Genomic DNA, 72,089 nt, shown 5'->3' on the forward strand with positions numbered 1-72,089 from the left:
GACGTGTGCTTTTACGAAAGAATCTGGAAGCATAGCAAAAGAATCGATAGAGTTAGACGGTAAATTATGATACCATATCATTGCTCCCTTTGTCAGGGTTTCACCAAATTTTTTCAATAATACAAATTCGATCTCATCGTCCTCTAGATTGTTCCCTTTGATGGCATATGTGTAAGAGGTGACATGTTCGTTGGGATCGGTCATTCCATTATATTTAGGAATCTCGGGCATGCGAAACTTCTTTGGGATCGGTTTAGGAGCCGCACTCGGGGGAAAAGGCTTTTGCATGAATTTTTTAGAATCCAACCCTTTCAACAAAGGTGGTGCCCCAGGGATCTGATCGACCCTAGAGTTATATGTTTCCACTTTTTTATCGTTTGCCTCGATCCTCCTTTCTCCTGACTCTATTCGTTTGGTCAGTTCTTTGAACATCTTAGTAATTTCAGGATTAGTCCTCGATTCTTGCTCATTTGACCTTACTATAGCTGGCTCAGTTCTGTGGGTGACTTCTCAGGGTGAACTGGGCTCCGGCCTACTCGGTATTTGGGTTTGACTCTACAACTGAGCTCTCGCTACTTGTTGAGCTTGCAACATTTCGAAAATCATACGCAAGCTGATTCTGTTTTCCTCAACGTTATGGGTGTCTCGAGCTGCGGATCGAGTACCGCCATGAATGCTATTTTCAGGTTCAGAACGTTGGTTTGTCTCAATGGCCATATGCGAATTAACGTCTAATGGTACTTCGACTCGAGCTCCAACTGTGTCGACAAGTAGCCTTTCGGCCCTGGGCGTCAAGTTGTTGTTCTCACCTTGAAGGCCAGCTTCGTTGTCGATAGGTAAGGCCATTTAATTGAGAGCTCGTCGTTGCTAATCCGAAATCAAAGATATTTCCGAAAATAAGCATAAAATGGTGTGTTTTTGCAGATTCGTATCAAATAATCACTATTATCCTTAGCCCCACGGTAGGCGCCAAACTGTTTACCCGAAAAATGGATAGAGTTGAATTTGTACGTAGTTCTAAGGGTATGTGGCATAACTTGACACAAATCATAAGAGTAAATAGAAATATCGAATATTGACTGTAAAGGATGAAAAATAAGCAAAGTTGTAAAGAGGATGATTTATGGATTAAGCAAGATGAATCAATGTATGAAACTAAAAAAAGATAATTCTTCAATATGGGAGTGTATGATACCTGAGTTATAATATATCTAAAACTTGATCCTCTTTACAGAAATATAGCCATCCCTCTTATAGTGGAGGGATCCTACATTAGATATAATTAAAAATACATAGTGGGGAACCCATGATAAATCAGTTTTTTCTTAATTCCCGCCGAGATTCTTTCCCTTAGTACGGTTGTAACGGCTCTTGTCTATGAGCTCGATCTTGATTGGACTTGATATTAATCGATCTCCAAATTTAGAGATCGATATTGACTCAAGCTAGATATTGATTCGGGGCCCAATATTGATTCGGGCTTGGTATTGATCGGTTTCTGGCTCTTAAGCTCGATAACACTGCTTCGTATCAGAGTTCGATTTGGACTCGAACCTGGTAATGACTTCGAGCTCGGTATTGATCGGTCCCTGAAACTCGAAGCTTGGTAATCTGGCTTCAGACCTCATCTCGATATTATGACGACGCTCTTCGGTCCATTAAGTTCCCATCTCGACCAATCATACGAAGGTCGAAAACGGTTTTGACCATATATAGTATTATTGTAGTATCTTTCGATTCACTGCTTTTGGGCGGCCAACAAAGAAAATTGAAAGTTTAATGCGATTATTCAAAAGGGAATATAAATTACATTCAAAATGTAAAGAAATTAAAGCAAACTGCAAGATAGCACATTGATCTCTAGCAAAAATTATTGCCCGCATTAGAAGCAGGAGGAATCTCAAAATGCCAAATCCTTCCTACACCTTTGACCAAATATTTCCTACACAAGAAAAGCTCAGCATAAATCTTCTCAACCTTACGATCCACATCATGTAAGTAGACATGTGTGACACCATTTCCTTTCCTGTTTCTCGCCATAACAGCTGCCGAATAAATAGCTGCCATTCTTCCTGGCGCTTCTGCAAAATACCCTCTTGGAGCATCTATCATAATCACATCCCATTCCTTATTATAAACTTCATCTGATAACATGTCTAACGCTAATTTACAGCGATGATTGCCACGTAAGAATGATTTTCTCGCTGAACAATCTGGTTCTTTATGGTAATGTTCTACTAGCTCCTCTGCCTCCGATAACATTGTCCGATATTTCACGGTGTCAGCGTGAAGGAACGGGGCATCTTTTAGTATGGTTTCGACCCATTTTGGATCTTCCTCTAGGAACAATGTGTTGCCACGGGAATTAAACGATGCCCACATTAGAGAATCATGCCCTAGACCAAATACAAGGAAATGACATGGAGTTTTATTTTTGAGAACGTCGAAAGATACCCTGATTTCGTCGATTGTTTGTTGAGGTATCACTCGCGATGTGGCGTAGTGTAAAATGGCATCGAGCTGGAGTTGCTGCGGATTCGAGCTCTTGCCTTTATCGAGAAATTTCCCCATATTTGGAGCTTGATTATTGCAGAGGAAGGAATTTTCTGACGTTTTGAAAAACATGGAAATGAAAAGTGCACCTCCTATTAAACCTACTAATGCTATAACGAGGCACCATGATTTCTCTGGCTTGAAATGACTATGACACTGTTTTTGCATGTTTTTTGAAGGATGGATTTGGATGAAATTGCTATTCCGACGAAGAAGGTGTGATGTGAAGTATGAAACTTGTTTGTCTAGGGAAGATAAAATTAAAGGCTTTTATAAGAATTTTTCATGAGAGTACTGCCATGCACGTTGTCGACGTGATTAGTCATGGATATATAGATATTCGTATTGCAGCAAATATTAGCATCCATTATTTTTGTTTCCAACAATATTTATATAGGGCCTAATTATATATTCTTTTCGTCTCAGTTTACGTGGCACTGTTTGAATTTCGCCAGTCAAATTTTTGATTTTAACCGTGAATTTCATATATAATCTTTAAAATTTTAAAAATAAAATTTACATATTTAAAAACTATATAAAAAGTATTATAAGTCACAATAATTAATGTTCAAAATATTAAAAATATATTAAAAATTACGTTCAAAGAAACTAATTTGACTCTCAAAAGCCTAACAATGCCACATAAATTGGGATGGAGGAAATATTAAGCTTATGTTTTAATGGTCAATTAATGAAGCTCAGATCTGTTAATCTGACATAGGCGAATACTTAATGATATTGGAAAATGATGAAATATCGGGGGAAAATGAGTAGGAATAACTTTAAAATGGACTATTTTTTAATTAAGGCAACAGAGTAGGAGGGGGATGGCTCTGCAACAACACAGCTTACATGTTACATAAACATTTTCTAGTGGCACGATCAAATTAAAGAATTAAATTATTATTCCATAGGTCGAACCTAATTATTCATCAAATAGCTCCTTATCTTCGACGAAAACGAAAATTAACTATATCGAGAGAATCACACGATTTTGTCAAGGAGTTATTAAATTAATAATTATTAACTAATAATTTTCCGGGTTAAAAAGGATTCATATTTTTTAAATCTCTTACTAAACATAGAATATAAGTTATATTTACTACTGCTGCGGACCTAGAATTTGAGTATCACAGGAGCACCACTTTAAAAATAAAATAAATAAATTATGCATTGTAGGAGCCTCGATTTGAATTTGGGTTATCAAGAGAGTGATGGTACTTAATCACTTCTACAAACCAGCTCCTCTATCCAAACTACATGAATTTAGGGGGCCGTATAAAATATTTAAGAGGTCCTCACTGTATATTTATAAATATATATGAAATATATATATAGTCTTTTTGTAGAAGCTAACGGATTTCGGTGACCCCGCACCCTAACATAGGTCCGCCACTTTTTACTAGCACCCCAAAAAAATAGAATTAATAAAAATAAAAAACATTAGCGATCACTGTTGAAACCGATGACAAAAATGTACAACAACATGCTACAATATTGACTTAACCAGAAAATGCTAACTTTATTTATGGATTGGCTTATCTTTTTCATTTCTACTGAGATATGAAGATTCTTTCGTATAATTAATTTGGAGTACATGTTATCTTTGTAGTCGTGAGCAGGTAAAAGACTAAAAAAGCATCTTGGGAGTTTATCTACATATTTGTTTTCATTTACATGTACGTATTAAAATAAGTTTGTCTTGGGAGTTAACCTATATTTATTTTTCCATTACATGTACTCATTAAAATAAAACATGTTCTGAAAGTACTTTAAATTTCTTGAGCTCAAAAATCTAAACCACCGACACCCATTAAACCGCCGACTACTATATCGAGGTACAGTGGTTTTCTTGGATGAAATTAATGATGACTCTGTTTTTGCATGTTCAAGAGCGAAGCTTATTTTGACTGGTAAAAAAAGGTGTGATACAAAGAATGAAGAAGGTGTGATATGACCAATTAAGCTTATTTGCCCGGGAAAAAGAAAGGAATATATCAGTGTCTTTAGTCAAACGTTATATAAATACCCATATAACTCATTAGAACGGATAACAAGTTACAAGTAATAAGTGCATGTTTTAATATATGTATTTTTAAAAAAAATTAATTTTATTAAATCCTTTATATGCTGTCACGATCCGAAATCCCAACCTCGGGACTGTGATGGCGCTTAACATCCACTTGTTAGGCTAGCCAACATTAGTTAACCAATTTAATATCTAAAGAGTTCAAGACAGACTAATAGCAATTATTAACGATAATTAAAGTTGTAGTACATAAAATAAATCAACATAACACAGTCTAATCCAATCCCATAAATCTGGTGTCACCAGTACATGAGCAACTAGTGGTATTGAGAAATAAACTATTATAATGAAAGGGTGTTATAGACATTACACACTAAGTTAGTTAACGATAGGTAAGATGGTTAATTAGTTAGTGAATTTCAGAATTAGTTAGTATACTACTACCCATTTGTACTTATTATTCTTTAACAGATTAATAACACTACTGAAGATTATCATTTCTCTATATCTCTCTCTTCTTCTCTCGTTAGTCTTCTCCTTTCATCTTCCTCTTTATTCTGTTCTTGAATCTTTAAGCTAGCACATTACAGATTACTTCATGGTATCAGAGCTTTTGCTCGAAAAATTCGAAGTTGGAAAACCAAATTATTGATTAAATCTTTTCTCTGAAAGTTTTGATTTGGGAATTCAAGAAATGAGTTCAATTGAAGAACAAGTAGGAGCCACAACTGGTCTTGGTTCAGGGGAGCATGTGACTCAAATTAATGGAAACACGATGAATGGAGTGAATTCAGTCGCCGGAGTAGATTACAATCATCCACTGTTCTTGTCGTCGGCAGATGTAAGTGAAATTCAGATTATATTTTTTCAGTTAACTGGCATTGAAAATTACTTGATATGGCATAGATCTATGCGTGTTGCTCTGTTAGGTCGAAACAAATTAGGCCTAGTAGATGGAACATGTAAGAAAAAAACTTTCCTTCGACAATGTGGAATCATTGGGAACGTGTAAATGCCATTGTATTGTCTTGGATTATGAATTCTATTTCTAAAGGTTTACTAGGAGGAATCATGTATGCATCTAGTGCACAAGTAGTTTGGGATGATCTGTCGGAAAGATTTAACAAAATTAATGGCACAAGATCCTTTAATCTTCATAGAGAAATTGTTAGTTTGAACCAAGGAACTTCGTATGTATCTGTATATTACTCAAGACTCAAAGATATGTGGGAAGAATTTGAGGCACTAGTGCCATCTCCAGGCTGTGACTGCCCAAAATCCAGAGATTATATGGTGTACTTACAGAAACTGAAGTTGTATCAATTCTTGATGGGTCTATATGAGTCGTATGCCCAGGCTAGAAGTCAAATTCTTATGAGAAGTCCTCTTCCAACTGTGAACCAAGCATATGCCATAATTGTTAGTAATGAAAGTCAAAAATCAATGGCAACAAATGCTAGAATTCTAGGTTCAAATCCAGGCACAAATGCAGGGACATATGACACTGCGTTATATACAAGAACCACTGGAAAACATAAAAAGAACTATAATCTGTATTGTGACTATTGTAAGCTTAAAGGTCACGCCAAAGAGAATTGTTATAAACTAGTGGGATATCCTCCAGATTTTAAGCCAAAGATGAAAGAGGAACTGGTAACAATGCAGCCTAAAATGTGGTTACTGATCATGGTGCTACACAAACGGATCAGCTAGGGTACAATGAGTTTACTTATAACACTGTAAAATTCAACAACTCACAAAAACCTATAACTTATAGTCAATCTGGAGATCAACATGCCTAAGTGCATCCTCAAAGTGCCAACTTAAATCAGCTGGGAAATCTTGAAACTTGTACTCTCAACAAAGAATAATATGATCAGATACTGCAGCTGCTCAACAAAATGCCCTCTGTCAATTCAGGTGCTAATTCTTCAGTAAATATGGCAGGTATATGCAATGCCTTATTAGCTTCTAGCTCTTGAAGATGGATAATAGACACAGGAGCTACCAATCATATGGTATCACATATAGATCTGATAGACAGTTCCACAATTAGACAACCTCAACATCCTAAGAAAGTATATATGACAAATGGGGACCTGACATCTGTCACTCACACTGGAACTAGCAGATTATCAGATAGTATTTCAGTTTCAAATGTGTTTCATATTCCACAGTTTAAATATAACCTGATGTCAGTTGCTAAGTTAACCAAGGAATTACAGTGCTCAGCTACCTTCTTTCTTGATTTCTGTATTTTTCAGGAGCTCTTTATCTTTGAATGTTCATAAACTACAGACATCATGAAGGGGATTGGTAGAGTAGACTATGGGCTCTATATCTTTGAATGTTCATAAACTAAGAGGAAAGAAGACATCATGTTAGCTGCTAGAAGTGAAGACTCACAAACAAATCTAAACATGACTGATGTAGAGCTGTCGCACAAGAGATTTGGTCATGTGCCTACTAAAGTGCTTAAGAAACTCATTCATGTAAATGCAGATATTATAGCTAGCAAGTTAGATAAGTATACTGTCTGTCCATGTGCAAAGCAGACAAGACTCACATTCCCTACAAGAAGCATAAAGTCTTCTGATTGTTTTGATTTGATTCATATGGATTTGTGGGGTCCTTACAGAATTGCAACTTATGATGGAAATAAGTACTTCTTAACAATAGTAGATGATTACTCCAGAATGACTTAGGTTTTTCTACTAAAGCTGAAATCAGATGTGTGTAGTATTTTACAGCATTTTATTACCTTTATCAAAACTCAGCATGACAAGACTATAAAAGTAGTGAGAACTGACAATGGAACCGAGTTTCTAAACTCAGTCTGCAGTAATTTATTTCAAAATCTAGGAATTGTTCATCAAAAAATATGTGCTTATACTCCCCAACAGAATGGGGTAGCAGAAAGAAAGCACATGCATATCCTAGAAGTTACACGAGCTATCAGATTTCAAGCTGGTATACCAATTAAATTTTGGGAAAAATGTATGTTGGCTGTTGTATATCTTATAAATAGACTTCCAAGTCCAGTGATTAACAACCAAAATTGCTACACATCGACTGAGCTTGGACCGAAGTTTCGCCCGATAAAACAAAAGAGAAGACCCCAGTCCAAGGTAAAACATACATTCATCAAGGACGAGGTAACCAAACTTCTCAAAATAGGGTCCATTTGTGAGGTAAATATCCCAAATGGTTAGCAAACGTAGTCGTAGTCCCTAAAAAGGGAAACAAACTTAGGATGTGTGTAGACTATAAATATTTAAACAAAGCATGTCCTAAAGACTCTTTTCCTCTGCCGAATATCGATCGCATGATCGTTGCCACGGCCAGACACGAGATCCTTAGTTTCCTTGATGCCTACTCCGGGTACAATCAAATACAAATGAACCTGGAGGATCAGGAAAAGACTTCGTTCATCCCTAAGTACGGCACCTATTGTTATAATGTAATGCCTTTTGGGCTAAAAAATGCTGGTGCCACCTATCAACGCTTAGTAAATCGAATGTTCGAATCGAACTTATGATTAGAACGAGGTAAACCCGTGATAAAGTCCATGTTTATCGCCTCCCATTTCCATGTCGGGATCTCTATAGTCTGCATTAGCCCTCCAGGCTTCTGGTGCTCTATCTTCACTTGCTGGCAACTAGTACATTGGGCGACAAACTCAGCAATGTTCTTCTTCATATCATTCCACCAGTACACATCCTTAATGTCATGATACATCTTCGTCGACCCAGGATGGATGGAATACCATGAATAATGTGCCTCTGACATAATCCTGTCTCGTAGCCCTGCTACATCTGGAACACACAAGTGACCCCTATATCTGAGAACCTCATCTCCCTTTAGCTCTAACAGTGGCTTCTTCTGCTGCGGAACTCGCTCTCTCAGCTCGACCAACTCTGGGTCCTCGTACTGCCTTTCCTTGACTTCCGCTATGAGGGATGATTTTGTAGTGTTTTGGAGTACAACTCCACCATCCTCAGAATCTACTAACCGAACCCCCAACGAAGACAATTGATGAATCTCTCTAGCTAATTGTCTTTTCTTGGGCTCTACATGTGCTAAGCTACCCATAGATCGGCGACTTAAGGCATCTGCTACAACATTAGCTTTCCCTTGGATGGTAGAGAATGTTAACATCGTAATCTTTTAATAACTCAAGCCATCGCCTCTGTCGCAAATTCAACTCTTTCTGCTTGAAGATATATTGTAGGCTTTTATGATCAGTAAATACATCAACATGAACACCATATAAATAATGCCGCCATATCTTAAGTGCATGGACAATCGCAGCTAACTCGAGGTCGTGGGTCGGATAATTCCTCTCGTGCTTCCTCAACTGCCTTGAAGCATACGCAATTACCTTCCCATGTTGCATCAGGACACATCCTAACCCGACACCTGATGCATCACAATACACGGCATAACCCTCTAGACCCTCTGGAAGTGTTAGAACTGGAGCTGAGGTCAACCTGTTCTTAAGCTCTTGGAAACTCCGCTCACAAGCCTCTGTCCATTGAAACTTAGTTTCTTTCTGTTTCAACTTCGTCAATGGTGCCGAAAGGGAAGAAAAACCCTCTACGAACCTCCAATAGTATCCTGCTAAGCCTAGAAAGCTACGAACCTCTGTCGGAGTGGTAGGTCTAGGCCAAGATTTCACAGCCTCAATCTTCTGAGTGTCCACCTTTATCCCTTCATCTGATACAATATGCCCCAAGAATGCTACAGACTTCAACCAGAACTCATATTTAGAAAACTTAGCATACAACTTACAATCACGGAGGGTTTGGAGTACCGCTCGCAGGTGGTCCGCATGCTCATCCTCTGAACGGGAATAAACCAGAATATCATCAATAAATACTATCACAAACAGATCTAAAAATGGTCGGAATAGGCTATTCATCAAGTCCATAAATACAGCGGGTGCATTAGTCAACCCGAAGGACATGACAAGGAACTCGAAGTGGCCATATCGGGTCCTGAAGGCTGTCTTCGAAATATCTTTTTCCCGAACTCTGACTTGGTGGTACCCCGACCTCAAATCTATCTTTGAAAAGCATCTAGCCCCCTGCAACTGATCAAACAAGTCATCGATCCTTGGAAGTGGATACTTATTCTTAATAGTTACCTTGTTCAATTGCCTATAATCGATACACATCCTCAGCGAGCCGTCTTTCTTCCGCACAAATAGTACTGGTGCACCCCAAGGTGAGGTACTGGGCCTGATGTAACCTTTCTCCAACAAATCTTTTAACTGCTCCTTCAACTCCTTCAATTCGCCAGGTGCCATTCTATACGGAGGGACGGATATTGGTTGAGTTCCTGGAAGCAAATCGATGCTAAAATCAATCTCTCGCTCTGGAGGAATACCTGGAAGCTCATCTGGAAACACATCTGCATACTCTTTGACTACGGGAATAGACTGAAGTGTAGGTATCTCAGCATCTGCATCTCTAACTCCCACAATATGATAAATGCACCCTTTTGCAATCATTTTCCTCGCCTTCAGATAGGAAATAAATCTACCTCTGGGTGTTGGTGTATTACCTACCCATTCAAGGACTGGCTCACCCAGAAAATGAAATCTGGCTGCCTTTGCTCGGTAATCAACTGTGGCATAGCAGGCTGCCAACCAGTCCATGCCCATGATAGCATCAAAATCCATCATCTCTAGCTCAACTAGGTCAGCTGAGGTCTGACGACTACAAATTGTCACCGTACAACCTCGGTAAACCCGTCTAGCAATAATTGATTCTCCGACCGGTGTAGATACCGCAAAAGGATCACTTAGTATTTCAGGCACTATACCAAACTTCCTCGCGACAAATGGGGTAATATACGATAAAGTAGATCCTGGGTCTATCAAAGAATAAGCATCGTGAGAGCAAATGGTTAATATACCTGTCACAACGTCTGGTGAAGGCTCCTGGTCCTGTCGACCCGCTAAAGCATAGATACGGTTCTGATACTGATCGACTCGAGCCTGTCGGATCTCCCGTGGTAAGTACTGGTCAAGGAAGGCATCTGAAAAATTCTCCCAAATAGCTGGAGGTGCATCACGTCCCCTGGACCTCTCCCATCCCTCGTACCAAAGGATGGCTATATCTCGGAGTCGAAAAGCTGCTAGCTCAACTGCCTCTTTCTCCGTGGCATGCATAACACGAAAGATCATGTGAAGCTGATCTATGAAATCTTGCGGGTCCTCCCTCTGATCTGTCCCCGTGAACTCTGGGGGACTCAAAGCAATAAACTCTCGGACCCTTTAACTCCCAGACCCCTCAGAAGTTCCTGCACTAGCTGATGCCCTAGCCTGTTGCTGGGTAGCTACCAACTGTGTCAACAAATGCACCGCACTCCTCAAGTCCTGATCTGATGGAAGTGAAGGGGGAACTGGATGTGCGGTTTCCCTAGGAATCTCCGTAGTTGGTGGAGGAGCCGGTAATGGCTGAGTAGGGGTCTCGCCTTGAGCCTCAGACTGGGCCCCATCTACTGGGGGTACCCTGCTGGTCCCCTCACCTGCTGTTGTATCTCTCCTCTGGCTAGCCGTAGTCTTCCTAGTCACCGTCATCTGTGCATGCAAACACCAACACATAAGTTTAATTCAAATTTCCTATAACTCAGTTCTATAGCACGATTTAGATTTCAAAGAAGGGTAACTAACTCCTAAATGCCCTGTAATGCCCTGCTTATATAATGTGGTGCACAACACATCTATAAACAAGACTCTACTAGACACAGCTTGTAGACTCCCTAAGATAGAACTGCTCTGATACCAAGTTTGTCATGCCCCGAACCTAGGAGCGAGACAAGCACCCGGTGCCTCACCTAACCTGGCGTACCAAATTGCGACTAAGGGACTCTGAACATATAATGTCATACTTTGGCCATGGGGCCACCTTGCAAGACAATTTTCAAAGCAAAATATAAAACTGAATGGAAACTAGCGCTAACTAAACATCAATATAAAGCTAGGACGACAAGGCCGTCATAGCTACTACAGCTGACAAACCATCAAATATACATACCAGGCCTACAAACCCAACATACTGTACTAACCAACAGGATATGTCTACAAGCCTCTACGGATAGATGTACTATGATCGGAACAGGGCCCCGACCTACCCATAACATATATACAGATATACATAAGATGTACACAACACTCTAGACCTGGTAACTCCGAAAGACATGGAGCTTACCGATCAGGCTGAACTCGGGAAACACCTACTGAGGAGATCTACTCGTCCGTCTATCTGAACCTACATGCATGAAATGCAGCGTCCCCGAAAAAGGGACGTCAGTACGAAATAATGTACCGAGTATCTAAGGCAATAACATAACTGAAAATCGAAACTGAACTGATAATATAATAACTGGAAGTAAATGGGAGTCAAAGATGATCTGGAGATATACTTACCTGCTGATACTGACTCAACTCCTTCAATATAGTAAGTAAAATAATTGTACGGCCTTATAAGGCTCGGTATATATATAACTGCTCTGCCATAGTAGGCTCGCTCATAGGCGCTCGGCCATACTAGGCTATGTATCTCGGCCATGCTGGGCTTGCTCATAGGCGCTCGGCCACAGTAGGCTCGGTATATAACTTTCCATCTGATCAGAGGTTGCCCAATAGGGGCCTGCCCATCGATTATAGCTCGATGGTAATGAAAATACTGTAATACTGTATATATAGGCTTGCTGCTCTCTTGACTGGAAGAAGACAATACTAAAATTGAATATAGAGTCTCGATAAGGAATAATATTGTAACTTATGAGACTAGAATAGTGTGAATAAATTCATGAATATGAACTTCTCTTTTTGTCTCATTACTAACACATATAGCTACGAGATCATGCCAAAATGAAGGAAGGCTTAGCCTTAACATACCTTATCACAATCTTTCCAATCACCAAGTTGAACTCACCTCTTCACACCTTAATCTACAAGAATGATAATAATACTATCGTTAAGTTACGAAAGGTACAACTATCGCACAACGAACGACAAACCTATTTTGTATTAAAACGGGCAGCATCTCCCCTATAATCCTTACTTCCTCCAAATTCAAGATAACACCAACAATACAAGAATAGAACAATAACAACATATATAAATCATTTTCCAGCCCTATATACACCATCAAATACTACAAAACAGCCCAACACACCCCAATCTCTTTGTACACAAAACGACCACCGTAGTAGTGTCAAACGACCCGAAAATGTTATGACGAACGACCAGCCAACCACCCTACATTTATATGGTGTTTATAAACCCCCTTCCTCGTCCAAAACTCCACAAAATAGTAGTAAAACACGCAACCCAACAGCAACACAAAACAGTCCACAAAACAGTCCGCTACAAGTGAATAACTCGAACTCACGGCTTCCGATCACCGTCCCGTGAGTTCTTACAAGTATAGAACGACTTACCATGAATTTACAGAAGAAAAACTGGATGAAAGAGAGCAGTAAACTCACCTTATTTGTTGGATAACTCAGCTCCTATCTTGGTTCTTCAAACTCTAGGTTTTACCTCCAATTAGAACTTGAAAGGGAGAGAAAATCAATTAGGGTTTGTGGGAAATTTTTGGGAGGATTCTTTGCAGAGCTTATGTCTGGTTATTATGCTCTATTTTAAGTCTAATATATGAATAAAATAGGCCCTTAAAAGGCCTCTTTGGACGACCCGAAATGGCCCATTTTTGGGCTTTCATTTAAGCAAGTAGGTGACACACCTACTTGTCACCTAGCAGCTTGCGCAGTATCGCAAAAATGCCCATATCTCATTACTCCGATGTCATATTGACAAACGGTTTAATGCATTGGAAAATAGACTCATAGATATTTAATTTTATGGGTGGAACACCCCATAATTCTAAGTATATTGGGAGAAAATCGCAGTTACATTTGACCCAAAGTTTCAGTAAAACTTATGAATGTAACTTGTGATGACTTTCATCGACTTTTGTTCCACAACTCTCTTGACTTCAAAACATAACACACGGATGTCATACGACTAATATAAATCATAACATAATCTCCTTATCATGTTAAGCACCCTAGTCTCACCCCAAAGGTATATGTTATAACATTCCCATCTTGTCGACTTTTGACGAAATATTATTTTCTTCAATTGCTTTAGCTTCTGAACTGTCCAACCCTCTTTGTACTTGTTGTTCATGATCTTCAATATTTGTAACCTCAGAGGTAACATGATTAACTTACTTTATATACTTTTAAATATTATCTCATTTTTGGTCCTATATTAGTTTGCTTACGACGCATTTTTACGTACGAAAATATAGGGTGTAACATTTATCTAGCCATGGAGACCCGCAAACTGAAGAATAGAATGGAGCGAGAGAGTAGCCACAAGGCCCAATCAACGGGCAACTTCAGTGGTGCTTCTGGCGATGGTGGTGGAATGGCAGCGTTTAGGGGAGGGTCGTCAAGGCCATCCCACTCTTTCACTCCAGCACCCGTAGGGCGTGTTGTAGCTAGGGGTGGCACACAGAGTTTGGGAGGACCCACCCGTTTCTATGCCATGAAGGGTCGCTAGAGTTTAGAGGCTTATCCAGATGTTGTCACAGGTACATTGACTGTCCAATATCATGATGTGTATGCTCTTATTCATCCCAGTTCCACCTTGTTCTATGTCGCTCCCTATGTTTCTATGGAATTTGGAATAGAACCGGAAAAGCTTCATGAACCGTTCTCTGTATCTACTCGAGTTAGCGAGTCTATTATGGCCGGGCGGGTTTATAGGGAATGTGTTGTTACGGTACATAGTCGAGACACCATAGCCAATCTCATTAAATTAGGGATGGTTGATTTTAATGTAATAATGGGGATGGATTGTCTTTATTCATGGTTTGCCATGCTTGACTGCCGAACCAAAACTGTTAGGTTTTAATTTCCAAATGAGTCGGTGATTGAATGGAAGGGTATGATGTGGTGCTGAAGGGTAGGTTTATTTCTTACCTTGATGCCACAAAGATAATTAACAAGGGGTGTATTTACCATTTGGTCCGGGTTACGGACACCGATGTTGAGGCACCTACACTTGAGTCTGTGCCGGTTGTGAATGAATTTTCGGAGGTCTTTCCAGATGAGCTCCCTTGGATTCAACCAGATAGGGAAATTGATTTTGGGATTGATGTGATGCCAGGCACGTAGCCTATATCTATTCCACCCTACAGAATTGCACCGACAGAATTGAAGGAGCTAAAGGAATAATTGAAGGATTTGTTAGAGAAAGGTTTCATTCGGCTGAGTGTGTCACCTTGGGGCACACCGATTCTATTTGTAAGAAAGAAGGATGGGTCGCTAAGAATGTGTATTGACTATCGGTAGCTCAACAAGGTTACAATCAAAAATAAGTACCCACTACCAAGGATAGATGACTTGCTTGACCAATTGAAAGCTGTTTCAGGACCCGGTGTGGGCACTTTAAATTTCTGGTAATTTCTTTTGGGCTAACAAAAGCCCTGGCAGCTTTCATGGATCTTATGAATCAAGTTTTCAAGCTGTTCCTCAACTCTTTTGTGATAGAGTTTATTGAAAATATTCGTGTATATTCGTGAAGTCAATAGGACCATGCCGATTATCTCAGGGTAATTCTACAGACTCTACATCAGCATCAATTGTAGGTAAAGTTTTCAAAATGTGAATTTTGGCTTGAATCTGTCACATTCTTGGGTCGTGTCATCTCTATAGAAGGAATTAAGGTCGACCCTCCGAAGATTTCAGCGGTGAAGAATTGGCCTAAACCTACTACCCCAACTGAGATTCGTAGTTTCTTGGGCTTAGATGGATATTACAGGAAGTTTGTGGAGGGGTTCTCTACCCTTGCCTCTCTGTTGACTAAATTGATGCAGAAGACAGTTAAGTTCCAATGGTCAGATGTTTGTGAAAGGAGCTTCCAGGAGTTGAAATCGAGATTGACTACGGCTCTAGTGTTGACTGTAACAGATGGGTTTGTGGTATATTGTGATGCTTCACGAATCAGAATTGGGTGTGTATTAATGCAACATGGCAAGGTGATAGCTTATGCGTCTAGGAAACTCAAGAATCGTGAAAACAACTATCCAACACATGACTTAGAGCTTGCGGCAGTGGTATTTGCATTGAAGATTTGGCGTCATTGTCTGTATGGGGTCCATGTAGATATATTCACAGACCATAAGAGCCTACAATACATTTTCAAAAAGAAAGAAATTAATCTGAGGCAGAGAAGATGACTTGAGTTACTCAAGGATTACGACCTCGATATTCTGTATCATCCAGGGAAGGCTAATGTTGTACAGATACTCTTAGCTAGAAATCTATGGATAGTTTGGCTCACTTGGAGGCATATCAAAGGCTTTTGGCCAAGGTGGTTCATCGGGTGGCTAGTTTGGTAGTTCCTCATGCGGATTCTAGTGAAGGAGGAGTGATTGTGCAAAATAGGGCTGAATCATCGCTTATTGTAGAAGTCTAGGAGAAGCAATACAACGACCCATTGTTGGTACAATTGAAGGAGGGGATTGATAAACATAAGACCATGGCCTTTTCTCTTGGCATAGATGATGGCACAATAAGGTACCAAGGGTGATTATGTGTTAAAAATGTTGATGGTCTCCAGGAAAGATCATGATCGAGGCTCACACTTCTAGGTATTCCGTGCACCGGGCTCTACAAAGATGTACCATGATCTTTAAGGAAGTCTACTGTTATAATGATATGAAGAGGAATGTAGCGGACTTTGTGGCAAGATGTCCAAATTTTCTGCAAGTGAAGGTCGAACACTAAAGTCCTCGTGGGTTGGCACAGAACATAGAAATTCTGATGTGGAAATCGGAGATGATCAATATGGACTTTGAGGTAGGACTACCTTGCACTCCTCGCAAGTTTGACTCAATCTGGGTGATTGTGGATCGACTCACAAAATCAGCACACTTTTTACCTGTTAAAGCTACCGACACAGCGGAACAGTATGCTCAGTTATATATCAAGGAAATCGTCAGGCTACATGGCACTCTTATTTCAATCATTTCTAATCAGGGGGCACAGTTCACAACTAACTTTTGGAAGAAATTTCAGCAAAGGTTGGGTACTCAGGTAAATATTAGTACATCTTTCCATCCACAGACTGACAAGCAAGCAGAGCGGACTATTCAAACACTCGAGGATATGTTGCGCGCTTGTGTTCTCGACTTAAAAGTAGCTGAGATGATCATTTACCGCTCATATAATTTGCCTATAATAATAGTTATCATGCTAGCATTCAGATGGCACCGTTTGAGGCTTTATATGGTAAGATATGGAGTTCTCCCATTGGATGGTTCGAGATTGGGGAAGCGGAGTTGATAGGACCAGACCTCGTGCATCAGGCTATGGAGAAGATTAAGATCATTACAGAATGGTTGAAAACTGGTCAGAGTCGTCAAAAGTCCTATTCGGATGAGCGTCGTAGGGATTTGGAGTTTAAAGAGAATGATTGGGTATTCTTGAAAGTTTTCCCCATAAAGTGTATAATGTAGTTTGGTAAGAAAGGGAAGTTGAGTCCGAGGTATGTCGGACCATACATAATCATTTAGGGGATAGGTCGAGTGGCTTACAAGCTTGAACTACCTCCAGAGATGTCTTTAGTGCACCTGGTGTTCCACGTATCCATGTTGAAGAAGGTGGTTGGAGATCCATCGCATATTGTTCCAGCTGAGACTATTGAGGTTAACGAGGAATTGACTTATGGAGAAATTCCAGTTGCCATTCTTTATAGACAAGTCCGTAAGATGAGAAATAAAGAAATTGCCTCTGTGAAAGTACTATGGCAGAACCAGCAGGTTGAAGAGGCCACCTGGGAGGCCGAGGAAGAAATAAAGATGAAATACCCTCATTTGTTTGAATAACCATGTATTTATAAAGTTGTGTTCTATGAAAATGCTAAGAGTTTACCTTCTATGAATTATGTATCATTTGTACAGTTGATGTTAAAGGTGTTCCTTTTTGGTGATATACTGCTCGTGAGGCCATGGTTGCCGTTATTCTTATGTTATGTTGCATCGTTGGTTCATGTACATGTTGTTAAGGTTGGTTTTTGGGACTCTCTGACAGGTGGATAGGCCTAGTAACAGGGGAAACTCTGGCAAAATTTTTGGAAATCTGGGGAGTTAGTCAAAAGTTTGGAACTGTTGGTATGTGTTATAGCAGCTGAGTCACATTGGTTTCTAAAGGCGGATTTTGGCCCTCATTCGAGGACGAATGATCTTAAGAGAGAGAGGATGTAAGGCCCAATAAAACTTTACCTAAAACCCAGGGTTTCTTGGTGCCGAAGTAGACTTATGTGTTGACGATTGTAGAACAGTGCGTTGGGGAGTTGAAGAAAATATTTAGAAGTGCAGGGCATTTCTGCGGTCCATTCTGTGATCGCAAAACTGATCTGCGGAACGCAGATCTGCCGCAGATTGAAGTAGAAACTTTGAAAAAAATTTAGACCATTATGCGGTCCATTTTTAGACCATTATGCGGTCCATTATGCGCATATGCGACCGCAGATCTGCATCGGGGCTTCATTTTTTTTAATTTTTAAACCAGACCCCATTCTTATAAAACAGTCTTAGGGATCATTTAAGAAGGTACAAACTTATATTTTAGAGAGAGGAAGGTGGTCTAGAGTGAGAGAAGGAATTTCTAAGTCACTTGTTCATCAATGTTTACTCAATCCTTGAAGAATTCTCTAGGGTAACTCACAAGGTCTTCAACTAAAAGGTAAGGTTCTAGCCCTAGCCTTCAATTTCAAGATTTGACTAAAAATATGTAATGAGCCAAGCAATTCTTGAGTGTGGGAGTTATTCATTATGCATACATGTACTATCTAGGGTAGTGGGGAGATTGTTAAGCTCAATTGGGTAGATTTTGGGTAGTGAAATAGAGGAATCCACCATAGGAGGAACTTGTGATCATAATGGCCACCTAGTGTTTGATAAAATGCTCAAATGAGCTAGAATCATGAACTCCTTCCTAATTCGTGTTCAATGTTGCTGTGTCCTAAATAGATTAAAGTTGCTAGGATTCTGGAACTGTGTAGTTAATTAAGGAAAGCTCAAAGCGAGGTATATTTGCTAAACTCCTCTTTTAGAATTTAACCCCACAATGGCCTTGTAAGTCCCGTGATGCTCATTATAAACTGATTATTCCAAATAAGCCTTATGTAAAAATAAATATGCGTTCCATATGTATTCCAAAGATTCTTGTTATGTTGATTTACTGTTTGAGAATGTGGTTTAAGTATGGGCTATGTGTTATTATGTTATGATTTAAAAACGTGATTCTAATGAAAGCTATCATGTCAAATTGTGTAAGAAATCACATGTGCCTAAGACCCTAAATGGCTCAAATATGTATTTAAAGTCTTAATTTGAAAGTCCTTTTTGTTGATTATCCATGATGATATTTGAAAGTGAAAGAAGAGAATATGAAATATGATGTGCGGCCAACGTGCCAAGGATGATATTATGTCATGGACATTGGTGCCAATGAAATGAATGATATGCAAAAGATTATGAAAGAAGTGGTAAATCCTTTTTATAGTAAATTCTTTGGGAGTATCGATTAGCCACCAAGAAGGGTAGGTCGAAATAACCTAACCCCAAAACTACACGTGCCGACATAGGAGTGATTGAGGGGTAAGTCCCCATATTAATGTGGTGAGATTGTTTCCCTTTATATGGGATGAGATTGATATGTTGAGCTGTTTTCACTTATATGGGATAAGATTATTGCTAGCAAGATGTGATGTGATGTCGACCCACACGACATTGTGGCAAGACGGCTTAGCCGATCGGGCTTAGATCGGACGCCATGCCACGCACATGGTGGTATTGTGAGCGGATGTCTCGGGGTGAGACGGCTTAGCCAGTCGGGATGAGATCAGACTCCGTACTAATACACGGTGGTGTATCAGTGCTAAAGATATCCCAACTTAAAAAGATTGGAACTTACTTGAAATTTTCCTTTCCCCTAACTTGACACCTTGATACTATTTGATTCTCTTATTTGATTTCATGTTTCGTTATACGTTTGTTGTTACTCGTTCTATTGAGAGGGTGTTTAGTTTTTCATACTAGTACTATTCCATATGTACTAACGTCGCTTTTGCCGGGGGCGCTGCATCTTTAATGGATGCAGGTGGTTCTATAGCAGGTGGTATTGATTAGTGATAGCAGCACACCCTCTCCTCAGCTGACTTGGTGAGCCCCACTTCATTTCGGGGTCCTGTATCTCTTGTCCTTTGTACATAGTGTTTGAGGTATAGCCGGGGCCTTGTCGCCGGCACTGTCGTAGTACTCTTTTATTTCTGTTAGAGATTCCGTAGACATAGTGTGGGTTATATCTTGTTTTGGGAAGGTTGAACTAAACTTGTTGTAATTGTATAATCTGTCCCACTTTAACTAAGAATGTATAATGTACTGTTTTGGGAAGTTGTTAATGACGTAACTAATGGAAATGAACTGGTGTTATTCACATGACCACTTAATGTTTAATTGATGATATAAATGTACCTGCTCTTTATTCATGGGCGATTTGGGTAGAAGGTATTGTACATGTTTGCTCGGCTGGAGTATCTCGGTTGAGCGCCGGTACCGCTGCCCATAGTCGGGGCGTGACACTTTTGACTTAAAAACCTCGTCACTACTTCTCTGAGATTAGTCAAGATACTTACTGAGTACATGGGGTACTCATACTACACTTCTGAACCTTATGTGTAGATTTTAGAGCTGAGTAGCTGTAGAAGATGGAGCTTTGTATTGAACATGAACCAGTGTTCCCGATTGGAACTACCATTTGTTCATGGTTAATTAGGACCTCATTTCTATTTATGAAACTTTCAAACATATATTGTATTTATTTCTTTTACCGGCAATTTAAATCTAAATTATTGTAGCTCATGACTTGTACTACCAATCCTTGGGTAGTTGTATAAAAATTATTTTGCAGTCTTATTTATAATATTGATGATTTCTCATTGTAGTAGTAACTTATACAGTTTGGCTTACCTAGCGGGTTGGTTAGGTGCCATCATAGTATTGGTGGTATTTTGGGTCGTGACAAGTTGGTATCAGAGCCCTAGGTTCATAGGTTCTACGAGTCATGAATAAGTGTATAGTTGAGTCTTATGGATCAGTATGATGACATCCATACCTATCTTCGAGAGGCTACATGGTATCTAGGAAACTTCCCTTCTTTCTTTCCTCATCGTGCGGCTTTGTTTCAGCTTGGAGCTTATATATTTGATTTCCCTCCATTCACTCATATGTGATATTGCGTACTCGGACTCAAATATTCACCAATGGCTTGTGATGTTGCGGATGGACTGCGAAGGGATATGGATACTTGATCATCACCTCGATATGTTGTACAGTCTTGAGATGTGGATGTGTAGGTAGATCTTTTCGTTGTTTATTTGAGGATATGGAGTTGATTCCTATATCTTGTTAACGAGTGTAAACTCAGAAAGATTAATCAGTTGCCTAGTTGTTGTGACCATGGTAGGTTAATGGGATAATGTCAATCTGAGGCTAGCAGGTGGGCAATCTCCTATGAGAAGGTTTAAGGTTGTGTGATTCTCATGAGGGATTCTATGAAGAGTTTTCCTTTCACCCAGTGGGATATATTTACTACGATCAGAGTTCGAATCACTTGAGGAAGCTCGCTCGACTGTTAGAAGAATGAGTAAGCACTTGTTAGAGTCTTTGTAGTGTTTTATGACTAGTGTTACATGAGTTTATGAAGTATTCAGCTACTTAACAGTGCGAGATCGGTGAATCTATGATGGAAGGGTGTTGGGGGTTATAAATGGTGTGTTATATTGCTTCGACCCAAGTGAAGGAGTTTGCTATCGACAATCGGATCGCATGATCATGTGTTATATCAGTTTTTGGACTAAGGCACTCTTGTAGATTAGGTATGACATGGAAAAGGATGATTCGAGCAAGGTATTGGCTGATGCATGATGTACTATACTTTATGGACATATAAAGAACTTGGAATGATTCAGGTTTGTTATTCATTGCGGATGTGGTGTGCAAGGAAAAGGAATCGCTTGGTTGCTTCTGTTTGGATATTCATATAGTGGTGGAGCACAGGTTGTTCACTGCATACTAATTTTGCATTGGAGATTACAACAAGGTGAATGAATTTCGAGAAGGCCGCAGTGGGCTCAAGACTCACATGTGGTATTTAAGGATTCTTGGATTTGTGTATGGCTAGGACTTAAGATTTGTGTTGGTTGGTATCTAGACTTGAGGTACTTCTATATCATTATTGACTCTACATGGCAGTATTAGAAAAATGCAAGAAATAGCTTCAGATTCACAAAAGTTCTCTTTAGAGAGATCATTTTGATTTGGGTTACTTTTGGGGTTGGCAGTCTGTGTGGCTTGGATGATTCGATAGACCCGGTTCTAATGGTTTGGTTATGTGCTATGGAGTTTTAAAGAGTTCGTGATGGTTATGACCATAGTTCGAGGTTGATGTCTTCTACGAGTAGAGAAGGTCTGCTGCATGTAGTGATTTTCTCTTGGATTAGGTTAAGTATAAGGTTTCCAATTGACGGGATGTTTATCCTACATGTGATTCATAGTTGATTATGAGATTTTCATATTTTTACAAGCTAGCATTGATGATTGCGGTGCACCGTGTGGGATTGAGATTTTCTTGGACAAGGTTGCGGTTTAGTATCAAAAGAAGTTCATGAGTTTTAGTCAGCATAAGAGTTTTTAAATGTTTAGAGGGTGCTAGCACTATCTTTTGTCACCTGAGAAGAGTGTGTGTTGTAGAAGACGCATTGTGTTTTGACTTACGGATGCTTGACTAGTATTACAGTAAGCGCCTGGTTGTTAGCTGTTGAGGTTCAAGTTCTGCTACATGGCACAAAAGATTTATGTGAGTATTTTTCTGTGAGATTATTGTGTATGCGTGATATATCAATCATTTGAGTGGTGGAGCTAGGATCAGATATGGAGATTTCTGCATTCTTGAGGTTTAGGGACTAGATTTTCTCAAGGGAAAACTATTCCTTAGTCGTAGATCGTGTAGGTATGTTAAGGGTTAGACATCTGATTGTACATGTTATGGATATGTTACTGTGGGCGTTTGGAAGGTTTTTTACACATTTTAGGATAATTGGAATTGTTTTGGGGGCCCTTTTGTAGGCCATAACTAAGTTATGATAGGACATGATTCTTCATGTTTACTTCATCTTTGCTTATCCCTTGTGAGATGGGTTTATAATGTTGTGCTTTGTAGAGGTATTTGTTGAACTTGTTGGATGGTTCTCTTATTTGGCTCTCCTTTCATCTTTTGTTATATTCGAGTTGTTGCTTGTTGGGTGTGAATTGTGTCATATGTGGCTCTAGGTGGCATTATGTGTGGCATGTCAGTTGGGAAGCTTGTACAGGGTAAGATAAGGCTATTTGACCGGGAATTAGAGCAATCGAATTTCGATAAAATATGTTTGGTGAAATAAAGTCATTATCAGCTCAAAATTTAGCAATGGTCCTTGTCGGGTGAGAGAGCTCCACGACTTGTTGATTGGTGGGTGGTTAAGAGTTTCTAAATGTTTATTTTATCATTTGTAGTGTTCTGGAGGTTTGGAACAAGGTTATATTTTATATGAAGTATATTACCGGTACCGAGTTTGGTAATGAGCAACTATTAGGGTAGAAAGTTATTACTACTAGTACATGAGTTATGTGGTACATCGTGTGGATATATCCTAGGAATATAGTTATGGCTTGTTGAGACTTTTACAGGGCGTATATATAAGAGTCAGGTCTTATAAGGAATTTCGAATGTTAGGATTTGGTCTTAAGGTTTATGGGCTAAGGTTGAAGAAAGCATCTTCAATCGGGGTTGTGCCAATAACTTAGATGGATTGTGGTGGCGTGGGATTACTCATGGGTATGTGTATGGTGAGATAATACAGATTTTTGATGAATTTGGAATGACTTTTAGCAGATTCGAGGATGAAGATATATTTAAGTGGGGGGGAATGTAACGACACAATCGGTCATTTTGAGATTTAGCATTCTATGCAGTCATTTGAGACTTTCAATAGCTTTATATGATGTATTATAAAATGCATGTATGGTCGGTTTTGGTTTTCGAGTGGTTTGGGATTGATTTGGAAAAATGACTCTATTTAGAAGCTTTAAGTTGGAAGAGTTGACTATGGTTTGACTTTTGGATAAACGGACTTAGAATCGGGTTTTGATGGTTCTGATAGCTTTTTATGATAATTTTGGACTTGTACGTATATTCGAATTTGGTTTTGGAGGTTCCTAGAAGAATTTGACACTATTTGTCGAAAGTTGACAATTTGAAGAACTTAAGAGTTCATAAGTTTGACCAAGAGTTGACTTTGATTTTATAGGACTCCAATTGGTGTTCCAAGACTTTGGATAGGTCTATATATTTGAATTGAACTTGTGTGAAAAAGTTTGGAAGTAATCCGAAGTGTGTAAGTGTGATTCAGACACTCTTCTGAAATAATTAAGCTTTAATAACTTAAGAGAAATTATATTCGGTTTGAGCTTCGATTCTTTGTTGTGAAATTCTCGTGGTGTTTTGAGCCTTTGGATAAGTTTGGATAATGTATTTGTACTTGTTGGTAAGATTTGATGGGGTCCCGAGGGGATCGGGTATATTTTGGATCATTGGTTGAGAAACTAGTAAAGTTAAGGATTTAGAGTTTGACCAGGTCAATATCGGGTCAAGATAGCCTTTTTTGCTATTTTGAGTGTACGAGCAGGTTCGTAGCATTTTTTTTTTATTGAAATACATTTATGGTTTGTGTCTGAAAGGTTCTGAATGAGTTTTGGGTGCTAAAACGAAGATTTTGTGATTGCTGATTCTTCAGGTGTAACAATTCCTAAAATACCGATTATGTCCCTAAAACTTTTAGACGTCCTTCCAAACTTCAGAATATCATATCTCCCTCATTTTAAAGCCAAATTGGGTGATTCAAAAGGCTATATTGGGTGTAATCTCTGAAGGATTGTGTTGGGTTTATCAAATGTGAGTTTTGGGATCATCTAAGTACTGATTCAAACTGGGACAACTGCTATAGTTTTTTTATGTGTTTCAAAATTTAATTACTTTTTCTCATAAGATTTTGGAGCTCGGGAAGAGGCGATCTTTTAGGGAGTTTTCATCTACTTCATCGGGATTCGAGCCGTTCATAGGTTGATTCACGTGGGAAGGCATTTTTAGATTACTGATTTTGCTTGTTTGAGGTAAGTGTCTTGCCTAACTTTGGTTGAGGGACGTGTACCTTATAATTAATATTTTTTTCTACGTGCGGGGTGATGTATATATGATTTGACAAGCTTATATAAATCTGCCATAGGTATTCATGCTCGGGAATAAATTCTTGCTTACTCTATGCCTTGTTTGGTTGTACCTTATTTTAAATATGATGAGAAGATCTTGAATTGACCACATGAGCACAATAAACCATGCTAGACAAATATTTAGGCTACTGGTACCTTATTTTATACATGATGAGAAAATCTTGAGATTTATGTTATATTTGCCTCGGAGGTAGATACATGTATTTTGTGAAAACATATCTGAACTTGTTCTTGTGTTCTGCCTTGATTGGAACGTATGGACCTTGAGACACATATGTGATCCTTTGTATGACTACTTGAACTTGATTGCTATAATTAATTTAGTCGTAGTCATATTTTATATGAACACCATCCGCATTTTTGTTGTTGTTATGTCTTTGTACACTTCATTGATGAGTTATGAGGATATGTCTCTCGATAATAATTTGTTATCTTGCATTGTTGAGATTGTGGCACGAGTTCTTTGATGTGCAATTATGATGATATTGGGGCACATATGGACATGTTGAGCGGAATGATTGGAGGTGTCAGCACGAGGTCATTACCTTGAGATTGTGTCTATTGTTGTGCGCGTGGGTCAAAATAAGGGTGGTGTTTTCTCGGGTAACCCGCGTGAAGAAGTAAGGGTGGAGATATGCGCTTGTGGCGAAATAAGCGAGGCATTTAATTGTTATATGCACATGCGGCGAAATAAAGGTGGCATTGTTGATGATGTTATGTGATGATTTGGGGGTATCTTTCTTGATGTTGTTTATGTGTTGAAATGAGGTTGATATTTTGATTGCATATATATTTCATAAAAGTTTGTTTCTTGTATTTTTAATGAGGTGTTAGGTGGATTTTACATGCTATCACTTGCCGCACTTCTACTTGATAATTTGTTGTCAAAGATGGGTTTGCATGAAGGTGATATCTCATATTTTTGTTGAGTTGTTGGTAGCATATCAGATTGACGTGATAACGAAGTTTTCATCATGCATTGATATATTTGATCCTTGAAAAGTTCTCTTGAACGTGTTATATGGCAATTGATATGGAATCGAATCATGTTGGGCACGGGTTTACAGTCATGTATGAGTATTGAGTACATATATTATATGGTGCATAACTTTGTGTGAGCGGGGTTGGTACAAATTTTATTTGTTGAACATGTCTAATTGGTAGAGTTGATTATTATCATATCCCAAATGTGCACTTTTACCGTTGATATTCTTTGTTACACAATTGTCTTTCTAGAATATTTTCTCTGTATTTTACATATTGTTGAGCTACACAGGTTCTGCAAAGTGAGTATTTGTTGACTTAAAAACCTCGCCCCTACTTCTCTGAGATTAGTCAAGATACTTACTGAGTACATGGGGTCAGTTGCATTCATACTATACCTCTGCACGTTGCGTGCAAGTTGGAGCTGAGCAGCTGTAGAAGATAGAGCTTTGCATTGAACGCGAACTAGTGTTCCCGATTCGATCTACCATTTTTTGATGGTAGAGTTAGACCTCATTTCTGTTTATGTAACTTTCAAACATATATTGTATTTATTTCTATTACCAGCATTTTAAATCTAAAACATAGTGGCTCGTGACTTGTACTACCAGTCCTTGTGATAGTTGCATTGAATTCTTTTGTAGTCTTATTTATAATATTAATAATTTCTCATTATAGTAGTAACCTATACAGTTTAGCTTACCTAGCGTGTTAGTTTAGGTTCCATCACGACATTGGTAGAATTTTGGGTCGTGACAAATTGGTATCAGAGCCCTCGGTTCATAGGTTCTATGAGTCATGAGCAAGTGTCTAGTGGAGTCTTGTGAATCAGGATGATGACGTTCATACTTATCTTCGAGAGGCTACATGGCATCTAGAAAACTTCTTATCTTTTTTCCCTTATCGCGCGACTTTGTTTCAACTTGAAGCTTATACCTTTGATTTCCTTCCACTCACTCGTATGTGATGTCGTGCGCCCAATATCAGTGGTGCACCGATGGCTTGTAATGCTGCAGATGGACTGCGAGGGGCTACTGATGCTTGATTATCATCTCGATGTGTTGCTCACACTTAGATGTGGATGTCTTGGTAGATCTTGCAGCTGTTCATTTGAGGAAGAAAGTGGATTTGTATATCTTGTTGACGAGCATAAACTCAAGAAGATTGATCAGTTGCCTAGTTTTTGTGACCATGGTAGGGTCATGGGATAATGTCGATTTAAAGCTAGCAGGTGGGCTATCTCCTACGAGAAGTTTTGAGGTTGTGTGATTCTCATGAGGGATTCTATGAAGAGTTTTCCTTCCACCAAGTGGGATATCTGTGCTACGATCAGAGTTCGAATCACTTGCAGAAGCTCGCTTGACTGTCACAAGGATGTGTAAGCACTTGGTAGAGTCTTTGGAGTGTTTTATGACTAGTATTACATTAGTTTATGAAGTATTCAGCTGATTAACAGAGCGAGATCGGGGAAGCTATGAAGGAAGGTTGTTAGGGGTTACAAATGGTGTGTTATATGGCTTCGATCCAAATGGGGGAGTTTGCTATCGACAATCAAATTGCATGGTCATGTGTTATATCAGTTTTTATACTAAAAGACGCTTGTAGATTAGATATAACTTTGAAAAGGATGACTTCGAGGATGATTCGAGCAAGGTATTGGCTGGATGCATGATGAACTACACTTTATGGATATATGAAGATCTTGGAATGATTTAGGTTTGTTATTCATTGTGGATATAGTGTGAAAGGAAAAGGAATCATTGGGTTGCTTCTTTTTGGATATTCATGTGGTGGTGGAGAGCAGGTTGTTCGATACATACTGACTGTGCATTGGAGACTAGAGCAAGGTGAATGACTTTCGAGAAGGCCCTAGTGGGCTCAAGACTCATATGTGGTATTTAAGGATTCTCGGATATGTGTGTCACTAGGACTTGAGATCTGTGTTGGATGGTGTCTGGACTTGAGGTACTTCAATATCATTATTGAGTCTACAAGGCAGTATTAGATAGATGCAAGAAACAACGTCAGATTTATAGAAGGTCTCTTTAGAGTGAGCATTTCCATTTGAGTTACTTTAGGGTTTGGCAGTCTGTGTGGCTTGGATGATTGGATAGACCCAGTTCTAATTGCTTGGTTATGTGCTAACGAGTTTCGAAGAGTCTGTGACCAGTATAAACACAGTTTGAGTTTGATGTCTTCTACGAGTATAGAAGGTCTGATGCGTGTTGTAATGTACCCTTCGATTAGGTTAAGTAGAAGGTTTCTAGTTGATGGGGGTGTTGATCCAACTTGTGATTCAGAGTTGGTTATGAGATTTTTGTACAAGTGAGCATTGATGATTGTTGTGCGTCATGTGGGATTGAGATTTGGATGGATAAGGTTGCAATCCAGTAACAAAATAAGGTCATGAGTTTTAGACAGCATGAGAGATTTCAGATGTTTAGAAGGTGCTAGCACTATCTTTTGTTGCCAGAGAAGAGTGTATGTTGTAGAAGACGCATTGTGTTTTGACTTGCTAATGCTTGACTAGTATTACAGTAAGCGTCTAGTTGTTAGCTGCTAAGGTTCAAGTTATGGTAAATGGCGCAAAAGATTTATGTGAGTGCTTTTCTGTGAGATGATTGTGTACGAGTGATGTGTCAACCATTTGAGTGGTGGAGATAGGATCGGATATGGAGATTCCTCCATTCTCGAGGTTTTGGGACTGGATGTTCTCAGAGGCAGGATATTCCTTGTTGTGGACTATTAAGGTATGTTAAGGATTAGATAATTGATTGTATATGTTATTGTGGGCTTTTGGAAGGTCTTTTTTTTTATTACCTATTTTAGGATAATTGGAATTGATTTGGGGGCCCATTTGTAGGCCTAATGAGAATCTATTTTCTGCATCTGATCGGGGTTGTTTACTCAACACAACTATTGTTGAAGGTGTGTCAGCGGGTAGAGTTGACCTTATTCATGCCCTGATATGTTCCACGTGTTACGCTCTTATGATATGATGGGTTGTGGGACTACTTGGCTATTCACACACATGGCGTGGTTTGCTTGGGCCTTGTGATGAGATTCGAGCTAGATGGCTCTTGAGGAGTTGAATCGTTTATTACGCCATAGTGGTGTTTCTCTTGTATGTGGTATATTGCGCTATTTGTTTCTCCATGATTATAGTCATGCACTTCACGCATTTGCTGTTGATACACAAGTGGTTGTTGATTTTAAGTATTATGGCTATATGGGAATTCCATGTGGATTGGTATATTTGGATCGGGCAATGTGCCCCAACGGAGTTATGATAGGACATGATTCTCCGTCTTTACTTCGTGTGCTTTGCTTCTCCCTTGTGATATGGGTTTATATAGTTATGCTTTGTGATGGTATTTCTTGAATTTGTTGGGTAGTTCTCTTATTTGGCTCTCCTTTCCTCTTTGGTTATATTCGAGTTGATGCTTGTTGGATGCAAATTATGTCATATGTGGCTCTAGGTGGCATTGTGTGTGGCATGTCGGTCGGGTAGCTTGTTCTGGGTTAGATAAGGTTGTTGGGTCTAGAATTAGAGCAATTGGATTTGAATAAGGTACGTTTGGTAGAATAAAGTCATTAGTCATCTCAGAATTTAGCAACGCTCCTTGTCGGGTGAGAGAGATCCACAACTTGTTGATTGGTGGGTGGTTAAGAGTTTCTAAATGTTTCTTTTATCATTTGCAATGTTATGGGGGATTGGAACAAGGTTCTATTTTATATGAGGTATATTACCGGTACCCGGTTTGGTAATGAGCAGTTATTGTTGACCGAAATTATTACTATGAGTACATGAGTTATGTGGTACATCATGTGGATACATTCTGGAAATATAGTTATGGCTTGGCGTAGCTTTTTGAGACATGTATAGGCTGTATATGTGAGAATCTGGTCTTACAAGGAATTCCGGATGTTGGGATTTGGTCCTAAGGTTTATGGGCTAAGGTTGAAGAGAGCGTCTTCGGTTGGGGTCATGCCAATGGACTTAGATGGATTGTGGCAGTGTGGGATTACTCATGGGTATGTTCATGGTGAGCTTATATAGTAATTTGATGACTTTGGAATGACTTTTAGCATGTTCGAGGACGAACGTATATTTAAGCCGGGGAGAATGTAATGACCTGATCGGTCATTTTGAGATTTAGCATTCTATTTGATGGTTTGAGACTTTGAGTAGCTTCATATGATGTATTATGACTTATGTGTATGGTCGGTTTTGCTTTTCGATTGGTTCGGGATCGATTTAGAAGAATGACTCTCTATTTAGAATATTTAAGTTGGAATAGTTGACCAAGGTTTCACATTTGGGTAAACGGACTCAGAATCGGGTTTTGATGGTTACAATAGTTTGTATGATAATTTTGGACTTATACGTATGTTCAGATTTGATTTTGGAGGTTCCTAGAATAATTCATCACTATTTTTCGAAAGTTGGCAATTTGAATATCTTAAGAGTTCATAAGTGTAACGTGGCTCTCTCTCTCTCTCTCTCTCTCTCTCTCTCTCTCTCTCTAACGGTCACCTGCCCTAATCTAACATAACCTTGCTTGAGCCTCATCCTCGTCTGCTCGCCAGCGTCACTCAGGTAAGACTTCTCTCTCTTGGGCTCTCCCCTCCCTCTTTCCCTCCCCTTCTATTCCTTCCTTTCTCTTTTTTCTCTTTATCCCCTGCTCCTCTCTCTCCCCATTTTTTCCTCTGGTTGAGAACGGATTCGGTGAGTATTCCGGCGAACGTCGGTCATCGGCTTCTTCCTTTCTCCTTCTTTGTCTTGTTGAATCTTCTCCCTGCCCTCCCTATTTAATTTCTTCCTCTCTCTCTCTTTCTCTCCCTTTTTCCCCTTTTTCTGGTCTGAATTCGGCGAGGGTCGTTTCTCTAACGGCCCCCAACTTTTCCTTTTTCTTCTTTTCTTCTTTTCTTTTTTCTTGTTTGCTCTCCCTTCTATGCATATGGGTGTTAATAAAAGCCCCGGTAGTCCCTCTGGCTTCTGGGTTACTATACAGGAAGAGTCGCTGGTGTGTGAGCTCGGCAGGGCAATCTTTATTCCAGCTGGTTTTCTTATCTTCAAGCGACCCTCTCACAGGTTCTCTCCTTCATTTGGCAGCGTCTCGACATCCCCGACATTAACTCTAGGTTATATCATTCTTGCCTCTAGTATTTGTTATTTTTCTACCATTACTTTATTTTGTGTTAGACTTTTGTATTCAGTTTAACTTGCCTCACTTTATTCTTGTTCAATATAACACACTCACTTGCATCACCTACTTGCCCTTCGGTATTTGCTTACAACATGTGCCTTACGTTGTAGACTATATACGTTTCTCCTACTTTACCTTGTTGCAAGTTGTAGTGGTACTAGCATAGTTCCCTTAGAATAGAGTGGCTGGGGTGAACGATGGTAGACTGAGGTCATATTCTTGGGTGGGGAAAAGGGCGGGGGATATGGGTGGTAAGTGTTATGCTAGGTTGAAAGATGGGTCCTGGAATATATGGACATTAACGGGGAAGACTACAGAACTACGGAAGATTCTCTATGTAAGGCCCCATAAAATTTCGCAAAGGAATTTAAGGTTTCGTGGTGCCGAAGTAGGCTTACGTGTTTGAGGATTGTAGCTCGCCGCGACTCAGAATTTTTGTGTTGAACAATGCGTGGGGAGTAAAGGAAAATTTTGGACAGAAAAGGACATTTCTGCGACCCATTATGCGGCCGCAGAATCACTCTGCAGACCGCAGAAAGGCCGCAGAGTGCAGCAGTTCAGGGCAAGTTCGGAGAAAGGTCTACGGCACATTATGCGATAGCAGACCAGTTCTGTGGTGCATTATGCGATAGTAGAATAGGTCTGCGGACCGCATAACGGTCGCAGACTGAAGCAGTGTTTCCCAGTTCCTAAGGGCAATTGTGCGGTCAACAGAAGCATTATGCTGTCGCACATGCGACCGCAGATCGGCATCGGGGCTACATTTTTCTATTTTTTTTTTTACCCGACCTCATTTCATTTATTTAGCCCTAGGGGTCACTTTTGAGGGATAATATGATATTTTAGAAAGAGGGGAGAGCTATTCTAGTGAGAGAAAAGGGAGGTTCAAGGATTTCACTACTCAACTTAAGTCAAGCCTTGGAATTTCACTAAGAGGGGCTTTCTAGGACTTCAAAGAGGTAAGAATTTCTTTCCCCAATTCTTCAATTTCGGGCTTAGGGTTAATTATGGATGATGAGGGTAGATTTATCACATGCATGAGCTAATAGGGATTGTGGGAAAGTTGTAGAACAATCTTGGGTGGTTTTGTGGTTGAATTGGTTGAGGGAAAGGTCGAGTCATAGTTGTAACAGCCCTTGCCATACGAATTTCTCTAATCACACTTGTAATTCTCTCCTGCACTATAGATTGGCATCGTTAGGAGTGCTGGGACATTATTGTTGCATTACGAAAAGCTCTTTCGAGGTATGAAGGCTAAACTCTTATTCTAGTATCGGAATTCCCGAATTCTTGTAAAATTCTATCATGTGTAGTAGAACTTGAAAGGCTATTGATGTGGGATGTTCAAGCTAGTAAATTGATTCTCAAATTTGCATAACGTACCCGAAACCTCTTGTGTTAAAGATTGACTATTGTGACTTAATTATGTAATATCCTTTGTGGGAGGAAGGTATTGTATGAAATCAATGTGGTTAAGCACTTATTTCTCATATGATGAAACTGTATGAACTTACCCTGCTAAGGCCAAAGGTGCCAAATGGTTGATTTGAAAGGGAACTCTTTTGTACAAACTATTATAGTTTTGGGACCCTAAATTGTGATATTGTGGATACACCTCCACCCGCATATATTGGGGTGAGGCAGCGGGGCCTCTTTGTCTAATGTTCTGGTATTGTGATTGCACCTCCACCTGCATATATTGGGGTGAGGCGGCAGGGCCGCTCTATGTAGAGATAGTCTAGAGGATCCCCAACTTGAAATTTATAAATATTATTGAAAGCTCTTAATAAATTTGTTGTAGCTTTAATGGCTAATTAAGCCTTTTATTGTTATCATATTTCATTATAATTCATGTTGTATTTCCATGTCCTTGAATAGGTGTTTGGTTTTCATACTAGTACTATTCGATATGTACTAATGTCCCTTTTGCTGGGGGCGCTGCATCTTTAATGGGTGCAGGTGGTTTCACAGTGGAAGGCATTGACTAGTGATAGCGGTACACTCTTCTCCCAGCTGACTTGGTGAGCCCCACTTCTTTCCGGGTTTGTACATTTTTTTTGTTTCGTGTGTATTATGTTTTGAGGTATAACTGGAGCCTTGTTGTCGGCACTATCATTGTACTCTTTTATATCTATTAGAGGCTCCATAGACATAGTGTGGGTTGTTTCTGTTTTGGGAAAGTTAAACTAAAGATGTCGTAATTGTATCTCCTGCTTCCACTGTAAAACTATGGTTGTGAAATGTATTGTTTTGGAGACTTATTAATGATGTTTATACATCTTTATTTATGGGTGAGTTGGGTAGACAGCTATCCAGTAGGCTTGCTCGGCCGGGTTATCTCGGTTGAGCGTCAGTCGCGCTCCCCGAGTTCGGGGCGTGATACTCTAGAAGAGGAAAATCAATATAGCGTATGTCTAAGAGACTAGATGGGTGGGTACTAAGGCACGAGATGTTAACAGGTATGAGTTATGGTATTCAGGAAGTGCTGGAGGGCATGAACGGGGTAGGTATTTTAGTCGATAGGGATCTCAAGGAGTTTGTGGTAGATGTTTGGAGGGTGAATGATAGATTGATGGTCATTAAGCTTGTGGTTGGTGGGCTCACTTTTAGCATGATTAGTGCATACGCACCTCAAGCAGGCTTGGACGAGGAGGTTAAAAGGTACTTCTAGAAATATTTGGATGAGCTGGTGCGAAGTATTCCGCACACCGAGAAGCTTTTCATAGGAGGTGACTTTAATGGTCATATTGGGGAGACGGCTAGGTGCTATGGTGATGTGCATGGTGGGTACGGTTATGGAGTTAGGAACGAGGGTGGTACGTCATTGTTTGATTTCGCTAAAGCTTTCGATCTGTAGTAGCTAACTCGTGCTTTCAAAAAAGGGAAGTCCATTAGATCATGTTCCGGAGTACGGTGGCCAAAACTCAGATTGATTACCTTCTCTACAAGAAGAGTGATAGAGTTTTATGCACTGATTGCAAGGTTATACCGAGTGAGCGTCTATCAACACAGCATAGGCTCTTTGTAATGGACTTGGAGATCAGGAGAGAGAGAAAGAAGAGAGCGGTGCACGGTCAACATAAGATGAACTGAGGAGCCTTGACTAATGACAAAGCTCAGGAGTTAAGGGACAAGTTGTTGGCTAGGATGCCTACAGAAGTAGGGGAATATGAGTAGTATGTGGGCCATGACAGTGAACTGCATTAGGGATGCTGCTAGAGAGGTGTTAGGGGTCACGAAGGGTTACTCGAGGGGCCACAAAGGGAACTAGTGGTGGAATAGAGAGGTCCAAGGAAAAGTGGAAGCCAGGAAATCTGCATATGTGAAGCTGGCGGAGAGCGCCGACGAGGAGGACAAGAGGACAAATAGGAAGTGTTATAAGAAGGCAAAGAAAGAGGTGAAGTTAGCGATCACGGCGGCTAAGACTGCAATGTTTGAACGTTTGTATGAGGAGCTTGGGGGAAGAGGGGGATACAAGAAGCTGTTCAAGTTAGCCAAGGTTAGAGAGAGAAAGGCTCGGGACCTGGACTAAGTGAGATGCATCAAAGGCGAGGAAGGCAATGTATTGGTGGATGAGGCATGTATTAGGCGTAGATGGCAATCATACTTTCATAAACTTTTGAATGAGGATGGGGACAGTAACATCGTGCTTGGCGAGTTTGAGAACTCAGAAAGCCAGCATGATTTTGGGTTTTGTAGGCATATTAAGGTTGAGGATGTGATGCGGAAGATAAGTGGAGTAAGGAAACTAGGCCAGACGATATCGCGATGGTATTTTGGAAGGATGCAGGCCTGGCAGGATTGGAGTGGCTGACTCGACTATTTAATGTCATTTGTAGGACAAAGAAGATGCCCGAAGAATAGAGGTGGAGTTTGATGGTCCGTTGTACAAGAATAAAGGGGATGTTCAGAATTGCAACAACTATAGGGGTATCAAGCTACTAAGTCATATATGAAAGTTTCGGAGAGGGTGGTAAAGAGGAAGGTGAGGAGGAGGGTGTCTATTTCGGAGAATCAATTCTGTTTCATGTCGGGGCGGTCGACTACAGAGTCCATCTATCTTGTAAGAGATTTGATGGAGCAATATAGAGAAAGGAAGAAGGACTTGCATATGGTGTTCATTGACCTTGAAAAGGCATATGACAAAGTGTGTGGGAGAAGACTCAGTTTATTTTTCAGTGGTGATGGGGTTGCATCAGGGATCAACACTTAGCCTTTTTCCAATTGCCCTGGCAATGGATGTACTAACGCGTCACATCCAAGGGAGGTGCCATGATATATGTTATTTGCAGATGACACAGTGCCGATTGACAAAATGCGTAGCAGAGTTAACACTAGGCTAGAGGTGTGGAGACTGACCCTGGATTCTAAAGGTTTTAAGTTGAGTAGGACGAAAACAAAATACTTGGAGTGCAAGTTCAGTGTTGGGACGTGAGAAGTAGAATTAGACGTGAAACTTGATACACAAGTCATCCATAAGAGAGATAGTTTCAAGTATCTTGGGTCTGTAATTCAAGGTAATAGGGAGATTGACGAGGATGTTACATATTGCATTGGAGCGGGATGGATAAAATGGAGGCTCACTTCTGGTGTTTTGTGTGATAGGAATGTGCCACCAAGACTTAAGGGCAAGTCCGACAGAGCAGTAGTTAGACCGATTATGTTGTATGGAGAGGAATGTTGGACAGTCAAGAAATCTCATATCCAGAAGATGAGAGTACCAGAGAAGAGGATGTTGAGATAGATGTGTGGGCACACAAGAAAGGATAAGATTAAGAATGAATTTATTACGTACAAGGTAGACATGGCTCCTGTGGAAGACAAGTTGGGGGAATCGAAGTTGAGATGGTTTCGGCATGTGAAAAGGAGAGACATCAGTGCTCCTATTAGGAGGTGTGAGAGGTTGACCATGGCAGGCTAGAGGAGGGGTATAGGGAGGCCTAAGAAGTACTTGGGAGAGGTTATTAGACAGGACATGGACTACCTCAGCTTACCGAGGACATGACCCTCGATAGGAATGTATCGAGGTCGAGAATTAGGGTTGTGGGCTAACGGGTAGTCGAGAGTTTCTTCTAGTCTTACCAGTAGTATGGGTACTAGTCTTGTTTTTCATAGTCCTAGCTCTTCCTTTTTGTTACATGGTGTATCATTCTTACCGGTATTATTGGTACTATTCTTGTACGTTAGCTTTTCTAGATCATTATTTATGCACACTGGGCCGTTTGTTTTCGTGTCCTATTACTTTGTTGTTACTATTATCTATTTATTGCCTCTTTTTCACTAGTCTTGAGCCGAGGGTCTTTCAAAAACTGCCTGTTGTTGTTGTTGTTTTGTTGTTGTTATTGTTGTTATTGTTGCTGTTGAATAGTTCATAACTTTAACCAAGAGTTGACTTTAATTTTATTTGACCCTAATTGGTTTTCTGAGACTTTGAATAGGTCTATATAGGTGAATTGAAATTGTGTGAAAAGTTTGTAAGTAATCCGAAGTGTGTAAGTGTGATTCCAACACATTTTTGAAGGAATGAAGATTTAATAACCTAAGAAAAATTCTATTTGGTTTGAGCCTCGATTCTTTGTTGTGATGTTACCGTAGATGTTTTGAGCCTTTGGATAAGTTTAGATAATGTATTTTTACTTGTTGGTATGAATAGATGGGGTCCCAAGGTGATCGGATGTATTTTGGATCATTGGTTGAGAGACTAGTTAAGTTAAGGATTTACGGTTTGACCACGGTCAATATCGAGTCAAGACGACCCTTTTTGGTGTTTTGAATGCTCGAGCATGTTCGTAGCATATTTTATTACAGAAATGCATATATGATTTGTGTCCTGGAGGTTCTGAATGGGTTTTGGGTGCTAAAATGAAGATTTTGTGATTGTTGCTTTTTCTGGTGTAATAATTCCAAAAATACCGATTATATCCCTAAAAAATTTAGACTTTCTTTTAAACTTCAAAACATCATATCTCCCTCATTTTAAAAGCCAAATTTGGTGATTTAAAAGGCTATATTGGGTGTAATCTCGCAAGGATTATGTTGGAATTATCAAATATGAGCTTTGGGATAGTCTAAGATCTGATTCTTGCTGGAACACCTGCTGTATTTTTTTTTACTTGTTTCGAAATTTAGTTACTTTTTGTCTCAAGGTTTTGGAGCTCGGGAAGAGGCAATTTTTGAGGGAGTTTTCATCGACTTCATTGATATTTGAGCCATTTGGAGGTCGATTCGTGTAGGAAGGCATTTTTAGCGTATTAATTTGGTTTGTTTTTGGTAAGTTTCTTTCCTAACTTTGGTTGATGGAATTTTTCCTTATAATTGATATTTTTTGCTACATGTGGGGGTGATGTATATATGAAGTGATGAGCGTATATACATGTGTCATAGGCATTCATGCTCGAGGTAGATTCTTACTTACTTTATGCCTTGTTTGGTTGTGTGTACTACTTGATTCTATGTCGTATTCCAATAATTGACTATGTGAGCACTGTAAACCATGCTAAAGAAATGTTGAGGCTATTGGTACCTTATTTTAAACATGATGAGAAAATCTTGAGATGTATGCTATATTTTCCTCGGAGGTAATACATGTATGTTGTGAACACACATCCGTACTTGTTCTTGTGTTCTGCCTTGATTGGGACGTGTGCACTCGATGACACATATGTGATCCTTTGTATGATTACTTGAACTTGGTTGCTATAATTGATTAAGCTGTATTCAAGTATTATATATTGAACCTCATCCGCATTTTTATTGTTATCATGAGTTATGAGGATATGCCTCTCGATGATAATTTGTTGTCTTGTATTGTTGTGATTGTGGCACAAAGCCTTTGCTGTGCAATTGTGATGATATTGTGGCACATGTGGACATGTTGAGCGGATTAATAGGGGGTGTCAACACGAGGTCATTGTTGTGCGATTGTGTCTATTATTGTGCGCGTAGGGCTAAATAAGGGCGGTATTTTTTGGGTTACCCACGGGTGGCGATATGAGCATGTGGCGAAATAAGGAAGACATTTCATTGTTATGAGCACATGCAACGAAATAAGAGTGGCATTGTTGATGATGTTATGTGATAATTCGAGGGTGTCATTCTTGATGTTGTTTATGTGTTGAAATAGGGTTGATATTTTGATTGCATACATGTCTCTTAAAAGTTTTCATCTTGTACTTTTAATGAGTTGTTAGTTAAATTTAATATGCTATCACATGCCGCACTTCTACTTGATGATTTGTTGTCAAAGATGGGTTTTTCTGCATTGAGTTGATATCTCATATTTTTGTTGAGTTGTTTGTAGCATATCGGATTGACGTGATAAAGAAGTTGTCATCATGCATTGATATATTTGATTCTTGAAAAGTTCTCTTGAACGTGTTATATGGCAATTGATATGTATATGGAAGTTGTACTCACACTACACTTAAGCACCTTGCATCCAGTTCTGGAGTTGAGTAGCTGTTGAAGATAGAGCTTTGCATTGAACACGAACCTTTGTTCCCGATTCGAGCTACCATTTTGTTGATGGTAGATTAGGACTTTACATTTTAAATCTAAATCATAGTGGCTCATGACCTGTACTACCAGTCATTGGGGTAGTTATATTAAATTCTTTTGCAGTCTTATTTATAATATTGATGATTTCCTCATTGTAGTAGTAACTTATACAATTTGTCTTACCTAACGGATTAGATTAGGTGTCATCACCATATTAGTGGAATTTTGGGTCGTGACAGTCCCCCTAGTTTAGGACTGTATATAAATCTACCCAATATTCTATGTTATAATAAGTCATCATAAATCATAACCCTTGTATTTTTCTTAACATGCGTTGATATTATTAACATGTCAAAACCAACTCACATGTCAAGAATTGAAACGAGCAGGTTTACAAAGACTTTTCTTAATACATTTTAAGCTTGTGGAAGGGTTCTTGCTTACCCTCAAATTCAAATAACAATTGAATTTGTAAGTGGTTTTAAGGATACGTGGATTAACTTGACACAAAACGATAAATTAGATTGCAATTGAAATAAATAATGATAAAGTAAATGCAAACCACACGAATTGAACAGTCTCAGCCTTTGAAGGTTAATCACCCTTGAGCCGGACGTACTTCGATCAGTATCAAGACACTGAAGAATAAGAAATTAAAGAGATAATAATGTATTGCTTTGGAATGTGTGTTACAATATCTTTTACGAGTAATCAGACCCCCTTTATATAATAGGGGAGTCCTACATTAGTTACAACTCCATAAAAGGTAAAAATCTCTTGATTTGCTGATTGCTTGTTCCTTATTGATACATGCTGAGATTCCCGCCGTAATATTTGACCGGTCACGGATATTTTGGTCTTTTGTTATGCTAACAATGTTTCTTTGAGGTCGTTTGAATCAGGACCGATTCCGGAGTCACGGCCTCGGTGTTATCGAAGGCAGGTGTTTGGTCCCGGTTGCTAACCCAGTGGGGCTTGGGGCCGATTTTCAGTCCTTTATTGCCATATCCCGAGCCTGGCCTATCATGTCGGATGGTAGGGTATACTACGAGCTCGATTTTACCTGTATACAGATAGTCTCCTCGCTTTTCGGAGAGTAGATGACGAGAAATGATATGAGCTCCCGATTCTCACTTTGATATACCGTGACAGAAATGACAAAATAGTTGAAACATCCCGTCGGTCTAGTCTTAATAGCATTAAATGCTTGTCAGTTGCCGGTCGACCACTCCTAGATGTGAACCGTTGATGGAAAACTATAAATACCCCTCCCTTTGTTCATTCAAACTTTACATTCAAGCCTTCTGCCCTCGTGTCTAAGAAATTTCAATACTTCCAAGCACTTATATTATGGTTACTTTGAGATTTTTTATAAGAACTCTCATTCGTCTCCATCTCAAACCATGAAGTGTACTCTTTTAACTACTTTTTCCCTCATTTTTTCTCCATCTTTCAAAGAAATGGAGAATACTTCAAAATATGTTCCCCAAAAAGAAACTCCCTCTGCCTCGCGGCCAGCTACAGAGGAAACCATCTCGCGTACTGCTGTCAAGGAATGGTACCGGAACCTCCTCTGAAAATGTTCATCCTCGGGGGGTGCCTGGTCAATGTTGATTTTAAGGTCAAAAAGCCCTCCTCCGTGCTAGGCCGATGCGAGGAGGTCTCGAGGTACATCTTCTCGATCACCGAGGATATTCTCTCTGAAGTCAAAAAGGATTGCAACTGGGTTGACAAACATGTGGTGATTCCCGAACCTAAAGAAGCCATCACCACCCACGTCAAGGGATTTTTAAGTGTTTACACTTATCCCTTCACGATGGGCCCCTTGGACCCGGTTATCATCAACCTTTGCAAAGGATACGAGGTAACCCTCAGTCAAATTCACCCTTCTTTCTGGAGTATCGTAATCCTCCTCCGTTTCTTTGTAAGTAAGATCCAAGGGTGCCCCTTCACTATCGACCACCTCATACGTTTATACAGTCCCCAACTCTATCGGGGGTGACTGATTCAGCTCGCCTGTTGAGCCAGTAAATCCTTGTTCTCAAGTATCGATGAAGATCAGGACCGAGGTTGGCTAGGCCATTTCGTCTGAGTGAGGACCTCGGACTTCATCCCGGCCGAGCACATGTTGTTCCTTGAGAAGTGGAACGTGTCATGTAAGTATAATTTTGCTTCCAAGATTTAATTTATTGCTTTTTTCCTTTCTTCTTAACGGTGTTCTGTGGTGGTGCAGCTGTTGCACGGATCCCGAATGTAGTTTCGCGACTCAAGGAGTGGGTCGAGAGCATCGTATTACAAAGACCTTATTCTGAGCGTTCGTGGAGCGAGCTTTCAAAGGGCCGATGGGAGGCTCGTTCTCACGGTAAGATCTCTTTCTTGAGTAATAAGGGGGCCTATGGAGCAGACGACCCCTTCCGCGGGTTTTTTGACGGAGTGGACTTACGGCCATAGAGAGTTCACCGGGTTGGGTGACTTAGAGATACCGAGGAAAAGCCCTTCTTCGGGAGCAAGCGGACCTTCCTCCGAGTGTGGATCCTAAACAGAAGTGATCCATTGTTATCTTCCTTCCGGAGGATGCCCGGGTCCTCTCCGTCCCCGTAGGGGTGGCCATTTATCTTTGGTGTCTGGTCTCCGAGGATGATCAGGACAAGATGAACGAGGTGGATGCACCATTTCTGTTCAACGAAGCACAACAGGCGTTAAACCGGGTAATCTTCAGATATTCCTCGATAGTTTTCAATTTCTACTTAGGCTATTTTATAGATAACTCTAATATTTTCTCTTTGTGCTTGTAGGCCTCAGTGCTTCACCATGAGATTTTTCTCCGATACCGGGATGAGTTGAAATAACTCGAAGCCGAGGTCCTAGGGCTCTCTAAGAAGTGAAATTCTTATAAACTTCTCAGCGAGCAGTTGGAAAGGGAGGCTAAGAGCCTCCGAGCTGAGCTGGAGGTTGCCCGGAAGGAGCGTTCCGACCTGGCCGAACAGGTAAAAATATTTGAGGTTAGTGACGATGAACTAGATTCGGTGACTGATGGTCGAAATCTACAGATCCAACAGATGATCGATTGGATCGATCAATTTCGAGCCTATATGGATGCAATTAAGGCCGAGACCAAAGAATGGAAAAGAAGAATGGACCGTCTAGCCTCAGAAAAAGTGGTTGCTCGAGCGCGATAGACTTCAGCTAATTTCCAACTTTGAGCGGTATAGGAAAAGGCTGAGGTGCATGCCAAAAAGGGTGAAGAGCTCCAGTCTTAGCTAAGTTCGACCGTCTCTGATCGAGAAATTATGGCCAAGGAGCTTTAAACGGCCAAGTCAACGGCCGTGGTGGTCAAAGCCGAAGCCGAAAAGATGGTGGCTAAATATAAGGCCGATGCCGAGGCAGCCTAAGACCGCTTATAAGACTTTGTTGAATATGAGAAGCGGCAGTCACGAAAAGTGGCCGATGCCGAGGCGGCCCTCGTGGCCAAGAAGTTGGCTTACCCCGAGGAAGAAGAAGAAGAAGACTCTGAGGGTTCTGGTGGATCCGGGGGTGGAGAAACCCGGGCTATTTAGACGCCTTTGTAGATGTTTTTGCTTTTCCTATTGTTTGTACTTTTGTACTTTTGTATTTTTTTTTCAAGGCCGTTTGGCCTCTGTAAAGACTTTATATAATACAAGGCTTCCTTTTCCCTTCGACAATTTCTGAGTTTTATTTTTCTTTGCTTTATTCTTTATGTTTGCAAAGATAGAAATGCCTTAGCATGAACTAGTTAGGTCATGTTCGGAGGTTCGAACAGGCTTTGCCTTTGACATTATTTTGTCTAAGGCATCGTGGGGGTTCGATATGACCAGGACTTTTCCCCAAAGTACTTATAATTTATTTTTATTAGATTATAGTTTGTCGAGGGTAGCCTTTAGAACGGGTTTAGAAATTTTTCAAGGCTTTGTTTTATATTACGGGTCACGGATGTCTCCGAGCCGTTTTAATATGGTCGTAGCCTTTTAGTTCGGGTGTTTCCCAGTGGGCTTGTCACCTCGAGTTATCCGAGCTTGCCTAAGATAACAGTCCCCGAATGGGGATGGCCGTATCCTTTAAGGTTTGGGCATTTCCTGAAAGGTCTTGTGCCCCCGAGCTCCCTCAACTCGAACCGTCCGAGTTTGTTTTTGCACGGCAGTCCCTGATTGGGAGTGATCGTTTGAACCCGGATAAAGGCGGCCCTTGGGCTCGATACCTTTAGGGGATCGAATGTAGGAAATTCCTTAATAGGAAAGAAAAAAGAGAAATTCTTAAGGGACAAGATATTTATCCGCAAGGTAGAGACTTCTTTTTATTCTTGTGCGTAATAGTTATACATGTGTACAAGATTTGTGCCATGGCTCGAGCAGTCTATGCAGGCACAGTTCATTTGACCATTTGTCCCTTACAGTAAATCCTATCAATTGAGCCAAGACCATTCAATCATAAAGTTTCTTTCCTTGCTAAAGTCGTTATCCGAGGATAATGCCCCCAGTGTTCGGGGGCGATTGTAGAGAGGCCTCGAATACTGTTGTTGTGATCTTTGATAACTGTTCGTACCCAGCCTTCCATTCTAAATTATCATGATTTAATGTTGCATCATTAAAAACCTTGCTGGAAAACCCATTTGTGACAAAACGGGTTAAAGGGAAAAAGAGTGCAATGCGTGCTTTAAGGCCTAAATATTGTATCGTTCCTTGTTTGTGACCTACAAGTCTTAGTTCAAAATAAAAGAAATTAGTGGGGCCGTTTGATTGTAATATCTCTCGATCCGCGATATAAGGAAAAGTTCCGATATGACTGCATATCGGTACTTGAGACTTGGTTCTCCGTCTTCGACCAGCATTAGAGCTTCAGCGCCGTAAACCAGTGAGAAGGGGGTGGCCCCGGTACTGGACTTCGAGGTTGTACGGTATGCCCATAAGACTTCAGGCAGGATTTCCTTCCATTTTCCTTTGGCGTCAGTTAACCTATTTTTGAGGTTATGGAGTATTGTTTTGTTGGTCGATTTTGCTTGTCCGTTCCCACTAGGGTGATAGGCTATTGATAGGATCATTTTGATCTTGTTTTCTTTGAGAAACTTGCTTACTTTGCTGCCGATGAATTGTTTCCCATTGTCGCACATGATCTCGGCTGGCATTCCGAACCGCCATATGACGTGGTCCAAATGAAGTCGATGACCTCCTTCCCCCTGACCTTCTTGTATGCCTGGGCTTCCACTCACTTAGAAAAATAGTCAGTCATAACCAATATGAATTCAACCTCGGGTATTAGGGCCCGCGTAAAGTCAGCCAGAAAGTCTGGCAAAATTTGAGACTTAATGGCGGTCCGGGGTTGATATTCAATATCGTACCCACTGATTTTCATGGCCCATTTGGCCAATAAGCCCGTGAGCTTGGGCTTATGCATAACATTCCTCAATGGGTAAGTAGTCACGACATATATGGGGTGACACTGGAAGTATAGTTTTAGCTTTCTAGAGGCGCTTAACAAAGTGAACGCCAGCTTTTCTAGGTGAGGATACCTAGTTTCGGCCTCACCCAGGGTCCTGCTAACATAGTAAATTGGAAATTGCGTACCTTGCTCTTCCCGGACCAGGACTCCACTTACCGCTATCTCCGATACTACCAAGTACAAGTATAGTTGTTCATTTGTCTTCAGTGTGTGAAGCAGCATTGGGCTCGATAGATATCGTTTGAGTTCCTCCAAGGCCCGTTGGCACTCCGAGGTCCATAAGTAGTTATTTTTCTTCTTCAATAGTGAGAAGAATCGGTGGATCTTATCAGGGGACCTCGAGATGAATCACCCCAGGGCGTCTATGCGCCCGGTTAATCTTTGCACGGCCATCAGGTTGTCCACAACCGTGATATCTTCGATGGCTTTGATCTTGTCGGGGTTGATCTCGATTCCCCAGTTGGATACCAAGAATTCGAGGAATTTACCTGACCCAACTCCAAACGCACATTTCTCCGGGTTTAGCTTCATATTGTATTTCTTCAATATGCTGAAGGTTTCCTGCAAATGTTTTAAATGATCCTCTGCTCGCAGGGACTTAACCAACATATCGTCAATGTAAACCTCGGTCGATTTTCCTATTTGTTCCTCGAACATTCGGTTTATTAGGCATTGGTAAATGGCCCCGACAGTTTTTAATCCAAATTGCATCACGTTATAGCAGTAGGTGCCGTATTTAGTGATGAAGGAGGTTTTCTCCTGATCACCCGGGTTCATCCGTATTTGGTTGTACCCGAGTAGGCATCGAGAAAACTGAGTATCTCATCGCCGGTCGTGGCATCGATCATGTGATCAATGTTGGGCAAAGGGAAGGAGTCCTTGGGACATGCCTTATTCAAATCCTTATAGTCTAAACACATTCTCAATTTATTCCCTTTTTTAGGGACTACCACTACGTTCGCTAACCAATCCGGGTATTTAACCTCCCGAATGGACCCTATTTTAAGGTGTTTAGATACCTCGTCCTTGATGAAAGCATGTTTGAAATCAGACTGGGGTCTCCTCTTTTGCTTGGCCGAATGGAACTTTGGGTCCAGGTTTAGCTTGTGAGTGATTATTTCCGATGGGATCCTTGTCATATCAAGGTGGGACCAAGCAAAACAATCTATGTTAGCTATAAGAAACTGATTTTCTGAGCTCAGGACTTAACCCCGTGCCAAGGTATACCTTCTGGTCGGGTAGATGCTCGATCAATATGACCTGTTCCAGCTCCTCGACTGTCGATTTAGTGGCGTCGGAATCATCGGGGGCTATAAAAGACCTGGGAACCCTGTAATCATCGTCTTAATCAGTCCTTGTTTCTCCGGTTGGGTCGGGGCTGGTGTCGCTAATTACTATTCATCTTCTTGCTTTGTGATCGAACTCGACCCCTTTGTCATTACAAGTGCGGATATCGAAATCGCCTCTTCGACCTCAAACATCTCCTTTGCGGCTTGTTCTATGTAGATTGTTTAAATCCCCACCTGGTGTTGGGAATTCTATCACTTGGTAGAGAGTCGAGGGCACCACCGTCATGTTATGGATCCATGGCCTCCCAAACAAAGCGTTGTACCGCATGTCTCCTTTGATCAAATAAAACTTAGTTTCCTGAATATTCCCGGCGGTATTCACCGGTAATGGTATCTCCCCCTTAGTGGTTTCACATGCCATGTTGAATCCATTTAGAACCCGGACTACATGCATGATTTGATCTTGTAGATCGAGCCGCTCCACGACCCTCGATCGGATAATATTGACCGAGCTACCTGGATAAATTAACACACGCTTAACGCGAGATTTATTTATGAGTACAGATATTACCAGTGCATCATTATGGGGCTGCACGATCCCTTCTGCGTCCTCGTCATTGAAAGACAAGGTTCCTTCTGGTATGTAATCTCTAGTCCGTTTTTCCCTCGTGATGGATACTTTGGTGCGCTTCAACATTGGCCCCTAAGGGACATCGACCCTGCTGATGATCATGTTAATGACGTGTTGAGGTTCTTGTTGTTCGGTCTATTTGTTAGAATCCCTATTCCTGAAAGGAATCTTGGCTCGGTCGCTTAGGAATTCTCGAAGATACCATTTATTGAATAGTCGGGCTACTTCCTCTCTCAGCTGTCGGCAATCCTCCGTTTTGTGGACGTGAATGTCCTGATATTTACACATCTGGTTAGGATCCCTTTGGGTTGGATCGGGCTGTAGAGGTCGAGGCCATTTGGTGTCCTTGATGCATTCGATAGCTGATACAATGGCGGCAGCGTCGACATTAAAGTTGTATTCCAATAACCTCGGTGCTTCCTTAGGCCCGATAGGTCTGTCGAAACCGTTCTTGCCCATGAGTCCCCAGTTACTTTGACCTCGATCACTTCTCCTTTCATTTCTTATGAGATTTCTCCCAGATCTGTTACCTCTTCGATCCCCATTGTATGGTTGATAATGATCCCTGCTTGTTCTCGGTTCACGATCAATGTCTCTCTTGGCTCTATCGACGGCTCAAGTAATGTCTTGATCCCTTCTTGATACCGGTTATGCACGTCGGCCCAAGTAACGGCCAGATATTCTATCAGGTTTTGTTTTAACTACTGTGAAGCCATCGAGCTTCGAACATTGAGTCTTTGGGTGAAAGCTTGAATAGTCCAATCGTCCGCAACCGGGGGTAAGTCCATTCTCTCCATTTAAAATCGGGACACAAATTCTCTGAGCATTTCATTATCCCTCTGTTTTACTTTGAAGAGTTCTGACTTCCTAGTCTCGACCTTGATAGCTCCGGTATGTGCTTTTACGAAGGAATCTGCAAGCATAGCAAATCATGGCTCCCTTTGACAGGGTCTCTCCGAACTTCTTCAATAAGACAGACTCGATCTCATCATCCTCCAAGTCATTCCCTTTGATGGCACATGTGTAGGAGGTTACATGCTCATTTGGCTCGGCCGTTCCATTGTACTTAGGAATCTTGGGCTTGCAGAACTTCTTAGGGATTGGCTTTGGAGTCGTGCTCGGAAGAAAAGGTTTTTGCACGAACTTCTTGGAATCTAAGCCTTTCAATATCGGCAGGGCTCCTGGATTTGGTCGACCTTGGAATTGTAGGTTTTCACCTTTTTATCATTAGCTTTGATTTTCTTCTCCCCTGATTCTACCTGCTTGGTCAGTTCCTCGAGCGTCTTTATGATCTCGGGGTTAGTCCTTGATTCATTTTCATTCGACTTCTCTGCGACCGGTTCATCCCTACGGATGATTTCCCTGGACGGATCAAGTTCAATTCTGCTCGGTGCGCGGCTTTGGTTCTGTAACTGAGCTATCGCCGCCTGTTGAGCCTGCAACATTTCGAAGATCACCCGTAGACTAATCCCGTCTCCTCTAATGTTTTGTGCATTTTGAGCTGCCGATCGGGTTCCACCACGGACGCTATTCTAGGGGTTGGTAGGCAGGTTTGTATCGATAGCCACATGTGAATTAGCATCGATTGGGTCTTGATCACGCCCAACTATGCCTTGTAAAAAGGACTAAGCGGTCGCTGCAAATATAATCTGGTTCAAGTCCGGAGTCAAATCCGACAGGGAACTAACCTATTTACTACAACTTTTAACAATGCTAATGATAAGCTCAGACAATTTCCAGATGCAAGATTTTTAATATAGTATAAGTGGAATTTATTTATCTAATAAAAAATGACAACAAAATTAGCAATAATCAAGAATAAGGTTGAATTCAAAGGTAAAAAGGATCTAGGGCTACTGATTTCCCCAATTTCCGGACTAATTCCTGACACGTTAGCTATTATCTCGTCGTAATACTCTATGAGGATTATGAGTTCCGGGCTAACGTCATTATCTCTCGATCAATTACGATAATTTACTAGAAGCATTCTCTCGAACTACTCTAGTTAACAATTTATGCAACTCAGAATTATCCCACCAAAGCTTCGTTATCTTTAACCCCGGCTTTAAATTTAAGTAATTAATCTCTTAACTTACCCGAAAGTGGTGTTGTTCAACAACAATCTAAACAAGTGTTCTTTCTCAAGCAACATAAGGTAACTAGACACGATTAATCAAGGGCCCTTTCAATTAATCACAACACAACACATAGTTGAACAGTCATAGAATAAGAACGGCTCAATTATATCTAAACATAGTCAAACCTTCATCCAACAATTGGTTCCATTAACCCTAGATGATGGGTTTAGTTACTCATACTAATGGATAAAAATTCACTATAACAATTCATAATCAACAATGGAAGTAAGAAGAAGAAGAAGATGAAAACTCTTAGGAAATTCTCCGTCTTCTCTTTCTTGTTCTTGCCTCCAAAATCTCCTAAAAACCGCTTCCTTTCTCTTCTGGGAAAATTAGGCTTCATATAGGTTTAGGTTAGTCGCCTTGGAAATTACATAATTGCCCATGAGTTGTTGGTCTCCATCCGCTCGTCCGCGGCCGCGGATTCGACCGCGGATCTGGCCATGGATTTCAGTCAGTGTTCTGCCTCCAGTCCATAGTCAAATTCGCGATCAACTCCACGGCCGCGCACCTGGAGGGTACCTCCCCGCTTGCTTTTCTCGCTCCTTTTCGACCAGGCTACACTCTATATTGACTCCAAAACACTCTTTAGCTTCCTCCTAGATCGGAGTGGCTCCTGCAATGCATAAAATTCCTAATTAGAGCATTTTGTTATCTTTTAGCATTCAAATATCAATAAAGTGCGGCAAATTTAGAGTATAGATAGTGTCTAAATTGCATAAATATAGCCTACTATCAACACCCCATACTTAAATCATTGCTTGTCCCCGAGTAATCAAACCACACTCTACAGAGGCCTAACTTCACTGAGCAACTTCCCTAACTCGCCACACCAAGAATATTTCACATAGTTTGAGTATACATTAGTGTAACATCTACACATCAAGAGTAGACTCCCGCGAGCCACGCAATATTCCTAACCGGCTTACTTACTCTATTCAGAGGTCCAGACTTACCTCTCCTTCGCGAATCAAGTGCCTGCTCACTACAAAAGAGACTCATTCCACAATCAATAAAATTCACGTACACTGAGGAACTTCAAAATAAACAGAATTCACTCACCCTGAGAAATGATATTCTTGTGCCACAGAAAACGCTCCATAGGCTTGCCCGTAGTGTACTACTCTACTAATTGGGATTCTTCAGTCTAGGATTAGGTAGGACTTATTTGGCTGTAATGTAGGCTGCAGGTCGTGTAGGATATATTTGGATATAATAGTGACTACAACTCCCCAAGCACTTTAATACATATATTTTATAATCAAGCCCACACTTAGTTAAACAAAAATTTCCACCTTCAACACCACATAAATTACCCCACACTTCTTTGAGCACAATCACCTTAAAAGCCACCATAGAATATTACTAATCAACATGATACACTATTAACACATGCTACATATTTTTTATTTTTTTTTCAACAAGGTGCAACTTTCTCCTGATTTCCCTAGTTCCACTCAAAAGCCCCACCAACTACCCCACACTTTATCCTTTATAGATTCATAGTAATTCAAGTGCTTACGAGAGGTAAAGGGTTCAAAAAGATGGTCAATTCAAACAAGGGCTAAGGCTTGTAATGTGGTTGCCAAGGAAACAGGATTACAGGCTCAACGGGGTTAACTACGATACATAACAATTAGGTGGGTGGAATATGTATATATATGGTTCAACAAAGAAATGCCTATATTACTTCCCAAACTAAACAAGACTACTATTTCGCTTTGCAGATACACAGGGCAAGTTCTAGGCATCAAATGTCGTGCACAGAACACAACAAGCCTCACACACATATGGCACATGACGCACTCCAGATCGGATCATCAAACACTTAGATTAGAGTACTTAAGCCAAATTAAGAACATACAGTTTAAGGTATTCTTACAAGAGTCAACAAATGAGCCTAAGCGTCACACTAAGTACCCGCTATATTCAAGGCATTACGAAGTTAAGAGATCCTATTCTAATCCTACCCATAGCCCATAAGTTCCTAACTAAAAAATAAAAACTAACTACACCAGGTTCAAATGAAACCCTTGGAAAAGAATCGTGGTTTAAAGAAAAACCAAGGGGGAATTGATACACTACTACAAAAGAAAATCCACGTTCACCGCACCATTTTTTACTTTTAACAAATTTTTTTTCTTTCTTTTGACTTTAGTCCCTCAAGAAACCCGTCGAATCATATCCATCGTCAGCACAAGTCGCAAATGATTTATGTAAATAAACTACGAAACTATTCTACATACAACATACAACAAAGTATCCCCCACCCCACACTTAAAAAGATGGCATGTCCCCATGTCATACAAAATAAAGTAATGCGAGGTAAAGGTACTTCCCTGGTGGATCAGTCTTGATCGGAGACAGTGCTATGGTCAAGATGGCACGCCCTCCCCAGCGCACGCAGCCAGCCCATGATTTTCTTCTTTGACTTCGCATTTTGGGTGGCCAAGGCATCAACTCTAGTCCCCAATTCCGTGACGGAAGTGTGCAGCCCTGCCATATCCTGTTCTAAGGTTGTCATCCGTGTACTCCGTCTGACCTGGGATGGTCCTTCAACCGCTGCAGCTTGTTCCTGTGGGGGTTAGGCAGGTTCAACCTCCTCCTTCCCTTCATCGCCCTCCTCTGGCGCATCAGAATCGTCACTATGAGTTACCCCAGGTGCCACCGGGTCTTTCCTGATGGTCACTTTGTCTGCCCGAAACTTTGCTTCTTTCTTCACCAGGCCATCCGCATTTGGGTTCTCAGGCACCGTTGCTGCTCGGCACAATCTAGTGACTAGAGAGGCGAAAAAGAACCCATACCTCTTCTGTGGTGAACGGACGAACATCTCATACTGAATAACCTGGGCCACATCAAAATCATGGCCATTCACGAAGCACCAGATCAAGGTAGCTCTCGGACTATTTACCTCCATGGTATTGTGGGACGGCATCAAGCGAATGTTGATGATGTACAACCAACACTTTCCTTCAAAAGTGAGTGAGGCAGATTGTAGCTTCGATCCCGACACAACCCACACTACCTCTTTATCTGGTGCATAGATAGTTCTGAAAATATTATTCCATGTGATGGGTTCTCGCTTATAAGTATCATAGAAATCCTCCTCCCTATTGAATACAGGCAATCGGTACATTCTCCTGATGGCTTCTATCGAGTCATCCACCCTCGTGTGTCGCACAATGCATATTCTATCCTCATGTTCGTGGCAGTTGGCATAGAACTCCCGGACAAGCATCAAGTTACCCTCCTCCAGCTCTTCAAAAAAGTTGTCCAACCTGCGCCTGATCAACTCCCGATACATATTAGGACACTCATCCTGGAGGGACGCCCTGTTAATACCCCTTTTCGGTACAGGTTTTTTAGTGGCCTTCAAACTGAAATGGTCTTGGGCAGCTCTGGGGGCAAACCTGGTACGATCAAACTGAGTTGCACTAGCCGGTGCCCGTGCCTGGGATGAACCTCCATGACCACTTGACGAGGCTTCGGTGGTGTGTCTCTTCTTTGAAGGTGTCATGGTACCTACACAACAAACACTACTATCAGTAATCGACGGAATATGGGAACCAATGGCGGTTACTCAGACTTTACTCGCACAATTGGTCACAACTTACATTCAAACTCATTGTTGTAATTCAACAAACACTTAAGGTGCATATACCCCCCAGTTACCCAAAGCCCTAATTAAACTTCTATTCCTCACAAACTCAACAATGTTTCCCCCAATTCAACCAAATCTATTAGCCTCACATGCCACATATATACTACAATCCTAAACCAAGACAAGAGTACCCATGATTCTACTATCCTACACATACAATAGCAAAGGAAAAGAATGGGAAAAATAAAAAATTAAAAACAAAAAAAATACTAAGAAAGAGGAATAGAATCATGTTACTTACTTGGAGATCTTGGGAGGAACGGAGATTGGGGATTGGTTGAGTGGAGAAGAGGAGGAAGGAGAAAAACTTTGTTGATGAGAGAAATTTTAAGGGAGAGGGAGAGGGGGCGTGTGTTTTGCGTGTGTTTTAGGGGAAGGGGGAAGGGTTTTAGGTTTTGTTGGGGGGAGGGAGGGAAGAAGAAATGGGGGAGTGGGAGGTGGGGGGGGGGGGGGGGTAAGTAAAAAACTACTTAATAGGAAAGAAAAGAAAAGAAGAGAAAAGAAAGAAAAACAAAAAAAATAATAACCAATTTTGAACCAGGTACCGCCTAATCCGCGGCCGCGGATGAGGAACAGTGAGGGGGACGAAATCCGCGCCCCAATCCGTGGTCAAGTCCGCGGGAGCGGACGGGGAGGCAGTGGACTGTGCAAAATCCGCGGCCGCAGATATCGATCTCCAGCAAAATTTTGTCTTTTTGCACTTTTACCTATCTCCGGGTTAATTTCGTCCTCCGAATCCTTCCGATGTGCATAATTTTATCCTTGCACATTAGCAGATAGGTCAATGTCGTTCAAAATCAATTATAAAAAATAAGAGTAAAGAAAAATAATGGGTTGCCTCCCAAAAAGCGCCTGAGTTAACGTCGCGGCATGACGATTTACAACAAACCATTGGTTTCCTCCCAGGAAGCGCCTGATTTAACGTGGCAGCATGACGCAGGCTTTCACTACTACTCTTCGCTCGCGTATTGGGGCTCTTCCAAAGATATAATCACTCTATCCCCCTTTTCTTCGACCATTCCAAGGTAATGTTTCAACCTTTGCTCATTAACTATGAACTTATTTGTCCCATATTCGGATTCAATTTCTATAGCTCCACTTGAGAACATTTGCACCACTCTGAAGGGTCCTGACCATCGTGACTTCAACTTACCCGGAAACAATCTCAATCTCGAGTTTTATAACAACACTAGATCTCTGGGTTTGAAGTTCCTATCTAGAATGTGCTTCTCATGTATCATTTTCATCCTTTCTTTATACAATCTTGCATTCTCAAATGCATGGAACCTGAATTCCTCGAGTTCATGTAACTCAGTGACTCTGTTGGTGCCTACGGTCTCCATATCCAAATTTAAATGCCGCAGTGCTCAAAGGGCTTTATGTTCAAGCTCTACCGGAATATGGCATGCTTTTCCAAATACCAACTTGTATGGTGACATACCAATTGGAGTTTTGAATGTTGTGTGGTACGCCTATAATGCATCATCCAGCTTATTTTCCCAATCAGACCTTGTCACATTCACTGTCTTGGTCAGGACACTTTTGATTTCCCTATTAGACACTTCAACTTGTCCGCTCATCTGTGAGTGGTACAGTGTGGCTACTTTGTGGCGAACTCCATACTTTTCCAACAGACGTGCGAATGCTCTATTGCAAAAATGGGTTCCACCATAACTGATTATAGCTCTCGGGGTGCCAAAACGTGTGAAGATGTTTTTCTTTAGGAAACTTGTTACTCCCTTTTGCATCATTGGTTGGGAGAGCCACCGCTTCGACCTATTTGGAGACATAGTCAACTGCTACCAATATGTATTTGTTACCATACGAGCTGACAAAAGGCCCCATAAAGTCAATCCCCCACACCTCAAAAACCTCCACCTCTTGAATTGTGGTCATCGACATCTCATGACGTCAAGATATGTTGCATGTCCTTTGGCACTCATCGCAACGTTTTACCCAAACATAGGCATCCTTGAATAGAGTTGGCCAATACAACCCTGATTCCACACTTTTGCTACTATTCGAATTCCTCCAAAGTGTCCACCATATGGTGAAGCATGGCAAGCCTGCAAAACAGAAGGTTGATCTTTCTCGGGGATACGCCTCCGGATCATGTCATCTACACATATTCTAAAAAGTAGAGGTTCATCCCAATAATAAGATCGACAATCGAGAAAGAACTTTTTCTTTTAAATTGAAGAGAGTTCATAAGGTACAATACCGCTTGCTAAATAGTTAGCAATATCGGCATACCATGGCATCTCCTCCATTGTCACAGCGAGTAACTATTCCTCCGAGAATGTCTCTGTTATATCTTCAACCTCCATCTTCTTTTCAGCTCCTTCCAACCTTGAGAGGTGGTCTGCCACTTGATTGTCCGTCACTTTTCTGTTACGGATTTCCAGATCGAATTCTTGTAGCAAAAGAACCCAGCGGATTAAGCGTGGCTTTGACTCCTTCTTTGCTATCAAGTACCTAATTGCTGCATGGTCAGTATAAATATTAACTTTTGAACCAATTAAGTACGACCTAAATTTGTCGAAGGCAAACACTATAGCCAATATTTCTTTTTCCGTCACGGTGTAATTGAGTTGTGCACCGCTGAGCGTCCTGCTTGCATAGTAAATTGGGTGCATCATCTTGTCTTTTCGCTGCCCCAAGACTGCTCCTATAGCATAATCACTGGTGTCGCACATCAGCTCGAACGGTTGCTCCCAGTTGGGTGCAACAATGATGGGTGCAGTTACCAGTCTCTTCTTCAGCTCCTCAAATGCCAACCTGCAATCATTAGAAAACACAAAGGGCTGATCCTTTTCAAGAAGTTTACATAAGGGTTAGCAATCTTGGAAAACTCTTTTATGAATCGCCTGTAGAACCCGGCGTGCCCAAGGAAACTTCTCACTTCCTTGACCAAAGTGGGCACTGGAAATTTCTCAATCACATCAACCTTAGCATGGTCGACCTCAATTCCCTTACTGGACACTCGATGCCCCAAAACTATTCCTTTTTGAACCATAAAATGGCATTTTTCCCAATTCAGCACCAAATTTGTCTCCATATCTTTTGAGCACTCTTCTTAAATTGTGAAGACAATCTTCGAATGAATCCCCCACCACGTAGAAATCATCCATAAACACCTCCATAATGTCTTCAACCATATCAGTGAAAATGGCTAACATGCACCGTTGGAATGTAGCCGGGCGCATTGCAAAGTCCAAAAGGAATTCTCCGAAAGGCAAAGATGCCATACGAACAAGTGAAGGATGTTTTATCTCTGTCTTTAGGGGATATTGAGATCTAGTTATACCCCAAATATCCATCCAAGAAACAGAACTGAGACCGCCCAGCTAACTTGTCCAACATTTTGTCAATGAAAGGCAAGGGGAAATGGTCCTTCTGGGTAGATGTGTTCAATTTCCAATAGTCCGTGAAAATCCTCCACCCCCGTGACTATACGAGTCGAGATCAACTCGTTATTCTAATTTTGTACGACCGTCATTCCTCCCTTTTTCGGCACACACTGAACAGGGCTGACCCAGTTGCAGTCAGAGATGGGGAAGATGATACCGGCATCCTACCACTTGATCACTTCCTTCTTCACCACCTCTTTCATATTCGGGATCAGCCGTCATTGATGCTCTTTGGAAGGTTTGTGCCCCTCTTCCAAGAGAATCTTGTGCATACAAAAGGCTGGGCTGATACCCTTTATGTCTTCCATGGTCCAACCAATGGCAGTCTTACATTCTTATAACACCTGCAAGAGTTGCTCTGCTTGCACAACTAGCAAACCAGATGATATAATAACAGGCAAAGTAGAATTAGGCCCTAAGAAAACGTACCTGAGGTGAGCTGAAAGCGGTTTCAGGTCCAACTGTGGTGGCTCATCTATTGATGGTTTTGCAGGTGGTGTTGCTCTTTCTTCTAAGCGTAGGGGCTCGAACTGAGGTTCCCTTTTCCAGAACCCTTGACCCTCGAGAGCCATGACCCACTCTGCCAGCCATTCACCATCCATCTCTTCCAAATTCATCAAACAAGCTTCTAGCGGATCCTTGACATTAAGGGTCTCATCCTCCTCTTGCAGTATCACATCCACGGCCTCCACTAGCGAGCAATCTGCAAATTCGCTGGGTCTCCTCACGGATTGTTGAACGTTGAATATTATTTCTTCATTGTTCAACCTCGTTTTTAACTCTCCAGTCTCACAATCAATCAATGCTCTCCCAGTGGCTAAGAACGGCCTTCCTAGAATGATGGGTATCTCTTCATCCACTTGACAGTCAAGAATAACGAAGTCTGCAGGGAATACAAACTTCCCCACTTGAACAAGCACATCATCAAGAATTCCTGATGATCTTTTGACTTTGCGATCAGCCAGTTGCAATAACATTGAGGTCGGTCTAGCTCTGTCAATGCCCAGTTTTGTATAGATTGCCAAGGGCATCAATTTTATACTGGCTCCCAAGTCACACAATGCTTTAGCAAAAGCATAACTCCCAATGGTGCATGGGATAGTGAAACTACCTGGATCAGACACTTTTTGAGCCATAGGTCTTGTCACTACCGCGCTACAGGTCTGCGTCAGATTTACAGTGGACAGGTCCTGGAAGTAAAATTTTTGCGAAATCAGATCCTTCATTATTTTTGCATAACCTGACATTTCCCTCAAAGCATCCATCAGTGGAATATTCAATTGAATTTGTTGAAGAATTTCCATGAATTTCCTGTATTGATCGTCTTTCTTTTGCTTTGCCAATCTCTGAGGGAATGGTGCAGGAATCAACCCCTGCCTACTGCTTGGTGTCTTTTCTTTGTTGGAAGCTTATTCTACCACCTGTTCTGAGAGTTTATCACCTTCCTTCTCCTTACCCTTGTCAACCTGTGCTTGTTCAATTACAACCTCGGTGAGCTCTACTCATCTGCCTCTAATGTAACTGGAGTAGTTGGCATAGTCTCTCTCCTAGATTGAGCAACTTCTTGCTCTCTGTCTAAATCTCTTCCATTCCTGAGACTCACTACCATTATCTGATTTGGGTTCTGTTCCTTTGGGTTAATATTTGTATATGCAGGCAATGTTCCTTGTGGGCAATTTTTCAAGGCCATAGACAGTTGTTCCAATTGAGTTTCAATGCCTTTGATTGCTGAATCATGTGCTGCTAACTTTTCTTGCATCTTACCATTTGTCCCAATGAGTTGTTGCAGCATGCCTCTGATTTTTGTCATGTTGCTATCCTGTTGTTGATGAGGTGGTTGGTAGGCCAACTGTTGCTGGTGCTACTGATTATAGACATGTTGCCTTTGATAAGGCACGACTTGTCCTTGTGGTCGTGTGCTTCCTGGATTGGGATTGTGTTGTGGCTGGTTTGGTTTGTACTGCTAGTTTGGTGCTGGTCCCCATTGCTGCCCACCTTGCCTCTGACCTCCAAAATTATTGGCATAATTCATGTCCTCTCTGAAGCCCTGGTTGTCATTCTCTCCACTTCACGAGTACACATATGACTGGTTTATGCAAGGAGTGCACAAGCCTCCATTTGTTGTATCAACAATGTGCATTTGCTTTATACCCATCTCATTAATTTTCTTTGTCAGTAAGCTCATCTGGGTCATGAGAGTGGCTATGTTCTCTGCATTGGAATTGTTTGGGTCAAAAGCAAAAGAATGCACTATGGTGTAAGTGTCGTACCTCTAGTCATCCAGCCTGAATTTTGAGCCATCTTGTCGAGAAGAATCGTACACTCTGTGAACGTTTTGCTCAAAAATGCACCCCTAGCTGAAGCATCTACATTGGCCTTCAAACTGTCTGCCAAGCCCATGTAGAATCTCTGTCCCAGCATCTGATCTGGAATGCCATGGTGTGGACACTTCACTAGCATACCCTTAAACCTCTCCCAGGTTTCTTGCAAAGTGTCAGTCGGTTTCTGCCTGAACTGCAATATCTCATCAATTTGCCTTACAGTCTTGTTGGGAGGATAAAACTTGTTTAATAACTGCTTGAATAATTCTTCCTAAGTAGCAATGGAGTTTATTAGGAGCGAATTCAGTCAAGTTTGAGCCTCTCCAATCACTGAGAATAGGAATAGTAATAGCTTAATTGCTTCAGGAGTCACATTCGGTTGTCTTTGAGTCACAAATTGATAGGAAGTTCTTCAGATGTTGTTGTGGGTCTTCGATGTATGACCCAGAGAATAGTCCCTTATTCTGCTACAGGTGCAGCATGTTGTTGGTAATCTAGAATGTTTCCGCTTGTATCTAAGGAACAGCAATGGTGGTGGCCAGGTTATCAGCAGTTCGTTGTGCCCAATCATAAAGAGCAGCTTCCGGCACAAGAGGTGCCACCACTCCATTGTTTGGGTCAACACGATCATTCTGATTGTTTACGTTGACGTCGTCCACGTTGTCCATTTCACTTTCGAGTTGGTCTTTTTGTTTTAACTGTTTGTTCTTCTTATTGGCCCGATTCAATGCCCTGAATGCTTTTTTGGGGTCTGAGAGTCCTTTAAAAAGTTCACCAGTCCTCAAAGAGCTTCTAGGCATACACCTAAGTCACAGAAGAGTTCAAACGTGAGAATTTCAATGTAAAAATTTTAACACCGTAGGAAATTGATCTAAACTAAGAATCCTAGCAATTATTCTACGTTGTAATAAATAACACCGTTAGCTTCCCATCAACGGCGCCAAAATTTGATCACTCCCAACTATGCCTTGTAAAAAGGACTAAGTGGTCGCTTCAAATATAATCCGGTTCAAGTCCGGAGTCTAATCCCACAGGGAACTAACCTATTTACTACAACTTTTAACAATGCTAATGATAAGCTAAGACAATTTTCGGATGCAAGATTTTTAATATAGTATAAGTGGAAATTATTTATCTAATGAAAAATGACAACAAAATTAGCAATAATCAAGAATTAGGTTGAATTCAAAGGTAAAAAAGGATCTAGGGATATTGATTTCCCCAATTGTCGGACTAATTCCTGACACGTTAGCTATAATCTCGCCATAATACTCTATGAGGATTATGTGTTCCGGGCTACTGTCATTATCTCTCCATCAATTACGAAAATTTACTAGAAGCATTCTCTCGAACTACTCTAGTTAACAATTTATGCAACTCAGAATTATCCCACCAAAGCTTCGTTATCTCTAACCCCGACTTTAAATTCAAGTAATTAATCTCTTAACTTACCCGAAAGTGGTGTTGTTCAATAACAATATAACCAAGTGTTCTTTCTCAAGCAACACAAGGTAACTAGACATGATTAATCAAGGGCCCTTTCAATTAATCACAACACAACACATAGTTGAACAGTCATAGAATAAGAACAGCTCAATTATATCTAAACATAGTCAAAACTTCATCCAACAATTGATTCCATCAACCCTAGATGATGGGTTTATCTACTCATACTAATGGATAAAAATTTACTATAACAATTCATAATCAACAATGGAAGTAAGAAGAAGATGATGAAAACTCTTAGGAAATTCTTCGTCTTCTCTTTCTTGTTCTTGCCTCCAAAATCTCCTAAAAACCGCTCCCTTTCTCTTCTGGGCGAATTAGGCTTCATATCGGTTTAGTTTAGTTGCTTTAGCAATTTCATGATTGCCCCTGAGTTTTTGGCCTCCGTTCGCCCGTGCGGGGCCGTGGATTCGACCGCGGATCTGGCCACGGATTTCAGCCAATGTTCTGCCTCCAGTGCGCGGTCCAATTCGCGGTGAACTCCGCAGCCACGCACCTGGAGAGGACCTCCCCGCTTGTTTTTCTCGCTCCTTTTTCGACCAGGCTACACTCCATGTTGACTCCAAAATACTCTTTAACTTCCTCCTAGCTCGGAGTGGCTCCTGCAATACATAAAATTCTTAATTAGAGCATTTTGTAATCTTTTATCATTCAAATATCAATAAAGTGCGGCTAATTAAAGTATAGATAGTGTCTAAATTGCATAAATATAGCCTATTATCAGGTATGTGACCAGAATTTTGACAACGGCCGGTACCTCGTCACCAGGTGCTATGTTGTTATTTTCACCATGATGGCCGGACTCATTCTCAACATGTATGGGTGCTGATTAAGAGTTCGACATTTTAAATTTTAACCTAAAATTAGAAACACTTCAAAGAACAAGTGTAAAGTAGTATGTGTTATGGAGATTTGTATCAAATAATCACTATTAGCCTTAGCCTCACGGTTGGCGCCAAACTGTTTACCCTCAAAATCGGATAACAATTGAATTTATAAGTGGTTTTAAGGATACATGAATTAACATGACATAAAATGATAAATTAAATTGTAATTGAAATAAATAATGATAAAGTAAATGCAAACCACACGAATTGAACAGTATCAGCCTTGGAAGGTTAATCACCCTTGAGCGGACGTACTTTGATCTGTATCAATACATAGAAGAATAAGAGATTAAAGAGAATAATAATGTATTGTTTTTGAATGTATGTTACAATATCTTTTACAAGTAACCAGACCTCCTTTATATAGTAGGGGAGTCCTACATTAGTTATAACTCTATAAATGGTAAAAATCTCTTGATTTGCTTATTGTCGGTTCCTTATTGATACGTGCCGAGATTCCCGCAGTAATATCCGACTAGTCACGGATATTTTGGTCTTCTGTTATGCTAATAATATTTCTTCGAGGTCGTTTGAACCAGGGCCAATTCCGGAGTCACGGCCTCGGTATTATCGAAGGCAGGTGTTTGGTCCCGGTTGCTAACCCAGTGGGGCTTGGGGCCGATCTCCAGTCCTTTATTGCCATGTCTCGAGCCCGGCCTATCATGTCAGACGCTAGGGTAACTGTTTACCCTCAAAATCGGATAACAATTAAATTTGTAAGTGGTTTTAAGGATACGTAGATTAACTTGACACAAAACGATAGATTAGATTGTAATTGAAATAAATAATGATAAAGTAAATTCAAACCACACGAATTGAATAGTCTCAGCCTTGGAAGGTTAATCACCCTTGAGCCGGACATACTTTGATCGGTATCAAGATACAAAAGAATAAGAGATTAAAGAAAATAATAATGTATTGCTTTGGAATACGTGTTACAATGTCTTTTACAAGTAATCGGACCCCCTTTATATAGTAGGAAAGTCCTACATTAGTTATAACTCTATAAAAGGTAAAAATCTCTTGATTTGTTAATTGCCGGTTTCTTATTGATACGTGCCGAGATTTCCGCCGTAATATTTGGCCGGTCACGGATATATCGGTCTTCTGTTATGCTAACAATGTTTCTTCGAGGTCGTTTGAACCAGGACCGATTCCGGAGTCACGGCATCGATGTTATCGAAGGCAGGTGTTTTGTCCCGGATGCTAACCCGGTGGGGCTTGAGGACGATCTTCAGTCCTTTATTGCCATGTCTCTAGCCCGGCTTATCATGTCGGATGCTAGGGTATGCTACGAGCTCAATTTTACCCGTATACAATTCTGAATTAGTTGGGAGGCAAAACAAGAAGAGATACGGGATTTTGATGGAGTTGGACGTCAAAACCTAAAAAGTGCATAACAAAGTTGTAACCATTGGACTACAACTCTAAATCTCTCATTATATTAATTTGTGAACTTTCAATTTAAGAATTAACATTGTAACTCAACCTCACAACTTGGTTAAAAGTAAGAATTTTAAGTGTCATCTGAAATATAAAGATGAAATGCGAACATCTTTCATTTGATATATATAGAAGTGATAGGAGAAGGGAGAATAGTTAGCGCGATAATGGTTTATAAAAAGTCTTATCTATCGAATGATTAATTACACTAGGTAAACGAATGCAAAATTATGTCTTGCATATAGCTTTTTGCTTAATCTCGTCTTAGTTTGTGATTTTTACATTTAAATTGTTTAATTTAGTATAAATCAATTCCGACTAAGCATCTTCGCTTTAACCTGTAAGTCTAAAGGTTCATTGCTGACTCGCAATGGCAAGAAAAGGCGTGAAGGAATAAACTAAAGGAGGGGCCAAAGATTCTTTCGTAGCTTTGTCGCTTCCCTAAGAGCCAATTTGACATACAAACATGACTTATTAGCAGCAGCAGTTTGTGTCATAATTCACAACTTGAGCAGTTGAAACCATCTCTAGTGATAGAATTCTTATTGGTGCCACTAATCTTGCAAATATCTAACAAACAACCCCTCATGTCTGCAATTTCTTCTAACTGTCCAAATACTTCTTTATTGTCAATTCACTTCTTTGGAACCATCAATTGACCTCGCACGATGCACATTTTCGTCTTTTTAATTGAATATATTGTTAAAGTATTAACTTAATAATTGAATTTTAGACTTACTTCAAGTACTTTCCCGTGTGTTTTGAAAAACGTTGTCATGCACATTGTTTATCCTCAAAATCGGATAACAATTGAATTTGTAACTAGTTTTAAGAATACGTGATCTAACTTGATATAAAACGATAAATCAGTTTGCAATTGAAATAAGTAATAGAAAAGTGAATGCAAACCATATGAGTTGAACGGTCTTAGCCTTGGAAGGTTAGTCACCCTCGAGCCAAAAGTGCCTTGATCGATATCAGAATAGAACAATAAGAGAATAATAAGAACTTAAAGAGAATAATAATATATTTCTTTGGAATGCGTGTTACAATATGTCCCATGAATAATCAGACCTCCCCCCTTTATATAGTAGAGAAATCCTACTTTAAGTATAATTCTATAAAACGTAAAAGATCTCTTGATTCGCTGATTGCCGGTTCCTTACTGATACGTGCCGAGATTCCCGCCGCAATATTCGACCGGTCGCGGATATTTCGATCTTCTGTTAGTTAACTCGATAATGTTTCTCCGAGCTCGTTCAAGGCTAAGGTCAACACCGGACTCACTGCTCCTTGAAGGCAGGCATTCCGACCTCGTGTTCTAGCTCAGTGGGACTCGAGGTCGATCGAGGTCCTTGGCTGCCACATTCCAAGCCTAATCTACCAAGTTGTAGGCGAGCTCTATTTCGACCATATACAGATAGTCCCCTTATTTTTTGGAGAGTAGATGACGAAAAATGACATGAACTTACGATCCTGACTTCGATATTTTGTGACAGAAACGACAAAACAGTCGAAACGTCTTGTTAGTCAAGTCTTAATGGCATTAAATGCCTATCAGTTGCCAGTCGGTCACTCCCAGATGTGAACAGTAGCTGAGAAACTATAAATACCCCCTCATTAGTTCATTCAAACTTTACTTTCAAACCTTCTGACCTCGTACCTTAGAAAATTCAACAATTCCAAGCATTGATTTTCTGGTTACCCTGAAATCCTTTTATAAGTTCTTCTATTTTGTCTTTATCCCAAACCATCAAGCTTACTCTTTTAACTCCCTCTTTTTCTTCATTTTTCAAAGAAATGGTGAATATTTCAAAATCCGTTCCCCAAAAGAAATCTCCCTCTTCCTCGCGGCCGGCTACCGAGGAAACTGTCTCGCGCACTACTGTCGAGGAATCGGCACCGGAGCCTCCTTTGAAAATTTTTATTCCCGGGGGGTGCCCGGTCAATGCAGATTTCAAGATTGAAAAACATTCTTCCGTACCGGGCCGATGTGAGGAGGTCACGAGGTACATCTGCTCGATCACCGAGGATATTCTCTCTGATGTCAAAAAGGACTGCAACTGTGCTGACAAACATGTAGTGGTTCCTGAACCTGACGAAGCCATCACCACTCACGTCTAGGGATTTTTAAGTGTTTACACTTATCCCTTCACATTGGGTCCAAAGGACTCGGTCATCATCGACTTTTGCAAGAGATACGAGGTAACCCTCTATCAGATTTACCCCTCTTTCTGGAGGATCATAATCCTCTTCCGTTTCTATATGAGCAAGATCAAGGGGTTCCCTTTCACAATCGACCACCTTATGCGTTTATGCAGTCCCCGACTCTACCGGGGAAGACTGGTCAAGCTGCCCGTCGGGCTAGTAAAGTTGTGTTCTCGAGTATCGATGAAGATAGGGATCGAGGATGGCTAGGCTGTTTTGTCCGAGTGAGGACCTCGGACTTGATCCTGGCCAAGCACATTATATTCCCTGCGAAGTGGAACATGAAACGTAAGTATATAATTTTGCTTTCAAGGTTTTATTTATCACCCTTTCCTTCCTTCTTATCGGTGTTCTGTGACGATGCAGCAGTTGCCCGGATCCTGAATGCATTTCCTTGGCACAAGGAGTGGGTCGAGGGCATTGTATCACAAAGACCTTATTCCGAGCGCTGGTGGCACGAGCTTTCAAAGGGCCGATGGGAGGCCCGTTCGCATGGTGAGATTTCTTTCATAAGTGATATTTAGTTTCCTCTTTGCATGATTGAGTCCTTAATTGTTTTATTTCTTTTTGCAGGTTTAGCTAAGGATGTCCAAATGAGACCTCCATCCGGTAGTGACGATCTCCCTACCGAGTCCCCTGCTCTGAAATAGGGTGAAGAGAAGAAAAGAAAAAGGGCCCCGAGTTCTCCGAGATTGGAGAAGAAAAATCCAAAGAGAAGGCTGGTGCGTAAGACCAAGGAAATCACCAGCGCTCGAGCACCACCTTTGGGTTCTCTCTATCAGCTGAGGGATGAATCCGAAGAAGAACAAGAGGAAGAAACCTTCAATCTGGTGAACCTATTGTTGACAAGACTCGAAGGGCAAGGGACCTCCGAACCAGAGGGAGACGATGCCGATCTTCATCGAGCTAGGGAGGTCCAAGAGGAAGTCGAGACTGAAGCTTCACGGTACGTGGGTAGTGCTCCGAAGGAAGCTCTCGGTGTGATAGAGATCACCGAGTCACCTTCATTCACTGAGTCCATGTACAATGAGGCTCAGACGATGAAAGAACATCCCAATGAGGGAGTCCTCAGAGCGGACGATCCCTTTCGCAGCTTCTTTGATGGAGTGGACTCTACGGCCACGGAGGGTGTCACTGGGTTGGGTGATTTAGAGATACCGGGGAAGATCCCATCTTCGGGAGCAAGAGAACCTTCCTCGAGTCCCAAACTGGTTAATCGATTCCTTGCCCCGAGTGTGGATCCTGGCCGGAAATGATTCATCACTTTATCCCTTCCAAAGGACTCCCGGGTTCACTCCGCCCATATAGGGGTGGCTAGTTATCTTCGATGTCTTGTGACCGAGGATGACCAGGCCAAGATGAATGAGGTGGATGAACCATGTCTTTTCAACGAAGCGCAACAGGCGTTAAACTGGGTAACTTTAGATATTCCTCAATGGTTCTCAATTTGTACTTAGGCTATTTTGCAAATAACTCTAACATTTTCTATTTGTGTTTGTACCTCTGTGCTTCACCACGAGACTTTTCTCTGATATCGGGATGAGCTGAAAAAGCTTGAGGACGAGGTCCGAGGGCTCACTAAGAAGAGAGATTCCTACAAATTTCTTAGTGAGCAGCGTGAGGGGGAGGCTAAGAGCCTCCGATCGGAGTTGGAGGTGGCTCAAAAGGAGCACGCCAAATTGGTCAAGCAGGTAAAAATATTTGAGCTTAGTAACGAAGAGTTAGACTTGGTGACTAACGGTCGGAATCCACAAGTCCAACAAAAAAATCGATCAAATCGATCAACTGCAAGCTGAGATGGATGTTGTGAAGGCCAAGATCGATGAATGGCGGGGCAGAATGGATCATTCAGTCTCGGAAAAAGAGGTTACTCGGGCGCAACTGACTTTGACTGAGGTCCAGCTTCGAGCAGCAAAGGAAATGGCCAAGGCGCAGGCCAGAAAGGGTCGAAGAGCTCCAGTCTCGGCTAAGTTCAGTTGCTTCCGAGCGAAAAATTATGGTCAAGGAACTTGAAACGGCCAAGTTAGTGGTGGGGGTAGTTAAAGCAGACGCCGATGAGATGGTGGCCCAATATAAGGCCAATGCTGAGGCGGCCCAGGACCGCTTAAAAGATATCGTTGAATATGAGAAGTGACAGTCATGAAGAGAAGCCCTCGAGGAGATCCATGCTTGGGGTTTTGATCTATTGGCCAAGATCGAGACCGCTAAGGGGCTCAAGGACAAGGCCAAGAAGTTGTCCTACCCTGAAGAAGAAGAAGAAGAAGAAGAAGAAGAAGAAGAAGAAGAAGAAGAAGAAGAAGAAGAAGAAGAAGAAGAAGAAGAAGAAGAAGAAAAAGAAGAAGAAGAAGAAGAAGAAGAAGAAGACTCTGAGGGTTCCGATGGAACCGAGGGCGAAGAAGACCAGGCTGTTTAGATGCCTTTGTAAAAAAAATTGCTTTTTGTTTTTTGTACTCGTGTACTTTTGTATTTTTGTTAGGGCCATTTGGCCTTTGTAAGTATTGTATATAATATATGAGGCTTGTTTTCCCCTTCGGCATTTTACATATTCTGTTTTCCTTTGTTTTATTTTTATATCTGCAAAGGTCGAAATTCCTTAGCATAAAATAGTTAGGTCATGTCTGGAGGTTCTAACAGGCCTTGCCTTCGACATTACTTTGTTTAAGGCATCGTAGGGGTTCGACATGATTAAGAACTTTTTTTCCCCAAAGTACTTATGACTTTTTAGATTGTAATTTGCCGAGAGAAGCCTTTAGAACCAGTTATAAAATTTTTGAAGGCCTTGTTTTTGTTACGGGTCTCAGACGTCTCCGAGCCTTTTTAGTTCGGGCATTGCCTAATAGGTCTTGTGCCCTCAGGCTTTCATAGCCCGAGCCGTCCGAATTTGTTTTTAAACGGCAGTCCCCGATTGGGGTGCTCGTTTGAACCCGGATAAGGCGGCCCTTGGGCTCGATTCCATTAGGGGATCGCGTGTAGGAAATTCCTTCACGAAAAGAAAAAATTTTAAGGGACGAGATATTTATCCGCAAGGTAGAGACTTTATTCTTGTGCATAATAGTTACACATGTGTACAATCTTTGTGTCAGGGTTGTACGGTTCATTTGACCGTTTGACTCTTACAGTAAATCCTATCGATCGAGCTGAGATCATTGAATCATAAAGTTTCTTTCCTTGCTAAAGTTGTTATCCAAGGGTGATGCCCCCCAGTGTTCGAGGCTGATCAAATAGAGATCTCGAATATTGTTGTGGTCTTCGATACCGGATCGTAACCGGCCTTTAATTTTAAGTTAGCACGATTTACTTGTTGCCTTGTTAAAAACCTTGCCAGAAAACCCATTTGGGACAAAACCGGTTCAAGGAAAAAAGAGTGCAACGCGTGCTTTCGGGCCTAATGGTTGTATCGTCCTTTGATGATTCCCTGCAAGTGTTAGTTCGGAATGTAAATAAATAAAAGGAAATGAATGGGATCATACCTTAGCAATAGTATCTCTTCAAGTGATCTATGTTCCAATTGTTCAGTAGTTGCTCACCGTTCATCGTTCCGAGTTTGTACGATCCTTTACCGGTGATCTCGATAATTTGATAAGAGCCTTCCCAGTTCGGCCCTAACTTCCCTTCGTTCGGGTTTCGAGTGTTTAGTGTAACCTTCCTTAGTACCAAGTCCCTGACATTGAAGTATTAAAGGTCTGTCCTTCGATTGTAACATCTCTCTATCCGCTGCTTTTGGGTGGCCAACCGGACAAGGGCTGCTTCGCGCCTTTCATCCAATAAATCTAGGCTCGTGTTCATAGCCTCGTCGTTCGATTCCTCAGTTGCATATTGAAACCTGAGACTTGGCTCTCCGACTTCAACCGGTATTAGAGCTTCGGTGTCGTAGACTAGTGAGAAAGGGGTGGCCCCGGTACTGCACTTTGAGGTCGTTCAGTATGCCCATAAGTCTTCGGGTAGGATTTCCTTCCATTTTCCCTTGGCGTCAGCTAACCTCTTTTTGAGGTTTTGGAGTATGGTTTTGTTGGTCGATTCTACCTGTCCATTCCTACTAGGGTGGTAGGGTGTCGACAAGATCCTTTTGATCTTATGATCTTCATGAAACTTACTTACTTTGCTACCGATGAATTATTTTCCGTTGTTGCACATGATCTGGGTCGGCATTCCAAAGCGGCAAATGATATGGTCCCAAATAAAATCGATGACTTCTTTCTCCCTTACCTTTTCGTATGTCTGGGCTTCCACCTACTTAGAAATATAGTCAGTTATAAACAATATAAATTGAGCCTTATCGGGTGCCCATGGGAGGGGGCCAGCAATATCTATTCCCCACTTTATGAACAGCCATGGTGACAAAACCGAAAGCAGCAGCACCCCTGGCTGATGAATCATCAGAGCGTGTCTTTGACATTCATCACATTTTCATACGAACTCCTTCGCCTCCTTTTCCATATCGATCCAGTAATAGCCGGCTCTGATAACTTTTTGAACCAATGATTCGACTCCTGAATGATTTTCACAGGTGCCTTCGTGGATTTCCCTCAAAACGTACTCAGTTTCCCCTAGTCCTAGACATATCGCGAGTGGGCCATCGAATGTCCTTCTGAACAGGGTTTCGTCTTCGGATAGGCTAAATCGGGTTGCCTTTGTATGTAGGGCCCGCGATTCCTTTGAGTCTGATGGCAGTTTTTTGATCTTCAGGTATTCTATATTTTTTTTCTCCAGTCCCAAGATAGGCTCGTTGAGTTAATCTCAACATGACCTTCTTCCACTACCGATCTCATAAGTTGTACGACTGCCCCTATTTGAACCCATCGTCCTCGACCGATGAACCTAGGTTAGCGAGGGCATCGGCCTTACTGTTTTGATCCAGAGGTACGTGTTGCAAAGTCCATTCTTTGAATCGATGTAACCTTACCTACAATTCATCCAGGTACCTTTGCATTCGTTCTTCTCTGACCTCGAACATCCCATTAACTTTATTTACCACAAGGAGGGAGTCACACTTAGCTTCAATTACCTCTGCCCCCAAGCTTTTGGCTAGTTCAAGACCTGGAATCATGGTCTCATATTCAGCTTCATTATTACTCAATCTCACAGTCCTAATAGATTGTCTAACTACATTACCTGTTGGTGGCTTCAATATGATGCCAAGTCTGGACCCTTTTGCGTTCGAGGCGTCGTCCGTAAAGAGGGTCCAGATCCCTGAGGAGGTCCCTGAGTTGATTAATAACTCTCTTTCGACCTCGGGTATTAGGGCCAGCGTAAAGTCGGCTACAAAGTCTGCCAAAATTTGAGACATAATGACGGTCCGGGGTCGATATTCAATATCGTACCCACTAATTTCTACGGCCCATTTGGCCAACCGACCCAAGAGCTTAGGCTTATGCATAACTTTCCTTAACGGGTAAGTGGTTATGACACATATGGGGTGACACTGTAAGTATGGTTTTAGATTCCTAAAGGCGCTTAGCAAAGCGAGCGCCAGCTTTCCTAGGTGAGGGTACCTAGTTTCGGCCTAACCTAGGGTCATGCTAACATAGTAAATTGGAAATTGCATACCTTGTTCTTCCTGGACCAGGACTCCACTTACCGCTATCTCCAATACTGCCAAGTATAAGTATAGTTACTCGTCTATCCTCGGGGTGTGGAGCAGTGGTGGGCTCGATAGATATCGCTTGAGTTCCTCCAAGGCCCGTTGGTACTCCGGAGTCCATGAGAAGTTATTCTTCTTCTTCAATAGTGTGAAGAACCGGTGGCTCTTGCCGGAGGACCTCGAGATGAATCGCCCAAGGGCGGCTATACGCCCGGTTAATCTTTGCACAGCCTTTACATTTTCCACAACCATGATATCTTCGATGGCTTTGATCTTGTCGAGGTTGATCTCGATTCCCCAGATACCTGACCCAACTCCAAACGCACATTTATCTGGGTTTAGCTTCATATTATATTTCTTCAATATGCTGAAGGTTTCCTGCAAATGTTGTAAATGGTCCTCTGCTCGCAGGGACTTAACCAACATATCGTCAATATAAACCTCCATTGATTTCCTTATTTGTTCCTCGAACATCCAATTTACTAGGCGTTGGTAAGTGGCACCGACATTTTTTAACCCGAATGGCATCACGTTATAGCAGTAGGTGCCATATTTAGTGATGAAGGAGGTTTTTTCCTAGTCACCCGGGTCCATCTGTATTTGGTTGTACTCGGAATAGGCATCGAGAAAACTGAGGATCTCGTGGCCGACCATGGCATCGATCATGTGATCGATGTTTGGAAAAGGGAAAGAGTCATTGGGACATGCCTTATTCACATCCTTATAGTCTACACACATTCTTAATTTACTCCCTTTTTTAGAGACTACCACTACATTCGTTAACCAATTCGGGTATTTAACCTCCCGAATGGAACCTATTTTAAGGAGTTTAGATACCTCGTCCTTGATGAAAGCATGTTTGATCTCAAACTGGGTCTCCTATTTTGCTTCACCGGATGGGATTTCGGGTCCAGGCTTAGCTTATGAGTGGTTATCTCCAGCGGGATCCCTATCATGTCAAGGTGGGACCAAGCGAAACAATCTGTTTTAGCTATAAGAAACTAAATGAGTTTTTTCCTGAGCTTGGGATTTAACCCATTGCCCAAGTATACCTTTCGATTGGGTAGGTGCTCGACCAATATGACTTGTTCCGGATCCTCGACCGTCGATTTAGTGGCGTCAGAATCATCGGGGACTATAAAAGACTTGGGTACCCCGTAGTCATAATCATCATCTTCATCAGTCCCTTATTTCTCTGGTTGGGTCAGAGCTGGTGTTGGAAATTGCTATTTTGTTTCTGGCTTTGTGACCGAAATCGGCCCTTTTGTCGTTGCAAGTGCGGATACCAGAATCGCCTCTTCGACCGCAAACATCTCCTTCGTGGCTGGCTATTCTCCGTAGATTGTTTTAATTCCGCCTAGTGTTGGGAATTTTAACACTTGGTGCAGAGTTGAAGGTTCTGCCCTCATGTGGTGGATCCATGGCCTCTCGAGCAAAGCGTTGTATCTCATGTCTCCTTCTATATAAAATTAGCTTCCTGAATGGTCCCGGCGGTATTTACCGGTAATTTTATCTCACCCTTAGTGGTTTCACATGCCATGTTGAATCCATTTAGAACTCGAATTGCATGCACGATTTGATCTTATAGACCGATCTGCTCCACGACCCTCGATCGGATGATGTTGGCCGAGCTACCTGGATCAATTAACACACATTTAACTTGGATTTTATTTATGAGTACGGATATTACCATAGCATCATTGTGGGGCTACACGATCCCTTCCGCGTCCTCATCGTTGAAGAACAAGGTTCCTTCCGGTATGTAATCTCGAGTTCGTTTATCCCTCGTGATGGACACTTTGGTGCGTTTCAACATCGGCCCCTGAGGGACATCGACCCCACCAATGATCATGCTAATGACATGCTGAGGTTCTTCTTGTTCGGTCTGTTTGTTATAATCCTTATTTCTGGCTAAGGAATTCTCTAAGATGCACGCTGTTGAATAATCGGGCTACTTCCTCTCCCAACTATCGGCAATACTTCATTCTGTGGCTGTGAGTGCCGTGATATTTACATATCTAGTTAAGATCCCTTTGGGTTGGATCGGATTGTAGGGGTCAAGGCCATTTGGTATCTTTGATGCGTCCGATAGCCGATACAATGGCGGCAGCATCGACGTTAAAGTTGTATTCCGATAACCTTGGTGCTTCTTTAGGCATGATGGGCCTATCGAAGCTATTTTTACTCATGAGTCCCCGGTTGCTCTTACCTCGATTACTTCTCCTTTTGTTTCTTATAGAGTTCCGCCCGAACCCACTGTTTCTTCGGTCTCCATTATACGGTTGGTACCGATCCTTGTTTGGTCTCGGTTCATGGTCGATGTCTCTCTTAGCTCTATCGATGTTTCTGACGGGATAAACAGACCCTGAAGGGGCCCCGAGTTGATCATCTTCCACTCAGATCTTCGATTGATACCAGTTATGTACGTCGGCCTAAGTAACGGCCGGATATTCTATCAAGTTTTGGGTGAAAGCTTGAACAGCCTAATCATCAACGACCGGTGGCAGGTCCATTGGTTCAATTTTAAAATGTGACACAAACTCTCGGAGCATCTCGTTATCCTTCTGTTTTACTTTGACAAGGTCTGATTTTTTGGCCTCGACCTTGATGGCCCCAGCATGCGCTTTCACGAAAGAATCTGCAATCATAGCAAATGAATCAATAGAATTAGGAGGTAAGTTGTGATACCATATCATAGCCCCTTTTGACAGTGTCTCCCTGAACTTCTTTAATAGGGCAGACTTGATCTCATCATCCTCCAAGTCGTTCCCTTTGATGGCACATGTGTACGAGGTTACAAACTCATTTGGGTCGGTCGTTCTGCTATACTTAGCAATCTCGGGCATGCAAAATTTTATAGGGATTGGGTT

General features: G+C 41.2%; 4 protein-coding genes across 4 annotated transcripts; 2 read left to right on the plus strand and 2 right to left on the minus strand.

The window, feature by feature from the left end:
* Positions 1 to 1,768: 1,768 nt before the first annotated feature.
* On the minus strand, positions 1,769 to 2,887 carry LOC107818844 (arabinogalactan O-methyltransferase 1-like). The gene has a single exon (XM_016644895.2). It carries the CDS (start codon positions 2,719 to 2,721, stop codon positions 1,861 to 1,863), a length of 861 nt encoding a protein of 286 aa, XP_016500381.1. The 5' UTR covers positions 2,722 to 2,887; the 3' UTR covers positions 1,769 to 1,860.
* Positions 2,888 to 5,276: 2,389 nt separating this feature from the next.
* LOC142169672 (uncharacterized) lies at positions 5,277 to 7,287 on the plus strand. Its single transcript, XM_075231568.1, has 4 exons — positions 5,277 to 5,544; positions 5,637 to 6,235; positions 6,463 to 6,529; positions 7,085 to 7,287. The coding sequence occupies exons 1-4, from the start codon at positions 5,277 to 5,279 to the stop codon at positions 7,285 to 7,287; spliced, it is 1,137 nt and encodes a 378-aa protein (XP_075087669.1).
* A 26,367-nt stretch (positions 7,288 to 33,654) lies between these two features.
* Positions 33,655 to 35,937, plus strand: LOC142169673 (uncharacterized). The gene is made up of 4 exons (XM_075231570.1): positions 33,655 to 33,854; positions 34,476 to 34,692; positions 35,033 to 35,123; positions 35,711 to 35,937. Exons 1-4 carry the CDS (start codon positions 33,655 to 33,657, stop codon positions 35,935 to 35,937), a joined length of 735 nt encoding a protein of 244 aa, XP_075087671.1.
* A 19,671-nt stretch (positions 35,938 to 55,608) lies between these two features.
* Positions 55,609 to 56,538, minus strand: LOC142169674 (uncharacterized). Its single transcript, XM_075231571.1, has one exon. It carries the CDS (start codon positions 56,536 to 56,538, stop codon positions 55,609 to 55,611), a length of 930 nt encoding a protein of 309 aa, XP_075087672.1.
* Positions 56,539 to 72,089: the final 15,551 nt, after the last annotated feature.

The sequence above is a fragment of the Nicotiana tabacum genome, chromosome 15 (assembly GCF_000715075.1).
Source record: "Nicotiana tabacum cultivar K326 chromosome 15, ASM71507v2, whole genome shotgun sequence".
NCBI lineage: Eukaryota > Viridiplantae > Streptophyta > Magnoliopsida > Solanales > Solanaceae > Nicotiana > Nicotiana tabacum.

Bases quoted from the DNA above. Each gene is read 5' to 3' on its own strand.
- LOC142169674 (XM_075231571.1), bottom strand. From the start codon at position 56,538: ATGGATGCTTTGAGGGAAATGTCAGGTTATGCAAAAATAATGAAGGAT.
- LOC142169672 (XM_075231568.1), top strand. From the start codon at position 5,277: ATGAGTTCAATTGAAGAACAAGTAGGAGCCACAACTGGTCTTGGTTCA. The intron at 6,236-6,462 runs GTAACAATGCAG...TAATATGATCAG, and splicing joins CAAAGATGAAAGAGGAACTG to ATACTGCAGCTGCTCAACAA. The intron at 6,530-7,084 runs GTATATGCAATG...ATGTAAATGCAG, and splicing joins TTCTTCAGTAAATATGGCAG to ATATTATAGCTAGCAAGTTA.
- LOC107818844 (XM_016644895.2), bottom strand. From the start codon at position 2,721: ATGCAAAAACAGTGTCATAGTCATTTCAAGCCAGAGAAATCATGGTGC.
- LOC142169673 (XM_075231570.1), top strand. From the start codon at position 33,655: ATGAGTTATGGTATTCAGGAAGTGCTGGAGGGCATGAACGGGGTAGGT. The intron at 33,855-34,475 runs GTACTTCTAGAA...GTGGTGGAATAG, and splicing joins TTGGACGAGGAGGTTAAAAG to AGAGGTCCAAGGAAAAGTGG. The intron at 35,124-35,710 runs GTATCAAGCTAC...CTGTAATTCAAG, and splicing joins GAATTGCAACAACTATAGGG to GTAATAGGGAGATTGACGAG.